The 72,089-nt window shown below is 46.6% G+C and overlaps 2 protein-coding genes and 1 pseudogene across 3 annotated transcripts; 2 read left to right on the top strand and 1 right to left on the bottom strand.

Moving 5' to 3' along the window:
* The first annotated feature begins 8,181 nt into the window (after window positions 1-8,181).
* Window positions 8,182-9,211, top strand: LOC107983610 (protein Spindly-like; annotated as a pseudogene).
* Window positions 9,212-18,570: 9,359 nt separating this feature from the next.
* On the bottom strand, window positions 18,571-54,292 carry efnb1 (ephrin B1). 2 transcript variants are annotated; one of them, XM_062963902.1, is made up of 5 exons: window positions 53,823-54,289; window positions 32,767-33,044; window positions 25,001-25,093; window positions 23,338-23,469; window positions 18,571-22,425 (listed from the first exon to the last, which is right to left on the bottom strand). In XM_062963902.1, exons 1-5 carry the CDS (start codon window positions 54,044-54,046, stop codon window positions 22,016-22,018), a joined length of 1,137 nt encoding a protein of 378 aa, XP_062819972.1. In that variant the 5' UTR covers window positions 54,047-54,289; the 3' UTR covers window positions 18,571-22,015. The 2 variants fall into 2 exon arrangements, with proteins under 2 accessions (XP_062819972.1, XP_062819973.1); XM_062963903.1 differs by lacking the exon at window positions 23,338-23,469 and having other exon boundaries at window positions 53,823-54,292.
* A 10,262-nt stretch (window positions 54,293-64,554) lies between these two features.
* Window positions 64,555-68,807, top strand: nalf2 (NALCN channel auxiliary factor 2). Its single transcript, XM_062964009.1, has 4 exons — window positions 64,555-64,899; window positions 64,994-65,683; window positions 67,246-67,417; window positions 68,273-68,807. Exons 1-4 carry the CDS (start codon window positions 64,555-64,557, stop codon window positions 68,665-68,667), a joined length of 1,602 nt encoding a protein of 533 aa, XP_062820079.1. The 3' UTR covers window positions 68,668-68,807.
* Window positions 68,808-72,089: the final 3,282 nt, after the last annotated feature.

The following is a 72,089-nucleotide window of genomic DNA, read 5'->3' as shown; positions in this document are numbered from 1 at the left end:
ATCTGCACACTTTTTACCCAAAGTAGGCAAAAGCTGCCAGACTTTGGTCCCGTCTCTAAAATATTTGCAGATCCCACTGATAATAACACCATGTCACACCATTTTTGTTTGTTCCTGGGTTATAAATGCCATTTCCTAACCGGTTCTGCCATAAAACGTGGAAAAAGTTTATTAACGGGCACAAAGTTTGTTTCTGCGGGGCATCCTGCCTCTAGTTTCCTCCTCGAGTCTCGACCAATTCAACTCAGTTTGTGGCAGCCTCAAAAGGGAAGTCTCTGGAGAAGGACAAGGGCTTTCAAAGCGAGGACCACACAATTAAACAGGAAATAACACTTTCGAACCAGGAACGTGGTGTAATGGTGGCGCAAGGGCAATATAGGACCATCTAGGGCAGGGGTCCCCAAACTTTTTAAGCCGAGAGCCGGTCCACAATCCTTCAGACTGTTGAGGGGCCGGATTATCATTTGAAAAAAAATACAAACAAATTCCGATGCACACTGCATATGTCTTATTTGTAGTGCAAAAACAACAACAACAACAACAACAACAATGAAAGAACAATACAATATTTTAAAATAAAAACAATTTTAACCAACATACATTGATCAGGATTTCAATGGGAAGTGTGGTCCTGCTTCTGGCCAATGAGATAGTCAAGTTAATTAGTGTTGTTGTTGTTGTTGTTGTTGTTGTTGTTGTGTGCCTTCAAGTCATTTCAGACTTTGGGCAAGCCTAAGTCTAAAGTTTATTTATTTATTTATTTATTTACTGCATTTATTTACTACATTTGTATCACACCCTTCTCACCCCAAAGGGGACTCAGAGTGGCTTACAAATTATATGTACATACAATATATTATATTCTTAGCATAGCACAATATTAGCATTATATATTACTATATTGAACTATACCACTGTACTGTAATATTATTAGTAATATTATATGTAATATAGAATATATAATTAATATTATTATATGTTATTATTATTAGTGTTGTATTGTATTACATTATAATATTATTATCAATATTATATGTATATACAATATATCATAAAACTGAGGGCGGGGGCCAGGTAAATGACCTCGGAGGGCCGCATCCGGCCCCCGGGCCTTAGTTTGGGGACCCCTGGTCTAGGGTCTTCCTCCTCTTTCTGGGGTCTCTCTGGCGCCCGGCCCCTTCCCTCCCCCTCCCCTCATGGATAATCCCCCCCCCCCCCCGCATTTCCACCCCTTTATCCCTGTGTGGAGTGGGATCCGTGCAGTCGGTGACACACTTTCCCCGATGAGATCCCACACGGAGCCGGTTTAAGGCTGACCTCTCACCTAAAGCTGTGGCTGTAATGAAAGGCGAAAGTGGGGGGGGGGGGCACAAAGCCCCGATAAAGCCCCCTCGCCCCCAGCAACAATTCAATTTCCTTCCATGAGATCAACTTGCAGCTTTAGCAAAGCTACTTGCGAGGCTGCTCAGCTCCGAGGCAATCTGGCGATGGATGGAGGGATGGAGGGACGGAGGGATGGAGAATCGTAGAATAATAGAGTTGGGAGACACCACGTCTCCTCCAATCCCCTCCTGCAAGAAAAGCACAACCAAAGCACCCCCACAGATGACCATCCATCCAGCCTCTTTCAAAGACTCCACGGAAGGAGCTTCCAATGGACGTTGGGGCAGAGAGTTCCACTGCTGAACAGCTCAGAAAGTTCTTCCTAATGTTTATTTATTTTATTTATTTAATAATAATAATTATTATTATTATTATTATTATTATTATTATTTATAGACTCCAAGGAAGGAGCTTCCAATGGACGTTGGGGCAGAGAGTTCCACTGCTGAACAGCTCAGAAAGATCTTCCTAATGTTTATTTATTTATTTTATTTATTTAATAATAATAATAATAATAATAATAATAATAATAATAATAATAATACTTTATTTATAGACTCCACGGAAGGAGCTTCCAATGGAGTTGGGGCAGAGAGTTCCACTGCTGAACAGCTCAGAAAGTTCTTCCTAATGTTTATTTATTTTATTTATTTAATAATAATAATAATAATACTTTATTTATAGACTCCAAGGAAGGAGCTTCCAATGGACGTTGGGGCAGAGAGTTCCACTGCTGAACAGCTCAGAAAGATCTTCCTAATGTTTATTTATTTTATTTATTTAATAATAATAATAATAATAATAATAATACTTTATTTATAGACTCCAAGGAAGGAGCTTCCAATGGATGCTGAGGCGGAGAGTTCCACTGCTGAACAGCTCAGAAAGATCTTCCTAATGTTTATTTATTTATTTTATTTATTTAATAATAATAATAATAATAATAAAACTTTATTTATATACCGCCTTATCTCCCAGATGGGACTCAGGGTGGTTTACAGTCATAAAAGCAACACAAACATTACATAACGACATAATACACATTATTAAACAAAGTAAAATATTACAATTATAACAATAAATCACAATTACATGACCAGATCAAGGGGACGGGAACCATAAACCCAATATATTAAAATGTATCATTTTAGGCTAGGGAAATCTTGTGCAATATATTCAGGCTCAGAATTTTTACATATTTACAGTATTTATATTCCGCCCTTCTTCCTCACCCCGAAGGGGACTCAGGGCGGATCACATTATATACGTATAGGGCAAACATTCAATGCCCATAAACACATCGAACCGAGACAGAGACAGACAGACGCAGAGGCAATTTAACCTTCTCCTGAGGGGATGTTCGATTCTGGCCACAGGGGGGAGCAGCTGCTTCATCATCCACTCTGACGGCACTTCGTAAATTAGTTAAACTTGCCTCCCCACTTTTATAAGTGGTACCTTATTTCCTACTTGATAGATGCAACTATCTTTCGGGTTGCTAGGTCAGCAACGAGCAGGGGCTATTTTTTATTTTTAATTGACGGGTGCTCACCCCGCCACGGGCTGGCCTAGAACTCATGACCTCATGGTCAGAGTGATTTATTGCAGCAGGCTGCTCTCCAGCCTGCGCCACAGCCCGGCCCCATGTTCAGGTGGAACCTCCTTTCCCGTAATTTGAACCCATGGCTCCCAGTCCTAGTTTCAAGGGCAGAAGAAAACAAGCCTACTTCCTCCTTCTTATGACACCCTTTCGCATATTTAAGAGGCGTCTCACAGGGATTCATAGTCTCCAAACCTTTGATCCTTTTAGCCTCCCTCTTCCCCTGGACACCTTCCAGCATAGAGTCAATAGCCTAGCAATAATAATAATAATAATAATAATAATAATAACAACAACAACAACAACAACAATAACCCTAACTGGGTGCCGTGCCAAAAGATCTTAGCCGCCATTTGGAAACAATAGACAAAATCACGATCTGCCAACTGCAAAAGGCCACCCGACTGGGATCTGCGCACATCATCCGAAAATGCATCACTCAGTCCTAGACACTTGGGAAGTGTTCAACTTGTGATTTCGTGAAACAAAATCCAGCATGTCTATCTTGTTTGCTGTGTCATACAATAATAATAATAATATCTCTCATTTGCTGTGTCATACTGTGTCTTTGTGTCAACAACAACAACAACAACAACAACAATAATATCATTTTATTATGACACAGCAAACAAGATAGATATGCTGGATTTCGTATCACAAAATCACAAGTCGAACACTTCCCAAGTGTCTAGGACTGTGTGATGTATTTTTGGATGATGTGTGCAGATCCCAGTCGGGTGGCCTTTTGCAGTTGGCAGATCGTAATTTTGTCAATGTCTATTGTTTCCTAATGCCAGCTGAGATTTTTGGGCACGGCACCCAGTGTGCCCATCACCACCGGGACCACCTGCACTGGTTTCTGTCAGAGTCTTTGCAGTTCAATCTTGAGGTCCTGATAGCGGCTGAGTTTTTCCTGTTGTTTTTCGTCAATGCGACTGTCACCTGAGATGGCGACATCAATGATCCAAACCTTTTTCTTTTCCACAACTGTGATGTCTGGTGTGTTGTTGTTGTTGTTATTATTATTATTATTATTATTATTATTATTATTATTATTATTATTGGGGTCCTTGAGATGAGAGGAGTCCTGGCCGAAACGTGGGGTCTTTTGCCCAGAGAGAAGCATTCCAAGCATCTCCTCTTGAGCTCACTGGGTGAGCAGACCCTCTCTCTCCTTCCTCTCTCTCTCTCTCTCTCTCTCTCTGCCCCTCGGCTGCATCTGGAGAGGGGTATCTGGTGTCGCTCTGGGTGTGTTTTCCTCATCCGCAGCCCAAAGTCACCCTGAGGAGGGCCCGGCACCCCTTCCGCCTCCGCGCATTGGAAGGTCACCCCGCTTTCTGGCCGGCGTCCAGGTTGCAACTCGACCTCCACTCTCGGCCTCCGTTCCTTTCGGGCCGCTGTGTCTCCTCCGCTTCCTGCTTTCCGTGGCCTCTTCTTTCTGGAGGAAGGGTTTCTTGGCAAGTGCGGATCGGGCGGCCGCGTTCGTCGGGACCCGTGTCACATCCATCTCCTTCCATGGCCTTGTGCGTCCCTGGCGATGAAGGGAAACGTTGAACCGAGGCACTCAATGTGCAACCAAATGCACAACCTGCTGTATTTGCTTGAATCTAACACTCAATGTCCATATTGAAATGACTACACCTATTGCTGATGCGCATTATATTCGGCAGCAAATACTTTTTGGTTTCGGGGTTTTGAAAACTGAGGTGCGCATTAGACTCAATGGCGCATTAGATTCGGGTAAATATGATAATTTCAGGAATGTGAGTCTCTTCTTTTGTCTATGCCCCAATGATGATGATGATGATGATGATGATGGTAGTTGTCCAGGTGCGCATCACAACACAACAAAGACAACTACTCCAAAGCAAGCACCCTTTCCTGGCTTTTCAGAGGTATATTATTATTATTATTATTATTATTATTATTATTATTATTAGTTGGGGGCCTCTTTCTTTCTCTCTCATTGCGGATTAATCGGGGAGGGGGAAACGGGCCCACTGAACGATGGGAGTGAAAGAGACCCCTTTCTCTTCCATCCGGCTGGGAAAGAGGGGAATGGGTTTTTCAGATGCTGAGGCGGAATTGCCTCCAGATGGGCCCTGGGTCAGGCGCAGGCGGGACACCCGCTTCCCATTACAAGCGCCGGCAGAGCGGGCGGATGGACGGACGGACGGACGGACGGACTCCCGACTGCGTTCCTTGAAGGGGGAATTCACTCTCAAGGATGCTGGCAGGAACCATCTCCTGCAGTTGTGTAGCTGTTGTGCAGTTGTGTAGTTACGCAGTTGCACATTTGTGTCGTTGTGCAGTTTTGTATTTGTACAGTTGTGCAGTTGTGTGTTGTGTATTTGTGCAGTTGCATAGGTGTGTAGTTGTGTATTTGTATAGTCATGCAGTTGTGTATTTGTGTAGTTGTGCAGTTGCATAGGTGTGTAGTTGTGTATTTGTGTAGTCGTGCAGTTGTGTATTGTGTATTTGTGTAGTTCTGCAGTTGCATAGGTGTGTAGTTGTGCAATTGTATATTAGTGCAGTTGTGTATTTCTGCAGTTGAGTATGGTGTATTAGTGTAGTTGTGCAGTTGTATATTAGTATAGTTGTGCAGCTGTACAGTTGTGTAGTTGTCTAGTTGTGTATTTGTATAGGTGTGTAGGTGTGTATTTGTGCAGCTGAGTATGGTGTATTAATGTAGTTGTGCAGTTGTATATTAGTATAGTTTTGCAGCTGTGCAGTTGCCTAGTTGTGTATTTGTATATAGGTGTGTAGGTGTGTATTTGTATAACCGTGTATTTGTGTATTTGTATAGTTGTGCAGTTGTGTAGCTGTGTGCATGTTCACCAGGAGGGTCCAGCGCATGACTTTGGGGCCAGGCAGCCTCCCGGCCTTTGAAGCCATTGGCCATCCTTATGAGGATTTTATTTTATTTCCAGGACAATCTCCAGATTTGTGGTCTTTAATGTGTGGCATTAAAGCGCAGCCATAAAAATCGACGCTTTTAGTGGAGCGGCTCCACCTCTGGGTCCCGGAGGATCCGGAAGGGGGGTGGGCGGCTTTCACGGCTCCTCCGAGGGCCAAAGGCCTCTCCCCGGGCAGGTGACCGGTTTGTGCTCCAAAATAATTGTGAGATGATCTAAAAAGAAGTTACTCCAGTGGGTTTGGGATTAGGCCTCCGTCTAATACATTGTGTTGCTGTTGTTGCTGCAAATCAGTCTTCCTCGGCATCACATTGACAAGCAGCTTAGTGGGAATAATCAAACTCTGGCGGTCATGATGGCAACCACCAACCTCCCTATCGTCCCGCTTTGCTTTTAGCCGGTCCAAAAACCAAAAACACCAAAATGCAGATGACATTTTAAAAAGTCCATAACACTATTCTGTATAATGTGCACGTGTTGCACCTTTTCTGGTTCAGGTGAGACTTGGGATGAAGGAGTCCACATGCCAGACCGTTTCCAAAGGAGAAGGAAGCGACTTCAGAGAATTAGTATTGGAATGCATTATTGTTATGGCTATTGTCATTGTTATGTTTAATTATATTTAGACTCTGCTTCTCAAACAGAATCGAAAGATAGGCTTAAAATAACAAAGCCAGCGGACCTGATGGGATCCCTGCTGAAGGTCCAGACCCCCCCACCCCCCCTTTGTGTTGTGCAGGATGCCGTTGTTCAATCGTCACACTTTGAACTCCACAATAATGACGACGCACCCAAACCCAGGCAATCCGTGGCAGTGCGGACCACACAGCGTTTCCGATCCGGAGGCAGATGAAGAGGGTGGCATCCTCCCCCATCGGCGCAGCTTCTCTTGCGGTCACATCTTGGCTTCGGGAGGCAATGTGGGAGGCCACATGCGCACAGAGCTCACAGGCGTTCCGGTGAAGACGTTTGCAAATCTCCCAGGAATTTCTGAGCCTCGTTTTGGGGATTGACGGGGGTTTAAGGAATCAGTCTGGCTCTCTTTCAGAGTTGGCAGAGCAAAGGCTGCATCTAAAGAAACTCACATAAACATGCCCACAGCTGTGGCCAAAGGGCAGAAAGTGCCACAGCAGTGTCCCTAAGGCTAGTTGGACTCCATCCCATCCCTCTCTTGTGCCCCTTGGAGAAAACGTTGACCATTTCCACCACCTTGGCAGCCACCTCTCCACAAAAGTCAACATCAACACTGAAATGCAACACCGCCTGAGCTCTGCGAGTGCAGCATTCTTCCGAATGAAGCAGAGAAGATCAGGACATTCATAGGGAGATCACAATGCTTGTTTACAAAGCCATTGTCCTCCCAACTCTGTTATACGCCTACAAAAGGTGGACCACCTACAGACGTCACACTCAACCTGCCTCTGAAAAATCCTGCAACTAAATCTCTCAGGAAGAAAACCAACGGACAAATGTGAGCATTCTGGAAGAAGCATTGAAGTGATGCTCCCCTGCCATCAACTCCCCTAGACTGAAGGCCACGTTGTCTGAATGTCTAAAGATCACCATCTCCCAAAGCAGTTACTCTACGCTCAACTCAAGAGCAGAAAGTGGAATGTTGGTGGAGAGGAAAAGAGACTGAAAGATGGACTCACAACAACAAAGACAGCGGACCTGATGGGATCCCTGCTGAAATCTTTAAAGAGGGCGGACCTGGGAGAAACGTGCCAAGAAGAAGAAGGCTCATCAAGCCAACTCTTCATTTCACTTCACTTCACTTCACTTCTTAATTAGTCGCTCTCCACCAGAATGCTCCGAGCGACTTACAATTTAAAATATCATTCCACAATATAAAAAAACATTCAACATAAAAACATTCAACATAAAAACATTCAGCCTAAAAACATTCAACAGTAACTCTTGTCGGAAGAACGCCTTCCACCTGGAAACGGGTCTCCTCACTAAGAAAGAAAGAACATGCGGATCCAGAACAGGTTTGTACAGTCACTTACCGACTCACTTCCAAGATCCTACACTTGGAAGGCAATCAGGCTCATGGCCACGAGTGATCACCTATGATGATGATGATGGCCCAGCCTTTGAGTTTGGAAGCCCATGGAAGTTGTGTCTCCGGGGCCCGACTAAATAAACCCTCATCTCGCCATTGTCTCCTCCTTGGGCACCAGCGCCTCCTCCTCCTCCCTTTTCTCCCCCGAGAATGCCCCACTCCTGCCTCCCCGTAAATTGCTTTCAGATGCCCCCTTCCCGTCCCCATCCCCGTTGACTGTGACCAGGAGGCCGGCCCCGGCGCTTACAATAACTGTGTGTTTATTTAATAAGGCTTAGAAAACTAATTTAGCCAAAATGAAACATAACTACCAGCAGCTGGGGTGGCGGCGGCGACCGGCGGGTGGGAAGAGTGAGCCCATTGCTGGCCACTTGGCCGGCAACCAAGGATGGGCTTCATGTCACCCCTTTTCTGCACGGTTGGGTTTGGGGGTATCCATTGACACAGATACAATATCACATCTTTGGTGTCAGCTCAAAGAAGCCGAGGAGGAAAGAAGAAAAGCAGCACAATATGGCTTGAAGTTGATGGAGAATGAGAACTTGCTGCAGAATCGGCTAGATGAACTACAAAATGAAATGGTTGTCCTAACAGAGAATTTTGAACAAGAAAAATATACTCTACAGAGCGAAGTAGAACTGAAGAACAGAATGTTAGGAAGTTTGAATCATGGATACGAGACTCTTAAACAGCAGCAAAATGCACAACTGGATGTTCTATGTGAACAACTGGAAAGGGCTCAAGGGCAAGAAATGAATGAACTTAAGAATAAGGTGGAAATACTGAAATCAGAACTAGATGAAGCACTGCTTAGTGAGAAACAACTGAAACACAAAGCAGATCATCTGAAGGACCTGTTGGCTTCTAAATCAGAAGAACTGCGCCTGATGTCAGAACATGTCCATGACACGTCCGTGTCTTCAGAAGTGCTCAATCTTCAGCTTGAGCTGCTGGCAGTTGAACAGGCAAAGGCAGACCTTGTTTCATACTGTAATGCATTAGAGAAAGCCCGTGAGAGGAACAGAGATCTTCAGATGCAACTTGACCATGCATTGCAACAGGCCTTGGATCCTTCAAGTAAAGACAATTCTTTGTTTGCTGAGGTGGAAGACCGTAGAACGTTGTTTGATCAGCACAAAAGTAAAATATCAATTGTTACAAAAGCAGCATGCTTTCACTAGAGAAAGTTGGAGCTGCGAATGTGTCCAGAGACGGGACCCGCTGTTCTGGTGAGCCTGCTTTGGTGTGTCTTCGGTGGAAGATTGTTTCCTGGAGAAGCAGAGCTGGATTTAGAAGCCAACATCCATCCCATTAAGAGGAGCTGGAAAGCACTGGGCATAAAGGGGTGCATGTGTCCGGAAACATGGGACATATATCGAAGCACAACGCTCATGCTCTGACTCTCGTGCGCATGGAAATTTGGCATGAAAAGTATGGCGATGTCGCTCAGGACCATCATCACCTAGGCTTCTCTGGCCTTCAGGCTGCTGGCTGCGCACAGATGCGCATCGTTCCTGCCAGCCCTGAGGAAAGAGGTCCATATGCATGAAGGCATTTATTTATTTCATCAGCGCCTCCCTTTTTGCATTTCTAATTCGCAACACGGCCTGGGAGAACCAGACGGGCAGGAAGACGGACTCTGGGAGGAAACCCGGAGGAGACAGACAGGTCAGTGCATCCAAGACTGCAAAACTTCGATCAACTACTCGCTTACAAGTGGAATAATAATTACTTCCCAGCCTCTGGCGTGAAACTATTCGGGCACCCATGTCCCCGGGTATGAGATCTGGGGTCCGAACTTTGGCCAACAACATATGAGGACATATGGTTGCACAAAGCATGCATTTCAGGCCCCCGATGACACTTCGCAGGTGGAAACTGGGGATCGGATGCCTTATGAATGGGGAAGAGGCAGTAATTTCTGGATGTGGTTGAAGGTACTATAAATCCCATTGTCTGTGGTCCATCCTCCCCCAGACCTGGAGATCCTGGACATCCTATGGACTCAGCCCTTTCCAAGGGCCCTGGGCCAAAGCAAAGAGGCCCAGGGCCCTTGGAAAGGGCTGAGTCGATAGGATCTCCAGGTCTGGGGGAGGATGGACCACGGACAATGGGATTTGTAGTACCTTCAACCACATCCAGAAATTACTGCTAACCCCATCATCCATGGATCTGGACCAAACTTGGGACACAGATACTCCCATTACTGAGTCGATAGAATGTCCAGGATCTCCGTCCTGGTGAGGTCTGGGGTGGGAAGGTCCTTGGATGATGGGATTTGCAGTACGTTCACCCACATCCAGAGAATACTGCAAACCCATCAGCTGATGGATATGGACCAAACGTGGTGCACAGACCCCCTATGGCCCACTTAACGTCCTGGTGAGGTGTGGGGGAGGATGGACCACAGATGATGGGATTGGCAGTACCTTCAACCACATCCAGAGACTGGGATTGGCAGTACCTTCATCCACTTCCAGAGCCATGGATATGGAAGCCATGGATACACCACTTCCTTATGACCCTGTTCACATAGAATCATAGAATAGTAGAGTTGGAAGAGACCACATGGGCCATCTAGTCCAACCCCCTGCTAAGAAGCAGGAAATCGCATTCAAAGCACCCCTGACAGATGGCCATCCAGCCTCTGCTTAAAAGCCTCCAAGGAAGGAGCCTCCACCATAAAAACTATGGTTTTTATTCTTATGTCTTTCTCACCCCGAGTTTTAACTTAATGTTCATGTGGTCCGCCCTTGTTTTCATTGTTTCTTTGATTTGTATTGTAATGGATATTATTATTTATTGTATTGTTCACTGTGTTGTGATGTGTTGTTGTTTTATATGCTGTTTATATTGTATTGTTCTGGGCATGGCCCCATGTAAGCCGCCCCGAGTCCCCGTTGGGGAGATGGTGGCGGGGTATAAATAAAGTTTTATTATTATTATTATTATTATTATTATTATTATTATTATTATTATTATTATTAATAAGGAGCAAACTTGGCACACAATATGTATGGGGATGCATGGCGCACCAGCACGCCTTTCGGACCCACGGCGACACTTCACAGGTGGAAATTGGGACACCCAGTTGGGGATCGGACGCACCGGGAATGCATGATGAATGAAGAAGAGGCGACAAGCGAGGAGGGGCCCTTGGCTTTTGCCCGGGGCTCTTGGAAAGGGCTGAGTCGATGGGATGCCTGTCCGGACGGAGCCGACTTCGGCATCTCTGGGTGCAAAGCTGCGCCCGTCAAAGTGCTTGCTCCAGGGAAACGGATGCTAATGCCGTCCCTAGATGCTCCACCCATTCAAAGCGTTGAGTCGACAGTGTCATTTCAACCACGGCGCTGCTTTTGAGGAGGATATGAATATGCATCCCAGGCAGTGAAAATGTGGCTGGACGGCACTGGCGATTGGGAAAGGGTTTTGAGACGGAGACGCTGCACAGCAAGAACCACCGGAGACCTTTCCTAACCCATAATTCTCTGGGCAGGAGTGGCAATGGTTGGCTCCTTAAAGAGTCTCAGGAGCCCCCGGTGGCGCAGCAGATTACACAGCTGAGCTGCTGAACTTGCGGACCAAAAGGTCAACGGTTCGAATCCGGGGAGCAGGGTGAGCTCCCGCTGTTGGCCCCAGCTTCTGCCAACTTAGCAGTTCGAAAACATGCAAATGTGAGTAGATCAGTAGATACTGCTTCAGTGGGAAGGTAACGGCACTCCAAGCGGAGTGAGCTCCTGCTGTTAGCCCCAGCTTCTGCCAACCTAGCAGTTCGAAAACATGCATATATGTATAAGGTCATGGCTGCTGCTGGCCACCACGAGCTTCTAGGCCACAGTTTGGAGATGTCACTTTATCCCAAATTCAAATGAGATGAAAAGAGCAACGGAGGGAAGAAGAAGAAGAAGAAGAAGAAGAAGAAGAAGAAGAAGAAGAAGAAGAAGAAGAAGAAGAAGAAAGATAGATGATGGATTTGGGTCCCTCAACGCTCCCCTCCCTCAATGCAGAAAATGAAGAGGTGCTTAAGACTCGGCAGTGTATCCTGAAAGCCCAAATCCCTTTAGAGTTTAATCTCCGCTGATGGATTTGAAATGGTTTCAGGCAGCTGGAGTTCTCGATTTATCTCTGGAGTTGTGGGGACTCCTTGGAGGGAGCAAGAGCCTCTTGATTGGAAACAGCACTTATGGGTCCGGGGGGGGGGGCTCCCTCTCGCTCTCTCTTCTCTCCTGGATGTGCCTCATATGGTGAAGTGGCCCCAGGGACACCCCACCCGGCCAGGCATTGCGACGCAAGGATGGGACCAGGATCTGGAACAGGAGTCCCAGGGGACGCCACGCAACACACACGTGTGCATGGAAGTCTTCCGAGGGGCCTCCATCTCCTTCCCTCCTCTTCATTGTACAATGGAGAATGAGTTATTCTATTCCAGTCTTCCTCTTCTTCCTCTTCTCCTTCCTCTTCTTCACTTCCTTCCCCTCCTCCTCTCTCTTCTCCCTATTTTTTTCCTTCCTCCTCTTCTCTTCCTTCTCCTTTCTCTTCTTCTGGGGACGAGAGAGAGGGCCTTCTCCGTGGTGGCCCCCCTCCCGGCTCTGGAACTCGCTCCCCAGGGAAATCAGGCAAGCCCCCACCCTGGTAGCATTCAGAAAGAGCTTGAAAACCAGGCTCTTTACTCAGGCCTTTAGATAAAGATTGCTCATCCCCATAGCAATCTGTATCTGTGACCATTCTTGTACCGGTTTGCACTTTTTACCTTTGTCAACTCAATATAGCCACAGGGTCTATTCCCATCCCAATTTGAACTTCCAAGAATTTGCAGCACTTTATCAGTCACTCGGCTCCTCCATGATGACATGATGGCAACAGTCTTGGACAGCAACGGCTCCCAAAGTGACCCATTTAAGGTGGAATCAGGTGTCAAGCAGGGATGTGTTATTGCCCCCACCTTATTTTCCATCTTCATCGCTATGATACTTCACCTTGTTGATGGGAAGCTTCCCACCGGAGTGGAAATCATCCCTCGGACAGATGGCAAGCTATTTAACCTCAGCAGACTGAGAGCCAAAACCAAGGTCACCACAACATCTGTTATAGAACTCCAATATGCTGATGACAACGTAGTCTGTGCGCATTCAGAAGAAGACCTACAAGCCACTCTAAACACCTTCGCAGAAGCATACGAGAAGCTCGGCCTCTCACTGAACATCGAGAAAACCAAAGTGCTCTTCCAACAGGCACCAGCTCATCCCTCTGCAAAGCCAGGAATACAGCTTAACGGTGTAACATTAGAAAACGTTGACCATTTCCGCTACCTTGGCAGCCACCTCTCCACAAAAGTCAACATCGACACTGAAATACAACACCGCCTGAGCTCTGCGAGTGCAGCATTTTTCCGTATGAAGCAGAGAGTGTTTGATGACCGGGACATCCGTAGAGAGACCAAGGTGCTTGTTTACAAAGCCATTCCCCTCCCAACCCTGCTCTACGCCTGCGAAACGTGGACTGTGTACAGGCGTCACACCAAACTCCTGGAGCGTTTCCATCAGCGTTGCCTCAGGAAAATCCTGCAAATCTCTTGGGAAGACAGGCGGACAAATGTCAGCGTGCTTGAGGAAGCAAAGACCACCAGCATTGAAGCGATGCTCTTACGCCATCAACTCCGTTGGACTGGCCACGTTGTCCGAATGCCCGATCACCGTCTCCCAAAGCAGCTCCTCTACTCTGAACTCAAGAATGGGAAACGGAATATTGGAGGGCAGGAAAAGAGATTTAAAGATGGGCTCAAAGCCAACCTTAAAAACTGTGGCATAGACACTGAGAACTGGGAAGCCCTGGCCCTTGAGCGCTCTAATTGGAGGTCAGCTGTGACCAGCAGTGCTGCGGAGTTCGAAGAGGCACGAACGGAGGGCTTAAGGGAGAAACGTGCCAAGAGGAAGGAGCGTCAAGCTAACCCCGACCGGGACCGCCTTCCACCTGGAAACCGATGTCCTCACTGCGGGAGAATATGCGGGTCAAGAATCGGTCTCTTCAGTCACCTAAGAACACACGCCCAAGATACCAAGGTTGGAAGACTATCGTCCTCAAACGACGAGGGATCGCCTAAGTAAGTAAGTAAGTAAGTAAGTAAGTACAATATTTATATGGTGCACCTTACCCAGTCTACTTTTACAATCTCTCTGTTTTAATTCATGTTTTTATTAGTTCTTGTTTTTTATTGGCTAATGTTTTAAAAAAATTTTTAATTGTGCATGTTTTTGTCTATTGCTGTGTTTTATACTGCTACTGTTTTTATTCGGGCTTGGCCCCATGTAAGCCGCCCTGAGTCCCCTTTGGGGAGATAGAGGCGGGGTATAAAAATAAAGTTGTTATTATTATTATTCTCTTTCGCCTCTTCTTTTTCCTTCTTCTCTTCCTTCCCCTCCTTCTCTTCCACCTTTTTTCTTCTCCTTTCTCTTACTTTCCTTCCTCCTCTTCCTCTTCTTCCTCCTCTTATTTCTCCTTTCTCTTCTCTTCCTTCTCCCCGTTCTTTGTCCTCCATCCTTTTCTCCTTCTTTCTCTTCTTCTCTACCTTCTTCCCCTCTTCTTCCACCTTTTTTCTTCTCCTTTCTCTTCCTGTTCTTCCTTCTTCCTCTTCTTCTCTTTCTTCCCTTCCTCCTCCTCCTCCCCATCCAGGGCCCGAGTGCGGACAGGTGAGGCTGTCACTGCCTTGGTGGCCCCTCCCTCCCTCCCTCCGCTGATGGATCCATCCTTCAGGGCCTCCTGAGCGAGCGAGCGAGCAGCCGACCTTGGCCCCGTCTTTCAGCTGCCATTCCTGGAGGCCCTGGGAGGAGGAGGAGGAGGAGGAGACACAAGGTCATTGTCTTGGCCTGACACCGGCTGAGCAGCCCTTTCATCGCCCCGGGAACAGGCCGGTGCCGAGGAATGTCTCCTTGGCTCAGCAAAAGGGGCTGAGAGATGGCTGGCTGGGTGGGTGGGTGGGTGGACGGCCGGCTTGGAGCAGATCCCTTGTGGCCAGGATGACCTTGAGTGGCCAATAACACCACGCAACACAATTTGAAAAATGTCCTGTTCCTGGTTTAGAAGTGTTATTGCTGTTTAATTGTGTGGTCCTTACTCTGAAAGGAGTTGCTATACCCCAGAAACTTGGCTGTTTTTGTGACACAAACTATGTTGAATTGGTTGAGACTCGATGAGATGCTAACTGAAAAGCTGCCGCAAGATGTGCTAGACCCGTTTTTGCAATTTAATAAACCTTTCCCATGTTTTTGTAACAGAACCAATCGGGAAAAGGCATTTATAACCCAGGAACAAAAACCGTGTTGTATAGTGATAGTCTCCAAAACAGGGAAGCCGCCTGGCCCTGATGGGAATACGAACCATTGCTGGGCCCATCCCTAATAACAACAACAACAACAACAACAACAACAACAACAACAACAAAACTTTATACCCTGCCACCATCTCCCCACGGGGACTCGGGGCGGCTCACATGGGGCAAGGCCCGACTAGTACAATTTACAAAAACTGCAGCATAAATATATTGAACAATATACACAAAAAAATGAAACACAGTAAGACAATAAAACAAGAGTTAATAATATCAATCAACCACCAAGTAAAATTCAGTCGACTTCATGGGGGGGGGGGGGGGGGGCTGCAGCAGCAATACATAAAATAACATCATCAGTTAAAATACCAGAATAAAAGGGACCTAATAAAATCCAGGATAGAGTTATAATGCCAACTGAGGCTGGTCATCCAGAGTCATCCAGTGACTGTCCCTTGACAGAGTGATATCATGAAGACGGACTTCGGCACAAATAAATGTGATTGAACTAAACAGGAGAGTCTCGAGTCTTCTTCAGCAAAAGTTTGCGTCAAATCTGTTTGCCTTCAAAGTGTCACAAGGCATCTCTGTTGCTTTGCTGGAAGAGACAAACACACTCGCTGCCTCCCCTTCTTCAAAATCCCAATTCAGATTAGCCTACTTTTATTTGATTCCGCGTTCCCGCTCAACGTTCGGCATTATTGATGCCGTCGGATTGCTTGCTGCAGCTTTTCTTAAAAATGCAAACACAATTTAGCGAGTTGATATTTAACATTTGTGACTGAGATTTCCCCGAGATGTAGGCTCTGCTTTTGGAAACAGTCACTCAGAACTTTGAATGTCAGAGTCTTCAAAAGCTCTGCAATTTTAACACTTGTTTGCATTTACATCAGAAATGGCAAACTGTACACAACGGTGCGCTTGGAGATTTGTCCAAGAGTGGTGGTGGTGGCATTTCGAAGCGAGTTTGAGGACCCTTGATTGGGGGGGGGGGGGGGGGCAGGCGAGCCAGGCAGAGTCCATGGAGGACCTGGGACAACTGTGCAAAAGGGAGGCGGCCCCATAAAACCCTTTATGAGGCAGAGAGAGAGCGCGTAGCCATGGAGATCGAATGGAGCGGATGGCCAGTTCCATGTTCGTAGGTGCTTCATTGTTCATGTAGACTTGCCCTGGGGCAGGGTTCCTACTGAGGCTGCGTTAGTGAATACAGCCCAGCAGAGACTGTGGTCATTATCTGAGACTCTGAAGGAGCCAACAATTACCACTCCTGCCCAGAGAATTATGGGTTAGGGTTAAGGTTATCAATTGAGATCAAGTGAAGCAAGTGGCCAGTTCGTAGGTGCTTCATTGTTCATGTAGACTTGCTCTGGGGTAGCGTTACTACTGCAGCTGTGATGGTGAGGAGGGCCCAGCAGAGATTGTACTATGATCTGAGACTCTGCAGGAATCAACCATTACTACTCCTTCCCAGAGAATTATGGGTTAGGATTATAAAGAGATTCAGTGGAACCGGTTTCAAGCTCATGGGTGCTATATTGTTCATGTAGAGTCGCAGTTGTGTTGTTGAAGAGGACTTGGCAGAGATTGTACTATGATCAGAGACTCTGAAGGAACCAACAATTACTACTCCTGCCCAGGGAGTTATGGGTTAGGATTATAAATGGAGATAGAGTGGAGCCGGTTTCAAGCTCATGGGTGCTATATTGTTCATGTAGAGTTGCAGTTGTGTTGGTGAAGAGGACTCGGCAGAGATTGTACTATGATCTGAGACTCTGAAGGAACCAACAATTAAAACTCCTGCCCATGGAGTTATGGGTTAGGATTGTAAATGGAGATTGAGTGGAGTCAGTTTCAAGCTCATGGGTGCTATATTGTTCATGTAGAGTTGCAGTTATGTTGGTGAAGAGGACTCGGCAGAGATTGTACTATGATCAGAGACCCTGAAGGAACCAACAATTACTACTCCTGCCCATGGAGTTATGGGTTAGGATTGTAAATGGAGATTGAGTGGAGCCAGTTTCAAGCTCATGGGTGCTATATTGTCCATGTAGAGTTGCAATTGTGTTGGTGAAGAGGACTCAGCAGATTGTACTCTGATCTGAGACTCTGAAGGAACTGACAATGACTACTCCTGTCCAGGGAGTTATGGGTTAGGATTATAATGTGGAATGATGCGTGTTTTTGTACTTCTACATATATATATGTGTAATGGGGGTGGCATTTAATTTTGTAATTATGATGTGCAGTAACAACAAAGATACTCTATTTTATTCTTCCTCCGCCAGCTGCTCTCCCCTCTTTTCTTTCCTCCCTTGCTCTACATTCGCTCTCTGCTCCTTTCGTGTCTCCCGCTCCGTTTCCTCAAGTGACCCTGGAAGGAAGGAAGGAAGGAGGGCACCGCAATCTGCTCCATTTTTCACACACATCCATCTCTCTGCAGAAAGGCAAAGCTGTGCCCATGGATGGCAAAGACCTTTGTGGACAGCAGATTACAGGCGTGTGGACACCGATAACGCATTGTTTGCATTGCTGCACCCTGTCCCTTTTTGCTTTGCCTTCCACACCTTCCACCTTCATGCAAGTCTGATATTTTGCTTCTTGTATTTTAACCCTGATGCAAGGAGAGGCAGGGAATACATTGGTTTTTTTTTAACTTAATACACTAGGTAACACTATTGATTATTGTTCCAGCCTTATAAACGCTGTTCCTTGATTGGTTCTATCATAAAAACATGGAAAAGGTTTATTAAATCGCAAACACTTTGTTTCTGCAAGACATCCTGCAATAGCGATAGATTTGCAATGAATATTTCAAGTTTCAACCTATTCAACATAGGTTGTGCCAGTTTCTGGAGTAGAACAACTCCTTTCAAAGCAAAGACCTCACAATCAAACAGGAAATAACACTTTCAAACCAGGAACAGAAATTATTTCAGATTTTGTCACATAGTGTTATAATAATAATAATAATAATAATAATAATAATAATAATAATAATAATAATAATGTCAATTAGTGAGGAGAGCATTCCATCTGTCTATGAATGAGACCCATTTAACGTTCTCCATCCGTCTACAAATGTTCTGCATTCAGGCTTTATTTAAAAACCTGTCACGAAATGCCAGCGAGGCTTTCTTTGAAATGTCACATTCGGAATTTGAGATTGGAAGCCTGGTTTCGCGTTCAGAGTCTGAATATCAACCTCGGAAGGCGTCTCTGCCCCGACTGCACCCCGTTTCCCACAAGGGCCCCCCCAAGAAAAGCAAGAGGCCAGGCACCGAGCTCCATAGGAAAAAAATATTTTTATTTAACAATATATCAGGTTCCATCATGGCTCCGGGGGAAACTCCGACCCCGTCTTGATTCGACGACCGATGGCAACGACTGACGGCGTGGGAACGGGGGGAACGAGAAAAAGTGTACAAAAAAAGGTGAAAAGTGATCAAATGGCCCCAAAATGGATACGAACGAAAAGGGAGCGATGACGAACGACACCGTGGCGGTCCAGGCCAAACCCGGAAGGAAGGACATCCTGAGCCCTTGGCAGCAAAAACCAGCGAGGATGGAGCGCGACCGGGAACAATGGGATGGGCGAACGGGGCCCCAAGGGTCTCCGGCATGGCCCCACAACGAGCCAGCCCCATAAAAAAGAGGAGATGAGCATAAAGGGGGTCTGCGACCAAAGCATCCCCCTCCCTTGACACCTTTGTTCCATTGATTGTCTCAGTCACCAAAAAGGCAGCGGGGAGGGGAAGCAACTGGTCAGGATGGAAAGGCAATGGCTGGGATGGGGTGAAGTGGCCCTAGCAAGGCAATGGAGGGGCGATTGGGAGGGGAGGGTGTCCTCTTGGTGTGGCACGAAGGGAGACTCTCTGGAAGAGACTGAACTAAGGAAGGATTGCAACCCCTCCTTGTTCGTAGCCTATTCCTCCCCTTCCTGGCAAGAGACCTTTTGACCTTCCACCCTTGACCAGCACTGACACCCCCCCCCCCAGGTCTCTGCATGGACACGCAATGGATCCAAATGCAAGAAGAGACCCCTTTTGCCAAGCAAATCTGCAGAACGGCGAATGCAATGTGCAGGAGGTTTCCTTTTCCCAGTGTGTGTTTTTGTTGTTGTTTCTCTTAAGTAAAAAAAAAAAAGCAACTGTGAAAAAAAAAATAATCCAGAGTTTATACAAAAACGCCTTTACATGGTATCTTTCCCAAGGGAAAAAAAGACTAGTTATTTACACAAAATAAAAAGTCCAAAATAAAGAAGATAATTTTTCTTCTGGATGGAGAAAAGGAAAGGAACAGAAGGGTTTGAGGAGGAGCAGAAGCACATGGAGACGCTCTGGAGGACAATGGAAGCCACCTGCCTCTCCGACTTCCTGTTGTAACTTGAATTATGCCACAATTGGGGCAACAAGCCAGTATTTGGGGGGGGGCACAATTGGGGACTGTTTCTCTGGTGGCCTTAAAACCCAATGACGCCTTAAAATGGAAGAATAGGAGTACACGGCACTGCCATTTGGGCTGCGCAAGACCCCTCATTACAATGCTTGACTTGGACCTCTTATTGCCTTTAGCAGGAGGGGATTATGACAGAGATGGGGGGGGGGTGCCTGGAGCCCTTTTGGTCTGGACAGGCGGAGCTAAGGCTTTGGGAATGTGGCAAGGGGTTCGGGGGGGGCACTACTCCTCTTCTTCCGGGTAAAGTAAGGCTTCTGGTGTGACGCATGCAAACTTTAGTAGGGGTTTGGGGTGAGAAGATGGGAAGAAAATGCCCCACGATGCACAGGGTCACTGATTGTCACTCAATTGGCCTTGGGGTCTACCTTTGGGGGGGCACAAAAGGACTAATTTTAACAACAACAGCAATAATAACAGCTGTTGTCGTAGTTCAGAAGGCTTTCACAGCCAGAATCACTGGAGTGTCGTTCTATGGCTTTCTGGGCTATATGGCCAATGGGATCTGGCAGAATTTTCTCCTTTTTTCATTTCGCCTTTGGCTACTGGCATCTTCAGCGGATCTGGTAACAGGAAAGCAAGTGGAATATATAATATACCTGTGGAATGATGTCCAGGTGGGAGGAAAGAGCCATTGTCTGTTAAAATGAACAAAATTTTACTACCAATATTGAAAAATATTAGAATCAATACAGTGACTAATGAAAGCCACCCAGACACCGGAGGTCTCCAGGCTGTAACCAGTCAAGAACCAGTGAGCACCACCCAGACTAAGGATATATCCAAGGCAGCAAACAATTCAAAGGAAACAAAAGCCTGGATACTTCTAAAATAATAATAATCATCTGTCAGCTGCAAAAGGCCACCCGACTCATATCTGCAGGCATTATTCGCCAATACATCACACAGTCCTAGACACTTGGGAAGTGTCCGACGTGTGATTCAATACAACAGCCAGCATAGTGATCTTGTTTGCTGTGTACTCATCTTGTCGTGTATCAAATAATAATAATAATAATAATAATAATAATAATAATAATAATAATAATGCCTCCAGGCAGCATGCAAGCAAGGGCTAGTGAGCACCACCCAGGCTAAGGATGTCTCCAAGGCAGCAAACAATATAAAGGAAACAAAGACCAGGCTACTTCTACGCAATTGCCCGACTCATATGCTAATGGGTGGGTCCCCACTCTAGCTTGCTAACTGCACCCTTCACACTATTTTTCAGACAATGGTTCATTCCTCCCACCCTGGACATTATTCCCCTCCACTTGCTCGACTACCATCAGATCTACTGAAGATGCCAGTAGCCACAGATGCAGGCAAGACAAAAAAGGAGAAAATGCTCCTAGAACACATTGGCCATTCAGCCCGGGAACCACACCACACCCCAGTGATTCTGACCACGAAAGCCTTCAACAATACGGTTGCCAAGGGGAGAGGGAGAAGCCTATGTTAGGGGTATCGGTGGCTCAAAGCTTTCCAATGTTCCTCAACTGGAGAAAAAAAATACAAAACAAAAATATTGCAAAACTATAAACAGAGGAAGGTGGGCTGGACCGACCGCTTCCTCCTCTTCATCAGCGCCCTTCCTCCTCTTCCTCCTCCTCCTTGGGGCCCCATGCCCCTCTGTGCTCCTTGGGCCATGAGCCAGTTCCCTCCCTTAAACCAACACAACATGGCACATGCCCCCTCCCCCTGCAATGCCCCCTCCCCACACATATTGGAAACATAACAATGGACGCAGGTGGGGCAGCCCCAGAAAAGCCAGTCGAAATGGTGGAGGTGGCGATGGTGATGGATGACGATGGTGGCAGCGGCAGATTGCTCCCCGGGCAGAGGAGGGTGCCGCCAGATGTGTCCGAGTTGAGTGAGGAAAGGCACCAAGCCCAAGCAAATGGGCCGCGGAACGTGCTGTGGGTCGGGGGGGGGGGGGGTCGGGGGTTGGAGGAGGGGGGGCAAAGGGGCAACCTCAGATATCGACTCCATCTTGGCCTCCTCTTCCTCCTCCTCCCTCCACAAGTCTCAGGATTACAAAAGCTCCAGACTACAAAACTAAATACTAGGAGTCGGGGGACCCTGCTGTGCCTCTTCGGCCTTCTTCGCCGCTGGCGGGGCCCGGGCGCTCTCTCTGTGCGAGGCAAGCACGCTCACGAGGGGGGAGCCGCCAGGTCCCATTCCGCGCGGCCCGGTCCCATTCCGTGAGCCCCTTCCCCTCGTCCTCCGTCCATCCTCTCTCCGTTGCTCCTCCTCCTCCGGGGGGTCACCCCCGGTCAGACCTTGTAGTAAATGTTTGCGGGGCTCTGTGGGGGCATCTCCTGCACAATGTAGACCGGGTGCCCGTAGTCCCCGCTGACCTTCTCGTAGTGCGGGCAGTAGTTGTTCTCTGTAGTCCGCAAAGGGATGATTATGTCACTGGGCTCGGAGCCCGCGTTGCCCCCGGGGCCGCCCCCGCCCCCGCACTTGGGGCTGGCCAGCGTGCTGAGCGAGAGGGCGGCCGCCCGCTGCTGCGTGTGCTTGCGGTGCCGCTTCCGGATCTTGATCAGGAGCACCACCAGGAAGATGATGATGAGGATGAAGATGACGCACCCGGCCCCGATGGCCGCAAAGACCGCCACCTTCGAGCTGAAGAAACCATCCGTGGGGCTCTGCACATCCCCGGCCCCGTCCTGGTTCACGGGATCTGCAGAAGGAGAGAAGGACCGGTCAGGGCTGGAAGGCAATCCCGCCAAGTCGGACAGTGAGTGACACAAGCACCGCTTGGCCCTCCGCGCAGCCACCGGGATTAGGATCACGCGGCTCGTGCATCAAGGAAACACAGAGCTTCCTCGTAAGCAGCAGCCGTCTTTCGCCTTAGAGACCCATGGATGTTAATCCTGCAGGTACCGGGCTAAAGAGACTCCTCTCTCGGCCATGGGTAAACCTGGACAAAGGCCACACTCTCTCAGCCTCGGAGGGAGGCAAAGGCCAACTCGCACTGAGCTAATGCTCTCAGGTGAACCAAGCAATACGCTCATTCCGGTCAGAAACGCCTCAAAGGCACACAACAACATAAACCACGACAACTAGATCAGAAAACTGCAACGCAGGAAGCCACCCTCACAAGCCTTTCTGCCCAGAGGGAGTGGGCTGCAGGTCCAGTCTTCCTGGGTCTGCCTTTGGGGCCGTGCCACAACCTCCTCATTTGCTCCGAGGGATTCACGCCAGGCCCAATTCTGCCAGGTATCTCTGCTTTCTGTTTTACAAAGTTCAACTCTTGTCCTTCAAATTATCCAGGTGGGGTTGGGAACATGCAAGAAGTGGGTCGCTGGAGGGGAGGCCGAGCAGCAGAGGTTTATGAGCAAGCCAACAGCTGGCCAGGACCGGCAACAGCCCCAGCCTCTCTGGGAACCAGATTACGACTTCCACGGCCATCGAGCGGGTCGGGACTTCCCGTTATCATGTATCGAAGGAGAGTACAGAACACACAGGATGCATGCAGGGCCGGACACACGGATCGGAGGAGAGCACGGAGCAAGTGGGGCGCATGCAGAAATCCGCTTCTTTTCATTTTCCGCCCCCGACGCCGTGCCCGGATCGGGGCGCAACACTCTACCTGGCTTCCCGGGGTCCTCCCCCACGGAGGGGGGCCTGTGTCGGGGGCTCTGGGTGGCGATCTTCACGGTGTTGTCCGACTCCTTGCTGGGCCGGCTAGTGGTCAGCTGCTCCGGCATCACCGCATTGGGATCTGGGAAAGGGACACAAAAGAGAGAAGGGACTCGGGATGAGAGGAGGCGGCAGTGGACCGGGGGGGGGGGGGGGGCTGTTCTTCCCCAGGAGCCACATCATTCTCATTAAGAGACAATTCCTTGTTACTTGCTTCTAGCGTAATAATTTCTATATGTTTACAGGGTGGCCCAGTGGTATGGCAATTTATTAGAGGTTATGGTATTTCAGTCAAATATGTTTCTCTTCCCACAAAGAAACACCTATTTGAAGGCCACCCATCCTGGAAGCCAGCCATGCTTGGGACGCAGCATCATGTGCATGCTGATGATACCAATCTCTCTCTCTCTCTCCTACACAACGGATGCCAGGAAAGCTATGACATCAACCCACATGAGATGGTATTTCTGACTGAGACACAACCAGGGGACTAATGCCTCTCCAGAGCCCCATATTCAGACAACTCTGGTTTCCGTCATTGGCAAACGGGGCCTCTTTGTCGTTGGCTCCTTTAAAAAATCACTTGTCCATACAACAAAGATCCATGCCTCCCCTCTTGGCACTTCAGGCTGGGAGGCTCCAACACAACAACCTTCTCTGGGGCTCTCTCTGCCCCGATGATGATGATGATGCCAAGCTCATTGCCACAAGGGACCGTGGCTGGCTGTTTTGCTCCCTGCAGCCATCAAAATACACTTCCGCCAAACGCAGAGGCTTTGCTGGGCTTCACACTGGAGTGGGTGCAAGCGCTGCTTCCATCTGGACGGGGTTCATTCAGCCTTTTTGTCCATTTTGTGCTGTCGCAGGATCCGGAGAAAAACCCTTGCGGCCAGGACAGGAAGAGGAGTCGCAGAAAGGAAGATATCCTTCGGGAAACAGGTCCTCCGTACATCCATCCTCGGCGCATGGCGATCGCGGGAGACACATGAAGAGCCCAGGCTGCATATATGACGTTTACCATGTCCATGTATCAGAGTTTTGGGACACGGTGTCATTGATATGCTGATGATACTCATCTCTGGCACACCTGATGCCAGGAAAGCTATGGCATCAACCCAGAAGGCAAGCCACATGAGATGGCATTCAGGAACATTGGAAGAACCTTCCTTAAGGAGGAAGGGAGGATGGAAGAAGAGGAGGACGCCTCTAGGAATTTTCTAGGTCCTCCAATATAGCTCTGGCAGACTTGTATTGGAGGACCGGGTTGTATTAGGAGGTCCTCCAATCAAACTTTGGCAGAAGGTGTACCTTCCAATATTATCCACAGTTCCAGGAATGTAACCCCTTGGCAGAGACAGAGGTTGTGCTTGACGTTTACCATACATCAGAGTTTTGGGACATGGTGTCATGCCTATGCTGATGATACCCATCTCTATCTCTCCTACACAACGGATGCCATCAACCCAGAAGGCAACCCACATGAGACGGCATCCAGGAACATTGGAAGAAAGGGAAGATGGAAGAAGAAGAAGAAGAAGAAGAGGCCAAGAACCCTCCTGTTTTCCCCACCGTTCAGCAAAGGGAGCCTCTCCCCACACGCAGCCCAGACTCACCCTGCCCCACTTTCATGACGATCTTCATGGAGCGCGTCTGGCAGACCCCTCCTTCCCGGTTCTCCAGTCCTTCCAAGGAGCCGTTAGACGTGGCTGGAAGAGAAGCGGGATAAGCATCACAAGGGGACCACGACGGAGGAAGACGGGAATGTGGGCAAAGAGGGGCAAGGGCAGTAAGCCCAGACGGGGAGGCCAAGGGCCAATGCCACGTGTCAGGGAGGAGCATGGGGCAGGCACAGAAGACTGGGGGCTTCCACTTCTGATTTCACCATTTATTGGCATTACACTGCGCAACAAAACTTGAGAAATGTTCTGTTCCTGTCTAATGGTGCTGTCCGATGATGGCAACATGTGCTCTAGCAGGATCTCCCTCCCACGGAAACAAAGTTTTGGCAGCTTAATGAACTTTTCCTATGTTTTTGACGATAGAACCAATTAGGAAATGACATGTATAACCCAGGAATGAAAATCATGTTGCATAGTGATAGTCCCCAAAACAGGGAAGGAGCCTGGCCCTGATGTGATTGATTACAGTGTTCCCCCACTTATCGCTGGGGTTAGGTTCCAGGACTACCCGCAATAAGTGAAAATCTGCAAAGTAGGGACATTATATTTATTTTAATATTTATACATTATTTTAGTAGTTACACACTATTTTATGTCTTTATAAACCAATCATGTGTTGATTAATAATAATAATAATAATAATAATAATAATAATAATAATAATAATAATAATAAGTTTATTTATATCCCACCTCCATCTCCCCCGAAAGGGACTCGGGGCGGCTTACAGCAAAATCAAAATACAAGCAATGATAAAATATAAAACATCAAAGGACAAAAACAAAAACCAATAAATCGCCTCCTTCTCCTCCTGTTGCTGCTTGGGCTCCTTTTCTCTCCCTTTGGTTTCTCCTTCCTCCCTTCCTTAGGCTGTAAATTGTAATTTTTTATAATTTATAATAATTTATAACTTTTAGAGTTTATTGAAAAACCGCAAAACAGCGAATCCGTGAAAAGTGAACCGCAAAGTAGTGAGGGAACACTGTATATAGATATAATTATAATATAAATAATATTTAATATATTATTATTGTTATTGTAATTTGAAGATTATCATCATCATCATCATCATCATCATCATCATCATCATCAAACCAATTAGGAAATGATATTGAGAACCCAGGAAGGAACACGGTGCTATTGTTGTTCCTCTCCAAGCGGATACCAAGGCGGATACCCCTGCAAGGGCATTTTGGCTTCTTGTTCTAATGTTATTTGCTATTTTGACGAGTTGAGTCTTGACTGTGGATGAGACGTAGTGAACTGTTGATCAACACACCAAATTTGCAAATGTTTTTATCCAAACAGAGAGCGAGGAAAGGAGTGAGGGGAGAGCGGAAGGAGGCCGAGACCCAAAACGAAGGCGGCAAGCAAGCAGGCCTGGGGCTTTTCTCCCTAAAGAGAGGGCCACCTCACCCCTCTCTACCTACCTCCCTCTTTCCTTCCTTCCTTCCTTCCTTCCGTCCCTCAGACAGCCCCCCCCCCCTCCATCTGCTGCCGAAAGAAGGAGCGAACGTGCAATTACCCCCAATCACAGGCACGGCTTTTGTGCGGCTGATTAATGTAAACCCAGCCTTCTGAAACGGCTGTAATTGCAGGGCAAAGGCTGGCTGAGCTCCCTCTAATTTCAGGTCACCCGCCCGCCCTTCGCCTTTCCCTTTGCAACACAACAGCCCAGTTTTATTTTAAACTCAGACTGGGGGGAGCCACCGCTTTTCATGGCAGAGAACGGGCCGACGGGTGGACGAGCAGCGGAAAACGATATCTGGCAAAAGGGAAGTGGCGCAGGCACTGGGGTGGGCTTCAGAGGAGAGTGTCCCGGGTGAAGTGTCCCTACAAGGACAAGAAGGATTCAATCATATCCCGTATGAAGAAAGATTATGTATTTGTGGCAGCCCTGAAGTTGAAAATTTGAACCACATTTTGCACAACTGTAACCTATATAAAAAAGAAAGGAAACAATACTTACGGACTTTTATTGGTAATAAAACAAGCTGGGCTATTGAGGCCAAAACTTCATTTTTGTTAGCCGGTTATAACCCCACTCTGACAACAAAAGTGGCCCTGTATTTGTTTAAAGCTGCTAAAAGGAGATCAGAGTACATAGATCAGGTTGGGGTGCAGTGCAGGGGAGATGAGGATAGTTGATGCATAGATCTTTAGCTAAACTACAATGGCACCAAGCAGGCAGACACCTGTATATCTGTATTTTATTTTAAGTGAACCAGATGTATGTTGTATGTTGTTTTTGTATTATCTGTCTTTGATAAGGCCAACTGGCTAATTAATAAATTGTTGTTGTTGTTGAAGGACAAGAAGGAAGAGGCCACTGCCCTCCCTACAGAAACTATGGGGATCCTTTTCTCTGTCCTATCGATCCTATAATCTCAGGGGACAGTGCAGTGCAGTGTGTGCAGTTAGGGGTGAAGTGTCCCTCCGAGGAGGAGGCCACGGTCCTCCCCACAGATCCTATGGGGATCCTTGTTGCTGTTCTAATGATCCCGCCATCTCAGGGGACAGAGGAGGGGGAGGTCTGGGGTGAAGTGTCCCTCCAAGGAGGAGGAGGAGGTCACTATTCTCTCCAAATATATGTATTAAACACACACACACACACATATATTGTGTGTGAGGATTATTATTGCTGCTGCTCAGTCATTTAATTAATTATTAAATAATATATTATATAATACATCACATATATAAATAATATATTATATATAAATAATATATTATATTTAATTAATATATTATATAATAAATATACAAGAGGATTATTATTAATTTTTGTATATTTATTATAGAATATATTATTTAATACATTGATTATTTAATATATTTATTGGAGCCCCTGGTGGCACAGTGTGTTAAACTGCTGAGCTGCTGAACTTGCAGACCAAAAGGTCCCAGGTTCAAATTCCAGGAGCGGAATGAGCGCCTGCTGTTAGCCCCAGCTCCTGCCAACCTAGCAGTTCGAAAACATGCAAATATGAGTAGATCAATAGGTACCGCTCCGGCGGGAAGATAACAGCGCTCCATGCAGTCATGCCAGTGGACACATGACCTTGGAGATGTCTATGGACAACGCCGGCTCTTCGGCTTAGAAATGGAGATGAGCCCCAACCCCCAGGGTCAGACATGACAGGACTTAACGTCAGGGGAAACCTTTACCTTTACCTTACTATATTATACGTTTATAATTTAATTACACACACTCACACATACCCACACACAGATGAGGGAAGAAGGAGAGGACCACCTGCCCGGGAGGTAGATGGATGTATATAGACACACACACACACACACACACACACACGCACACTGTGCCTTCCCTCCTGAGCAAAGCCTTAGCTTCTGTCTTTTCGGCTCCGGGGAAGCGGGCAGGCATCACCCGCGCCTTGCGCCTGAGTGCGCTTCTTCCCCCAAGACGACCACGGCCACGCAGCCGCCTCCGGTGCTGGAGCACATCCGTCCCGCAAAGGCTCCTTCCATTAAATCAGGGACATTTGCTCACTCGTGGCACAAGGATGCAAGGGGCTTCCTTCCTTCCTTCCTTCCTTCCTTCCTTCCTTCCTTCCTTCCTTCCTTCCTTCCTTCCTTCCTTCCGGGGATCAAGAGCAAAGTCCCCTTGAAATCCCCAGAGAGGCCATGAGGGGGGAGGGGGAGGGAGGGGAGGGGAGGGGAGGGGAGGGGAGGGGGGGCATCTGAGGATAAGGGAGGGAGGGGCACACAACCCCCTCCCCCCCTCAATCTGCTGAAAGTAGAACAAATGATGCAGAGAGGAGACTGTACCCATAACAGGTAAGGAAATGAATGAATGAAAGAAAGAAAGAAAGAAAGAAAGAAAGAAAGAAAGAAAGAAAGAAAGAAAGAAAGAAAGAAAGGGAAATAAAGAAGGAAGGGAGTGAGGAAAGAATGGATGGATGGATGGATGGATGGATGGAAGGAAGGAAGGAAAGAAAGGAGGGATGGAGGGAGGAAAAGAGGGAGGGAGGGGAAAGGAAAGAAAGAAGAAAGGGAGGAAAGGATGGAAGAAAAGGAGGAAGGAAAGAAAGACTGGAGGAAGAAAGGAAAAGAAAAAAGAAGGGAGCAATGAAGGGAGGGAAAGAAGGGAAGGGAAGGGAAGGGAAGGGAAAGGAAGGGAGGGAGGGAGAAGGGGAAGGAAATAAAGATGGGAGAGAGGAAAGTATGGATGGATGGATGAACGGACGGAAGGAAGGAAGGAAGAAAGGAAATAAGAAAGGAAAGAAAGGAGGGAGGGAGGGAGGGAGGAAAAGAAAAAAGAAGGGAGGGAGAGAGAGAGGAAAAGAGGGAAGGAAAGAAAGAAAGAAAGGGAGGAAAGGATGGAAGAAACGATAGAAGGAAAGGAAGACTGGAGGAAGAAAGGAAAAAAAGAAGGGAGCAATGAAGGGAGGAAAGGAAGGGAAGGGAAGGGAAGGGAAGGGAAGGGAAGGAAGGAAGGAAGGAAGGAAGGAAGGAAGGAAGGAAAGAGGGAGGGAAGAAAGAAAGAAAGAAAGGAAGGAAGGAAGGAAGGAAGGAAGGAAGGAAGGAAGGAAGGAGGGAGGGAGGGAGGGAGGGAGGGAGGGAGGGAAGAATGGCAGGAAAGAAGTAAGGGAGGAAGGAAAGGAGAGAAGAGGAGGGAGCAAGGGAGGAAAGAAAGAATGGAAGAAGAGATGAAGGAAAAAAAGGAAGGAAGGGGGGAGCCCTGCCCGTTCCTTCAGGCCCTTCCTTGACTCCGTGGGGCTCCTATGCACCCACAACAAGGAAGGGGTCGTTGTGCAGCCACAGCACCCCACCTGCCACAACAAAACCCCGATCTGTGGGAGAGGAGGAACTGCAAGCAGATCATGCCTCACGCTCTGTGCTCTGCTCTTTCAAAACCCCGTCCTGCTCTCCGAGAAAGCCCCGCACCCCAGGCATCAAACCAAACCGAGCGCATGTGTGTGTGTGTGTGTGTGTGTGGCTGGGGCCTGTGGTGCTTTCTGCGAGAGAGGGAGGGAGGGAGGGGAGGCCTGAAAAGGTTGAGCTGCAAAACACAGCTGCCAGGAGCCAGGAAAACCAAGCCGCAGCAGCGACAAAGGTCAGGAAGGAGGAGGAGGAGGAGGAGGAGGAATGTAAAAGGCAGGGAGAGAAGGCAGAGGGAGGGAAGGAAGAAGGGAAGGAGGAAAGGAGGGAGGAAAGGAGGGAGGGAGGGAGGGAGGCTCAGCGAAATCACATTCACTCTGGTCACGGTCTTCAGACAAGCTTCCCAGACAAAGAGCCAGCCGTGTGCCACAGAATGGCTCCTTCTGCGAGGGGCGGGTGGGGGGCCTTAAGCCTTGGGAGGGACCCCAGAGACACTTCACGGGAGAGACTAAAAAAGGGGTCTGTAGAGGGCGATGTCCTGCTCGGGACACGGCGCCATGGGTATGCGGATGATCCCCATCTGACACCGGAACCCAGGGGAGACAAGGCAAGAGCCGCCACTCAATGTGGCCGGAATGGAGCCCCCGATGGCGCACTGGACTAAAGCCGCATGACTTGAAGGTTGGGTTGCTGACCTGAAAGCTGCCAGGTCTGAATCCGAAACAGGGAGAGCGCGGATGAGCTCCCTCTATCAGCTCCAGCTCCATGCGGGGACATGAGAGAAGCCTCCCACAAGATGGTAAAAAACATCAAAAAACATATAGGAGCCTCCAGTGGCCTAGGGGATAAAAGCCTTGTGACTTGAAGGTTGGGTTGCTGACCTGAAGGCTGCCAGGTTCGAATCCCACCCAGGGAGAGTGCGGATGAGCTCCCTCTATCAGCTCCAGCTCCATGCGGGGACATAAGAGAAGCCTCCCACAAGGATGGTCAAAACATCAAAACATCCGGGCAATGTCCTTGCAGACGGCCAATTCTCTCACTCCAGAAGCAACTCTGGTTGCTCCTGACACGGAAAAAAAAATAAATCAAAAAACATCTGGGTGTCTGCTGGGCAACGTCCTTGCAGACAGCCAATTCTCTCCCTCCAGAAGCGACTCAAGTTGCTCCTGACACGGAAAAAATAATGGCCGGAATTACTAGGTTGCTGTTGATTTTCCAAGCTGTCTGGCCATGTTCCAGGAGCATTCTCTCCTGACATTTCACCCACATCTAGGGCAGGCCTCCTCAGAGGTTGGGAGGTCTGATATGAGCTTACGTATCTGTGGAATATGCAAGGTGGTTGTTTGGGACGCGGCGTCATGGATATGCTGATGCTCCTCATCTCTTACACAGGAGCCCAGTGGAGAGAAGGCAGGAGACATTCAACGTGTTGTCGAAGGCTTTCATGGCCAGAATCACTGGCTGCTGTGCGTTTTCCGGGCTGTATGGCCATGTTCCAGAAGCATTCTCTCCTGACATTTCACCCACCGCTAGGGCAGGCACCTGTGGAATATGCAGGGGGGGAGAAAGAACTCCTGTCTGCTGGAGGCAAGTGTGAATGTTGCCATCGGCCACCTTGATGAGCATCGAATGGCCATTCAGGAGCCGTTCGTTTGTGACTCTGACGAGCTTTGGTCCATTAGAAGGCGCCTGTCCGTCAGGATGGAGGGAACAGGGACGTCGTCCAGGTAAACGAAGCCGGCAAAAACAAAATGGGGAAGTCATGGAGAAGCCCAAGGCCCAGTCTGTGACCGTGATCAACAAAACTCATTCATTCATTGCCAGGAAAACACACTGCCAGTCCTACGATCCCACACAAAGCGGGGTCACGGCACCACGTATTACGGCCTGAGAGAGGCGAAGGAAAACACACCGCGGACTGTTCCGGGGGTGCTTTTACGTCATCATAGTGCGACCACCAATATCCAAAGTGTTTCTTGCTCAAGTTTTAATAATACTGAATTTTACTTGGTTTTTAACTAAGCAAGAGCTAATTCATATAGTATTTTATGCAGTGTTTTAAGGGTGCATCTCGCCATTGATTCATGTAGCATTTTAATTTGTTTATATAGTATTTTAATGGTGTATTTCATATGCAATAATCTGGTTTTCTGTACTTGTTTGTTTGTCTTGTATGTGAACGACCTCTGCTCTAAGCAATGGATGATCATACCACAGGAGCTGGGAGGGGGGGGGGGTCCTCATGTAATATTTACGACAGCTCGAGACACAACAACAACAACAACAACAACAACAACAACAAGTACGCTATGCTATGTAGAGATCGGTACAAAATCAGAATGCAAAGTCATCCAGGATGGGAGAAGGGTCGTCTGAGACCCCCAAAATCTTCAGAGGGGTCAGCAAGAGCCCCTGACTCACATCAATGTGGGGGAAACAACGAAGAAGGAAGCGCACACAGCTTCCCTTGGAGGGAGAGAGGCTTTTCTCTGAAGCCTGTTCAAAGGTCGTTCAGACCATTTGGGGAAATGAATCTTAAGCTCCGAGCCATGAAAGAGAGACCCCTCCCCAAACGCAGGAGAGAGGGGCGCATGGGGTGCCCCCTCCCTCCCCTTTGAAGGCAGCTGTGCCTCAGGGCCAGCGAGGGGGGCAAGGCTGCCGAAGAAAGAGCCCCCCAGAAGCCGAGTTGTGTCTCACGCGTTTTAATCTGTCTTGCACTTTATTATAGGCTTTTATAATATTATTATGTTTATTGATACCTTATTTTTAGAGATATCTACCGCTTTCCCACGTGCCTCGGCCCAACAGCGTACCCCCTCCCCCTCCCCCTCCCCCTCCCCCCGAGGCCCCCAACTCACAGGTGATGAAGTAGTCCTGGAGGCGCTTGAACTCGAGGCCCATGTAGTTGGGGCTGAACTCCTGGAACTTGATGGTGAAGCGGATCTCCTGCTCGGGCCGGTTGCAGGTGACCAGCACGTTGGGGTCCATGACGGTGCTGCAGGACTCGGCCTGCTCCCGCCGCACCAGGTACAGCTTGTAGTACTCGTAGGGCCGAGAGGGGTCCGCCTTCGGGCAGATGATGTCCAGCTTGTCCCCGATCTCCGGGTAGATGACCAGGCCCTTCCCCGGCACAAACCTAAGGACAAAGGAAGGAGGAAGGCATCCGTCAGCACCAAAATACCCCATCTGCTCAAGCGCAATGCAGCACCAAGTCAAATTACCACATTTGCTAGAATAGAATTCAGCACCAAGTCAAATTACCGTATTTGCTAGAATAGAATGCAGCACCAAGTCAAATTACCACATTTGCTAGAATAGAATGCAGCACCAAGTGAAATTACCACATTTGCTAGAATAGAATGCAGCACCAAGTCAAATTACCACATTTGCTAGAATAGAATGCAGCACCAAGTCAAATTACCGTATTTGCTAGAATAGAATGAAGCACCAAGTGAAATTTCCATATATGCTACAGTATAATGCACCACCAAATGTATTCCCCACATTCACCAGCAGATGAAATTACCATATTTGCAAAAGTGCAATATGCCATCACAGGCAATTACCATACAAAGCACCATCAAATGAAATTACCATACAGTAGAGTCTCACCTATCCAACACTCACTTATCCAACATTCTGGATTATCCAACGCATTTTTGTAGTCAATGTTTTCAATGCATTGTGATATTTTGGTGCTAAATTCGTAAATACAGTAATTACTACATAGCATTAATGTGTAATGAACTACTTTTTCTGTCAAATTTGTTGTATGACATGATGTTTTGGTGCTTAATTTGTAAAATCATAACCTAATTGGATGTTTAATAGGCCTTTCCTTAATCCCTCCTTATTATCCAAGATATTCGCTTATCCAAGCTTCTGTCGGACCGTTTAGCTTGGATAAGTGAGACTCTACTGCATTTGCTCAACTATAATTTGCTACCAAATGTAATTGCCGCATTGCCTCGAGTTTAATGTGCCACCAAATGAAATTACCGTATTTGCAAGAGTATAATGCTCCACCGAATCTAATCCCACATTAGCTTGAGTATAAGGCACCAGAAAAATAAAATTACTGTATTTGCTCGTTTATAATGCACCACTGAATGTAACTCCAGGATTAGCTCAAGTATAAAGCGCTATCAAAGGAAATCATTGTATTTGCCCGAGTACACTGCACCATCAAAAACAGTTGCCGTATTTGCACAAGTATAATGCGCCATCGAAGACAATTACTGTATTTACTCAAGTATAACGCACCACTGAATGTAATTCCTGCATTTACTTGAGTATGTTGAACTATCAAATTACCGTATTCAATCAAGTACAATGCGCCATCAAATGTAATTACTGTATTCAATCAAATACAGTGTGCCAAAATCAATTACCGTATTTACACAAGTCTAATGCACCAATGAATGCACCGTATTTACTCAAGTATAATGTGCCATCAAATGAAATTACCGAATTTACTTGCGTATGCTGCCCATCAAGGCAGTTATCATATTCAATGGAGTACAATGTCCCACCAAAGGAAATTATCGTATTTACCCAAGTATAACACACTATCAAAGGCAATTACCATATTTACTTGAGTATAATACTCCACTGAATGTAGCACATTTACTCGAGTATGAAATTACCGAATTTACTTGCGTATGCTGCCCATCAAGGCAGTTATCATATTCAATGGAGTACAATGTCCCACCAAAGGAAATTATTGTATTTACTCAAGTATAACACACCATCAAAGGCAATTACCATATTTACTTGAGTATAATACTCCACTGAATGTAGCACATTTACTCGAGTATGAAATTACCGAATTTACTTGCATATACTGCCCATCAAGGCAGTTATCATATTCAATGGAGTAGTGTCCCATCAAAGGAAATTATCATATTTACTCAAGTATAACACACCATCAAAGGCAATTACCATATTTACTTGAATATAATACTCCATCGAACGTACCATATTTGAGTATCATGCACCATCAAACTTAATTCCCGCATTTACTCAAGTATAATGTGCCACCAAATTAAATTACCATATTTACTTGAATATAATGCACCACCAAATGTAATTATCCCGCATTTCCTTGAGTATAATGTGCACCTCAATTTTGGAGGTGTCTCACACACACACACACACACACACACACTTGGGCTGAGTACCAAACTCAGCTCTTGATGAAAGACAACTTGAGAACAGATGCAAAGGCCACAGAATTCCCTCGAAACACTCAATGCAGACGTCCCTTTGCCCCATGGAAAGGAAAGCGGCAGCAGGAGGAGTGTTAATGACGGCACTGGCTTCACCACCTTGCCCCGCAGGGCCTGCCAGAACATCCCTTTGCCGCTTAATTCTTCTAAGAGGCGTCTGGTTTCCCCCTGGGAATTGTCTGCCGCTCTGCCTTCTGAAATCACAGGCCAGGCCAGGCCTTTGTGCAGGAGCCAAGGAGGCCCAACCAGAGGGCCAAAGCTGGCTCCGCTTCCTTCTTATTATGGTCAGCTTATGGAGGCTTTCCTTTGAGAACCAAGACAGAGGACGCCACAAAAATATTTGCAGAAATAATAATAAAAACATTAATAAAATATTCATAAAATATTTGCAAAAATATCCGTATAAATCTATATATAAAAATGAGTGACGGCATCACGGCGACCGACAAAACAACAAAACTACAGGCCCCCCAACCTCGAAATTTGACAACACAACCCATCATCCACGCCTCTAGGTTGATATAACAAAAAGAAAAGAAAAATAAAGTCCTAATTAGAGGGAGAGCAATAATTGTTTTTATCCAATTGCTGCCAGTTTAGAGGGCTAATCTCTGCCCACTTGGTCTCCTAGCAACCTACTCATCCAAGGGACAGCCAGGCTTCAGTTAGGGCACAGGCAGATTTAGGCCTCACTTAGGTCTCTTCCACATATTATCTAATTTGCACTGGGTTATATGGCAGTGTAGACTCAAGGCCTTAACTACCACCAATTCCTCAATACTTTATTTCCCATAACACCATACTTCGCCACAGCAACGCATGGCTGGGCACAGCTAGTACTTCTAAAATATTCACAGAAATATTCATAAAAATTATATATATATATATATATATATATATATGCTCCACTTGCCTCATTGCCAACAGAACCTCTGAAGACATCATTAGCCTCAGATGCAGGCAAAACATTAGGAGAGCATGCTGCTGGACCGTGGCCATACAGCCCGGAAAACTCACAGCAGCCCATTTAGCTTGGATAAGTGAGACTACTGTATTACATGTATTATTTTACTCTATTATTATTAAAAGGATACATAAGCACATTTACATTGAAGAAGATGAGAATAATGATTTCATCAGAGTTGGACAGTCTTATCTTAAATTTGAGCTTGATGTAAATATTCCAAAACATTTAACCTACTGATGCCTCAATTAATGTAATTTTATTGGTACAGTAGAGTCTCACTTATGCAACGTTCTGGATTATCCAACGCATTTTTGTAGTCAATATTTTCAATACATCGTGATATTTTGGTGCTAAATTCGTAAATACAGTAATTACTACATAGCATTACTGTGTATTGAACTACTTTTTCTGTAAAATTTGTTGTATAACATGATGTTTTGGTGCTTAATTTGTAAAATCATAACCTAATTGGATGTTTAATAGGCTTTTCCTTAATCCCTCCTTATTATCCAACATATTCGCTTATCCAACGTTCTGCTGGCCTGTTTACGTTGGATAAGTGAGACTCTACTGCATCTATTTTTATTTCTGAAATGTACCACCCTCGGCTTATACTGGAGTCAATGTTTTCCCAGGTTTTTTTGTGGTAAAATGAGGTGCCTTGTCTTATATTCGGGTCGGCTTATACTGGAGTATATACGCTACTTGTTAAAATGCTTTTGCAATGTGGGTCCCAGAAGGAAGGCTCTCCCAGGCCCGGGAGGCGGGTTTCTTCCTTGGGCGTGGGATCACCCGTGCCTTCCGGGTGGGGCAGACGGGCTCCATCCCTGCCCCAGATTAAAAGGGAACGCCGGCCCCACCCTCCCTCCCTCCCTCCCACACACATTCCTCTGGGAGGAGAAGCAGATGAAAGGAAGGGAAGGAAAGGCAGCGAGTGCGAGTTCCCTGGGCATAACACACACACACACACACACACACACACACACACACACACACACACAGAGAGAGTCTTGGGGACCCCGGGAGAGAGAGGCAAAGAGAGGGTCCAATCCAAAGAACAAGGACAAAGCCCAGAAGGCGGTCCCAACTCCCAGGCCCCACGGGAGTGAGATAAGTCAATGCACAAAGACACCATCCAAGCCCTCCCAACAGACGGCCACCCGGCCTCACAGACATGGGGGAATTGCGCCATAGAACCAATAACAATAATAATAATAATAATAAAACTATATTTATACCCCGCCACCATCTCCCAGTGGGGACTCGGAGCAGCTTACATGGGGCAGAGGCCCAAAAAACATAAGGACAAAATATAAGCAACATAATACAATCACAATATAAAACAGATAAAACAGTAATGCAATATATCAATTAAAATAATAATAATAAGAAGAAGAAGAAGAAGAAGAAGAAGAAGAAGTTTATTTATATCCCGCCTCCATCTCCCCCAAAGGGGACTCGGGGCGGCTCACAGCAAAATCAGATACAAAACAATGATAAAATAAAATATGAAACATCAAAGAACAATAATAAAAACCAATAATAATATATACACAGCAGCCGAAGAAACACAACACGGTATTAAAACATCGAATTAAAAACAATGAGGTTGCAATAGCGGATAAGCAAGGTGCACATTATGAGTTACAAATTTTAAATAGATAAAGTGCAATAGATTCATTTAAAACAACAATACAGGATAAAAAATTACATTAAAAACACATAAAAGGTAAGACCGTAATAAATACAGAATAGATTATTAAAAACCAAAGGCTCCTAGAGTTGGAAGGGACCCCCAAATGCCATCTTCTTTCCACCATGAAGGAAAAGCACAACCAAAACCCTCCCAACGGATGCCCATCCGGCCTCACAGACGTCATGGAGAAATAGAACCAAAGGCTCCCAGAGTTGGAAGGGACCCCCAGCCCAGCCCCCATCATTCTAGGTAGGAAAAGCATGAATAAAGTACAGCAGTTTCACTTATCCAACATTCGCTTATCCAACGTTCTGGATTATCCAAGCCATTTTTGTAGTCAATGTTTTCAATAAATCGTGATATTTTGGTGCTAAATTCGTAAATACAGTAATTACTACATAGCATTACTGCCTATTGAACTACCTTTTCTGTCAAATTTGTTGTATAACATGATGTTTTGGTGCTTAATTTGTAAAATCATAACCTAATTTGATGTTTAACAGGCTTCTCCTTAATCTCTCCTTATTATCCAGCATATTCGCTTATCCAACGTTCTGCCAGCCCATTTATGTTGGATAAGTGAGACTCTATTGTACAATCAAAGGCGGCCACCCAGCATAAGAATTGCAGAATCCCAGAGACCCCCCCATCCTCAAAAGACCACCCAGCCCAACTTCCTTCTGTCATAAAGGAAGGCACCATCCGATCCACCCTGACAGATGGCCATCCAGCCATGGATATGATAAGATACACTATAGGCTATAATATATCTATCATAGGATCCTAGGGTTTGAAGGCACCCATTCAAGGGCCATCCAGACCAACCCCCTTTGTTCTGCCTTAAAGGAAGGCACCATGAAAGGCTTCCCAACAGATGGCCACACAGACATGGAGAAATAGGGCTATAGAATCAAAGTTCTCAAAAAGCTGGAAGTGACCACCCCCCACCCCGAAAAGAAGGCCATCCAGTCCAGCCGCCTTTATTCTGCAAGGCGGGGAAAGAATCATCGAAGCCTTCCTGACAGATGGCCATCCAAGCCTCTGCTTGATAACAGTAATAATACATAATAATAATAGAATCCCAGAGTAGGAAGGGACCTCCAGAGGTCATCCAGTCCAACCTCACTTATTCCGCAAGGCAGGAGAAGCACAATCAAAACCCTCCTGACACATGGCCATCCAACCTCTACTTAATAACTACCGCATATACTCGAGTATAAGCCGACCCGAATATAAGCCGAGGCACCTAATTTTACCACAAAAAAACTGGGAAAACATTGACTCCAGTATAAGCCGAGATACCAATAAAATTACATTAATTGAGGCATCAGTAGTTTAAATGTTTTTGAATCTTTACATCAAACTGTAATTTAAGATATGACTGTTCAACTCTGATTAAATCATTATTTTCATCTTCTTCAAAGTAAATGTGCTTATGTATCTTTTTAATAATAATAATAATAATAATGAATGTAATAATAATAATAAAAGCAGTAAAATAATAAATGTATTAATAACAATAAAATAGAGTAAAATAAATGTAAAAGTAACAACAATAATAGAGTAAAATAATAAATGTAATAATAATGATAGAGTAAAATAATAAATGTAACAATACCAATAATAATAGAGAAAAATAATAAATATACCATATATACTTAAGTATAAACTGACCTGAATATAAGCCCACCAGGACCCTCACCCGAGTATAAGCCGAAAAACTAGGCTTATACTCGAGTATATACAGTACAGTAGAGTCTCACTTATCCAACATAAATGGGCCGGCAGAACATTGAATAAGCGAATATGTTGGATAATACGGAGGGATTAAGGAAAAGACTATTAAACATAAAATTAGACTATGATTTGACAAATTAAGCACCGAAACATCATGTTATACAACAAATTTGACAGAAAAAGTAGTTCAATACGTAGTTATGTTATGTTGTAATTACTGTATTTACAAATTTAGCACCAAAAATATAACGATATATTAAAAACACTGACTACAAAATGCACTGGATAATCCAGAACGTTGGATAAGTGTTGGATAAGTGAGGTTTTATTGGTATAATTGTTTTATTGTTGTATCATTGATATTTGATTGTTTTATCGGGCTAGGCCCCATGTAAGCCGCCCTGAGTCCCTTCGGGGAGATGGGGCGAGGTATAAAAATAAAGTTGTTATTATTGTTATTATTATTATTATTATTATTATTATTATTATTATTGGATAAGTGAGACTCTACTGTACTTTTGTTGTTGTTGTTGTTATAGACTCCTAGAGTAGAAAAGGACCTCCAGGGGCCATCCAGACCAACCCCTATCAGATATATATATATATATATATATATATACACACACACACACACACACACACACACACACACACAAACATACATAAGTATCAATAATGATAGATACATCATGGAGTCGGAAGGGACCTCCAAAGACTATTCAGTTCAATCCTCTTTAGGCAGGACAACACAATAATAATAATAATAATAATAATAATAATAATAATAACAACTTTATTTTTATACCCCGCCTCTAGATGCTATTACAGGTGCATGTTATTGTTTGTTGATTTATTGTATATTGTTATTGTTTTTGTATCTGATATTTCTGTGAGCCGCCCCGAGTCCCCTTCGGGGGAGATGGAAGCGGGATACAAATAAACTTACAGTAGAGTCTCACTTATCCAAGCTAAACGGAGAGATATACCATAGGAGTGTAGAGTTGGAAGGGATCCCAAAGTCCATCCAGTCCAGGCAGGAAGGCACCGTACAAGTCCTCCTGACAGATGGCCATGCCGCCAAATATAGATGGTGATAATTATATATATCAGATGTCATGCAGATATACATACACACATACATAGATATCGGTATGATAGATATATCATGGAATTAGCTATTCCATTTCTATTTGGAAACCTCCAAAGGCTATTCAGTTCAATCCCTTTCTGGCTTTCCGGCAGGAAGACACAATCCAACCACTCCCAACAGATGGACATTCAGACCTAGATGGATGACCATGAATACGATAGATATGGTTGATACACACAGAGAGAGATGGTAGAGACGGAACATACATATATATATATGTGTGTGTGTGTGTGTGTGTGTGTGTGTGTGAGAGAGAGAGAGAGAGAGAGAGAGAGAGAGAGAGAGAGAGAGACAGAGAGGGGAGGATGGGTCAAAAGTTTTGCCTCCTGTGTCATAAAAATGTTATGAATGAACAGCAGAAGTTGCTCCAGACCATAGCCTGAATTCTCCTCTACACAAAACTACTGTGGTTTGGAGGGCCTCTGTGTGCCCCTTCCAATGACAGAGCTGCTCTTCCCTCATCCTCAACAGCCATTTAGCCCTGATCCGCAGGGATTCCCAAAAGGCTTACCGAGTTACTTAACCTGATCTTAGATGGGAAAAAGTGCCACATCTGGACGGATAACTCATCCAGGGGGGAAAGAGAGAGAAAGTGCACAAGTGCGGACAGGCCGACACATGGACACACACATTCACACGCAGCAGAGGCGGGTTATACATGCATACATTATTATTATTATTATTATTATTATTATTATTATTATTATTATTATTATTATTACTGTATTACTGTATTAACTTCCTTCCATTGGTGTATGATTCAATATGTGCTTTGAAGGGATATATTCCAACAAGCCACAAGGAAAGGCAGATAAGGAATAAATTATGTTGTTGTTGTTATATTATATTATTTTCTCCTGAAGAATGGACAAGAATTAAATTATATTATTGTTGTTGTCATTGTTATATATTACTACTAACACTATTATTATTTTCTCTTGAAGGATGGACAAGAAATAAATTATATTATTATTGTTGCTGTTGTTGCTGTTGTTATATAGTAAAGGTAAAGGTTCTCCCCTGACGTTAAGTGCAGTCGTGTCTGACTCTGGGGGTTGGTGCTCATCTCCATTTCTAAGCCAAAGAGCCGGCGTTGTCCGTAGACACCTCCAAGGTCATGTGGCGATAGGCATGACTGCATGGAGCACCGTTACCTTCCCACCAGAGCGGTACCTATTGATCTACTCACATTGGCATGCTTTCGAACTGCTAGGTTGGCAGAAGCTGGAGCTAACAGTGGGAGCTCACTCCGCTCCCCGGATTTGAACCTGGGACCTTTCGGTCTGCAAGTTCAGCAGCTCAGTGCTTTAACACACCCAAAAGCTAAATAGTGCAACCCGCCTTTATTCTGCCAGGCAGGAAAAGCACAACCAAAGCACCCCAAACAGATGGCCATCCAAGCTCAATAATACTAATAATATTAATAATAACAACAACTATAATAGAGTTGGAAGAGACCTCCAAAGGCCATCTAGTCCAACTTCCTTTATTCTGCCAGGCAGGAAAAGCACAATCTAAGCACCCCCAACAGATGGCCACCCAGCCTCTGCAATAATAACAGGCTATAGAGACTTCCAAAGGTCACCTAGTCCAACCGCCTTTATTCTGCCCGGCAGGAAAAGCACCATCAGATCCCCACCGGCAGATGGCCATGCAGCCCCAGCAGGTGAGAGGCAAACGGAGGCGGCAGAGTTGTGCAAAGAGGTTCCCAGGCTCACGTGGGACCGGCGTTTCGACTGAAGCTGCGCATGAGAAGAAAACAGAGAGAAAGGGAGCTCGGCGCATGGCTGGGAAGGGCAAGGAGGCGTCTCCCTCCCTGGGAAGAGTTTCAAGAGAAAACCCCCGCAGGCCGGCCGCTCGGGAAGGAGGAGGAGGACGAGGAGCTCCAAATGTCCATGGAGAACAACTCTTACAAAATGGCCTTTGTCACAGGAAAGGGCTTCGAAGATGTGCCAAAGCAGCTCAAACACATCTGGCCAACGTTAAAGTTGAGATGAATCCCTTCAAGGGTCGACTGAGAGGAAACTACATTCAAAGATGGAGAGAAGTCTCCATTTCCAGAAAGGCCTATTCATTACATTTTTTCCACAAAGATGGGGGCAAACCTCCATTCGTGGGGCTTCTTTCACAATGACAAGAGTGTCATCCTGCAGGGAAAAGGGTGGACTGAGGCGTTTTCTTCCTTTAAGAGGAATGGACAGGCTACAGTACAACAACAACAACAACAACAACAAACAACAACAACAACACATCACACAGTCCTAAACGCTTGGGAAGTGTTTGACTTGTGATTCTCTGATACGAAATCCAGCATATATATCTCGTTCACTGTGACATACTCTATCTTTGTTTCAATAATAATAATAATAATATCATCTGAAAATACATCACACAGTCCTAAACGCTTGGGAAGTGTTCAACCTGTGATTCTGTGATATGAAATCCAGCATATATATCTCGTTCGCTGTGTCATACTCTGTCTTTGGGTCAACAATAATAATAATAATAATAATAATCTGCACGCATCATCCAAAAATACATCACACAGTCCTAGACACTTGGGAAGTGTTCGACTTGTGATTTTGTGATACGAAATCCAGCATGTCTATCTTGTTTGCTGTGTCATAATAATAATAATAATAATAATAATAATAATAATAATACATCACAGAGTCCTAGACAGTTGGGAAGTCTTCGACTTGTGATTTTGTGATATGAAATCCAGCATGTCTATCTTGTTTGCTGTGTCATAATAATAATAATAATAATAATAATAATAATAATAATAATAATAATACATCACAGAGTCCTAGACACTTGGGAAGTCTTCGACTTGTGATTCTGTGATACAAAATCCAGCATATAGATCTCGTTTGCTGAGTCATACTGTCTTTGTGTCAACAACAACAACAATAATAATAATAATAATAATAATAATAATAATTTATTCTCAGTGGGTGTCCCTCCAAGTCCCCTGCCCATTCTGCAAACCCAATCAACCACTGGGCCACACAGTTTACAGAAAACCTACACACGCTTGATACCTACATAAAAACTCCAACCATCACCCAAGTCAAAAAAGAAATATAATCAAAACCCTGGCAGACTGTGCAAAAAGAGTCTGCGAAGCCCACCTCCTCCAAGGGGAACTGAACCACCTCAACTGGTCTCTCCAGGCCAATGGAGGCCCCACCACAGGCATCAGAAGAGCCGCAAGGACAAGCCATGAGAGGAAAGACCAAGGTCCACCCAGAAGAAAAGGGTTCTTCTTACCAGACATCAAGGGAACCACTGACCGCAGAGGGAAGCTGAGGAAGAAACACAACCTAACATCTACAGATCCAGCAGGGAAATCCAACCAATGCTCCGTTCAGCAAAGGACAAGAGGGATCCTCTCCCCTCAGCAGAAGTCTACCGTATCCCATGCAGTGTGGACGAGGCTACATAAGGACCCCCAAACGCAGCCACATTGCCCAGGCATGGATCAAGGAACATGAAAGAAGTCAGCACCTGAGGAACCAACCTGAACACAGAATATTATTTGAGAACACAGAAATGCTGGACCACTCTCACAGCCACCAGGTCAGACGACACAGAGAAGCCATTGACATCCACAAAAAGCATGGGAATGAACAAAATCTGGCTTTCAGTATTTCATTTATTTATTATTCAAACTTATATGCTGCCACTCCCCTAGGGCTCGGGGCGGCTTACAGGCTAAAGAAGGGGGTTGGACTAGATGGCCCATGTAGTCTCTTCCAACTCATCATCATCACCATCATTAGTGAGGCTGGATGGCCATCTGTTGGGAAGGCTTTGATTGTGCTTTTCCTGCATGATGGGATGGGTTTGGACTAGATGACCTTAAGAGGTCCCTTCCAACACTTTATTACTCTACGGCTGTGGTGGTGTTTTTCCTGCATGGCAGGGGGTGGACTAGATGTCCTTTGGGGGTCCCTTCCAACACTGAGGATTCAAGGATTGCATGGCAGCCACGGCCCTTCTCTTCCTCCTCGGGAGACGCCCCGGCTTTGGCTTCTGCTCCGGTGAAAAGCAGACCATAAAAGGAAGGCAAAAGGAGCAGCAGGAGGAGGAGCAGGTAAGAAGGAGTGCCTCACCTGGAAAGATGGCTGCCCTGGGGAGGGGCACTCCTGGTTTCCCATTGACCTCTGTGAAGGTTTCCCATCACAACAAGGAAGGAGTAGAGTTGAGCCATACCAGAAGAATAGGCCATGGCTGTGACTTGCCCTGGTTTGATTGGGTTCCGTTAATACTTCTTCTGCAATATAATGCTGCCACTTACACGCACGCACACGCTCCCTTTTGCAGGGGATCCTCCTCCTCCTCCAAGAGAAGCCGGCCGCGTCCCTGCCTCCTCCCTTTGGCCCACGTCCAGGGGAGTCACAGGATCTCCTCCACCTTCTTTGGCAAGGGAAGCTGCTTCCTGTATTGTCAAAGAAGGCGCTCACATCCGGAATCACTGAAGGGTTGTGCGGTTCCATATGGATGGCCAACATGTTCCAGCAGCCTTTTCTCCTCCTGACGTTTCGCCTGCATCTGTGGCTACTGGCACATCCAGAGGGTCTGATAGAGGTCAAGCGAGTGGAGTATATATACACCTGTGGAACGATGTCCACGGTGGAGAAAGAACCAATGTTTATTGATCCAAGTGCAAAGGGTGCAATTAAGCAAGCTTTATTTGCAAGTGCTTGAGTGGGACCCACCCTTTAGCACATGAGCTGGACGTCTGCGTAGAAGTAGCCTGGCCTTGGTTCCCTTTGGATTGTGTGGAGACATCCTTGGCCTGGGTGGTGCTCACTGGCCCTGGAGCGCTTCCTGCCCGGAGGAGACCTCCTGTGTCTGGGTGGCGTTCATTACTCACTGTCTTGATTTTGGTGTTTTTCAATACTGGTGGTAATAATAATAATAACAATAATAATAATACTTTATTTGTAGCCTGCCTTATCTCCCTATGGGGATTCAAACTTGGTTCATTTTCATGGTTTCTTTGTTTCTGTTGAAATGGTCCATGTGCTTGTGGAATGGACAATTTCACAGGAAGGAAGGAACCATGAAAATTACACAGGTGTGTGTGTGTGTGTGTATATATACACATACATACATACACACACACACACACACACACACACACACACACACACACATATATATACACTCCACTTGCTTGATCCTCTGCAGATACCATTAGTCACAGATGCAGGTGAAACGAAAAGAGAAGCAAATGCTGCTAGAACATAATAATAACAACAACAACAACTTTATTTTTGTACCCCGCCTCCATCTCCCCAAAGGGACTTGGAGTGGCTTACATGGGGCCAAGCCCAGGCAATTACAATAAAACAAAGTAAAATACATACATGACACACGTCATCAACAGGTAAAAAATACTAACACATGTTGGCCATTCAGCCCAGACACCATCCAACAACACCCAAAGCGGTTTCTGTGCTGGCCCTGTTCTCCTGAAACACGCAAAGCCCAATTGGGGAGGGGGTCCACTACAGAAATCAACAACAAAGCAACCCATGTAACATCACACACACTTTTGATTCAAAGCACTGATCATCACAACTTTGGAAACGTTTGCTAAAACGCAACGAACGATGCAAAACGAGTTGAAACCAACAGCAAAGTGAACTCTTGCTTGCTTCCCAAAAGGACTCTATATATGTATATGTGTATCTGCACAGACATGAATGTTTGTGCATGTAAATGCATGTACAAAAGAGAGAGAGAGAGAGAGAGAGATGCAACATCAAAGACTCCTCACGTCGTTCCTCCAACCCGAAAGAGAGAGAGTCCCTCCTACTTTGCAGACGGCTAGGAAACAAGAAACGTAAGAGTTGAACATTCCAAAAAGGTTGCAACTATTTTTAATCCCTCATTTGCAAAAAGGGAAAGTCCTTGAAATTACAGAGGGGTCCGGAGCGCAGTGGTGGGCACTACGGAAGGGGGATTCTTCTTCTTCCATCGACACGCATGCATGGCCTGCGAGGAAAGAAAGGCCCCAGTCCAGCCCCAAAGACCCCCGTAGGTTCCACCAGCCCAGGGGTCCCCAAACTAAGGCCCGGGGGCCGGATGCAGCCCTCCAAGGTCATTTACATGGCCCCTGCCCTCATTTATAATATAATATTTCTATATCAGTTTTAATAATAGAATATATTGTATATACATATATTGATAATAATATCATTTTATACAATATAATACTAATAATATTACCATATAATAACATTAATTATATGTTATATATTACATACAATATTACAGTATAGTGGTATAGTTCAATATAGTAATATATATTGCTAATATTGTGCTATGCTAATAATATAATATATTGTATGTACATACAGCTGCTCTGAGTTCCCTTCAGGGTGAGAAGGGTGGGATATAAATGTAGTAAATAATTGTAGTAAATGAATAAATAAATAATTTTGGACTTGGGCTCACCCAAAATCTGAAATGACTTGAAGACACACAACAACAACAACAATCCTAATTAACCTGACTATCTCATTGGCCAGAAGCAGGCCCACACTTCCTATTGAAATCCTGATAGGTTTATGTTGGTTAAAATTATTTTCATTTTTAAATATTGTATTGGTCTTTCATTGTTGTTGCTGTTTTGCACTACAAATAAGGTATGTGCAGTGTGCATAGGAATTTGTTCGGTTTTTTTTTAATGATAATTCGGCCCCTCAACAGTCTGAAGGATTGTGGACTGGCCCTCTGCTTTAAAAGTTTGAGGACCCCTGCACCAGCCCAACCCAATACAGAGTTGGAAGAGACCTCCAAGGACTAGGTCTGGGTCAACTTTGGCCCTCCAGGCGCTTTGGACTTCAACTCCCACAATTCCTAGCAGCCTACCTTAAGCAGCTGAGGGGGAAAGGAAGGGGCCTGAGGCTGTTGGGAATGGTGGGAGTGGAAGTCCAAAGCGCCTGGAGGGAAGCTGGCCCAGGTCTGCTCTGGAGGCCGAAACGGCGCCTTGAGCTGAGCCAATGGGAGCCGAAACAGCCCTTGCCCAACATGCACCAGTGTTCCCAGTACTCTAAAGGGTGCAAAGCAGCCCTTGCTTTGAAAGTAAACTGGCCTCTGCAACTGCTCTGCAGGAATGTAACCTCGTATATGTATATATAGTTGGAATAAATACCGGGAGATATTTATAAACGTGTTCCTAAATAGGAACAAAGTAATGTCTGTTAAAAAGCCACAGAAACAAAAAAGTATCAGTCGGAAAACAACCGAAACATAGATGCACCGCAATACAAAACAAAGGACTAAAGACAAAACAAACACAGATAAACAGACGCGAGGACCCGCAACTATGTTATTATTATCCTCTTCCTTCCCGAGTTCAAATGCACTCAGATTTCGGACTTCTTTCTAAAGCTTTTGCACAGAAACGCAAAGCCATCGGAAAAACTTGTGCAAACGAAATGGGCCAGAGGGGCCTTCCTTCCTCCAGACTAAGCGATCCAGCAGGGCCCGTTAGGAAGGGAAACGGTGTGTAATGCCAGGATTATTATTAGTATGACGACGTCTCTTCTCTGGCCGCTTCCCCCCCAAAAAAAGAAAGGCCTGGGAGACAAAGAGAGGCCTGGCCGGCGCATGTGCGCCAAGCAGGCCTTTCCCCCGTGTTAGCATCCTTCTTGAATGGTTTTGCAAAGAAATGGATGCAACGCTACAATGGTTCTAGGCTAAGAGGCCTCGCAACCCAATGCAAAAAAACAGGCACGCTTTGGATTCCAAGCACCAGCCAACCATCACAACTTTGCAATGCAAACAAGTTGAAATCCGCAGCACAGCAAACTCTGGCTTGCTTTCCAAAGGGACCCGGATGGACAAGGGAGCGGCTTCTTGTCACTGGAGGCTCCTGAGATGCAATATCGACGGCTCCTCAAATTGATCCTCCAACCAACACACAAAGGAGACTAAGCCGAAGACAGGAAAAGGAATCACAGAATCATAACAGAGTTGGAAGAGACCCCAGAGGCCATCTAGTCCTTCCCCCTTCTGCCTTCATGCGGGAAAAACACAATCAAAGCCCTGTCGACAAATGAAGAGGAAGGAGAGGCTATATTGGTGGCTGGAAGGACCCAGCCCTCCCAGCAGATGACCATCCAAACTCTGCTAATAGTAATTAGTAATAACAACAACAATGATAATGATAAAAATAAGAATCCTAGAGTTGGAAGAGTCCTCTAAATGCCATCCCGTCCAACCCATTCTGCTTGGAAGGACACTATCAAAACTCTCCCAACAAACGGCCACCCCAGCTCTATTAATACTAAGGATAGTAATATAACTGAATCCTAGAATTGGAAAGGGCCCTTGGAGGCCATCCAATCCAACCCAGGAAGGACGCCATCACAGCCCTCCCGACAGGTGACCATTCAATCTCTGCTAACAACAACAACAGAATCCCAGAGTTGGAAGGGTCTCCCAAATGCCATCCAATCCAACCCAATCTTGGAAGGATGCCATCAAAGCCCTCCCGACAAATGGCCATTCAGCCCATTATAGAATCATAGAACCCTAGAGTTGGAAGGGACTCCCAAAGGCCATCAGTCCGACCTCCTTCTCCATGACAGGGAGACACAATCAAAGCCCTCCCGCCAGATGGCCACCAAAGCTCTACTAACAACAACAACAACAACAGAATTCTAGAGTTGGAAAGGGCCCTCAGATGCCAACCAGTCCAACTTCCTTCTTTTTTCCAGGCAGAAAAAGCACCATAGCACCCCGCTCCCCAAATTCAAGCTAATGTTGTTGTTCTTTAATGTAATGTAAACCACACAAGAGGCTTGCAAGCCATTTAAAAAACATACACACTTTGGATTGCATTACAACTTCCGAAATGTTTGCTAAGTTGCAAAAATAAAAAAACCCACAATGCAAATGAGTTGAAATCAAGAGGAAAACAAACTCTTGCTTGGAGGCTAAAGAGAGATGGCAAAAGCTTTGCCAAGTTTGCATTTCTGTTTGCAGTTTCACCAAAGTGGACTGAGTCCTATAACTATCTATCTATCTGCAGACATGAATGTTTGTGCATATATGGTTAAATACGTGTACAAAAGAGAGAGATACAATATCAGGGACTCCTCAAATCATTCCTTCAGAGACAAGTCAAAGGGAGATATCATTATTATTATTTCTATTATTATTTATACATTGCAGATCACTCAGAAAGAAACTTTTAAAAGCTGCACATTGCAAAAGGTTTGCAACTATTTTCATGCCTCGGATGCAAAAAAGAAATCCTTAAAAACTATTCAGTTTTTGAGACTGATTCTGCAAAATAAAAATCCACAGGAGGCTTTTGAGCCTAGAAGATGACCCTGTCTGGGCAAATTGGTAGAAAAATCACTTTTTCCTACATAGGCAACCCCATGCATGGCAGGAATTAGAAATGTGCCATGAACTGAGTTTTCAATCTGCCGTATTCACCCATATTCTCTCCCAATCATGCCTCTTGTATCCTCCTCACCAGTCTCTTCCATTTCTCAGGACTTGCTGCCAGCGCCGAGATAGGCCGCTCTGTTTGTTTTGGGGTGCATCAAGCCATCAAGGCTCACCATACCATCACCAGCAACACCCTGTTTGTTTTCAGTTTCCACCAGATTTTGTTCACCTTTTGGAATCTTTCATGGCACGGCCATCCACGTGTGTATTGGTAAGCAAGTGGCACCGGGCTCGGTTGGGCTTACGTCCCTTTAGTGTGCTGAAAATCAAGCAAGTCTTATAACGTTAGGTCAGGTTTATAGGTTTTGGTTGGGAGAGTTCGGGGCCTTCATGCAATCCCAGAGCTGGAAGGGACCCCCAAGGGTCACCCAGTCCAGCCCCCTTCAGTCAGGCAGAAGGGCACAATCCAAGCCCTCCTGACAGATGGCCATGCTGCCACAGATAGGTGGTGATAGATGGTGTATATATATATTATAGATATATCATAGGAGCCTAGAGCTAAAATCACCAAAATTCATCCTGTCCAGCCCCCTTCAGTCAGGCAGAAGGGCACAATCCAAGCCTTCCTGACAGAAAGCCATCCAGCTACAGAAGGATGAACATAACTGTGACAGATATGATTGACAGAGAGATTACCATATATAAATGAATATAAGCCGACCCGAATATAAGCCAAGGTACCTAATTTTACCACAAAACTGGGAAAACTTATTCACTCGAGTATAAGACGAGGGTGGGAAATGCAGCAGCTACGGGTCAAATTCAAAAATAAAAATAGATATTAATAAGATTGCATTATTTGAGGCATCAGTAGGTTAAATGTTTTTGAATATTTAAATAAAACTGTAATTTAAGATAATAAAAAGACTTTAATAAGATAAGACTGTCCAACTCTGAATACCTATATACTCAAGTATAAGGCCACCTGAATAGAAGCCGGTCAGGACCCTCACTCGAGTATAAGCCGAGGGGAGATTTTTCAGCCCTAAAAAAGGGCTGAAAAACTAGGCTTATACTCGAGTATATACAGTACATAAAGACACATTGGTAACAATACGATATATCACGGAATCCTAGAGTGGAAGGAAACCTTCAAGGCCAACCAGCCCAGCCTCCTTCTTTATGCTAGGTAGGAAGAGCACCATCAAACCACTACCGACAGATGGCCATTCAGCTTCGTAGACATTGGCGGGATTCGAGAAAAACAGCGAGATAGACTCATAGGATCCTAGAAGGGGGTGGGAACCTCAGGGGTCATCCAGTCCAGTCCCCTTTGGCCAAGCAGAAGGGCACCACCCAAGCCCTTCTGACAGATGGCCATCCAGCCATAGATGGATGACCATAAATATGACAGATATGATTGACACGGAAAGAGAGATGAGACATGTAGATTATATATATATATATATATATATATATATATATATATATGGATCATAGATTTAGAAAGGACCCCAAAGCCTTCCAGTCCAACCCCCTTCTTTCTTCCTGCCAGGCAAGAAGAGCACAATCAAACCACTCTCAAGAGATGGCCACCCAGCCTCTGCTTGATAATAATAATAATAGAATCCTAAAGCTGGAAGAGACCTCCAGAGGTAATCCAGCCCAACCCTTCTTTCATTCTGCCAGGAAGGAAGAGCACAATCATCTTTCTGCAAACACAACCAAAGCCCTCCCAACAGATGGCCATCCAAACAAATATAACAATAGAATCCTGGGGTTCTCAAACCACAGAGAAGCCTGGCACTCCTCCTGCGGGAAGTTTTGTGGAGGTCTGTGCATGCAAGGCCTGCCTTTTCCCCCCAGAAGCCTTTGTGGGGAAGGGAAGAAAGAGAAGAGAAAGAGGTGCGTACTCTGTAATAATAATAATAATAATAATAATAATAATAAAATCCTAGAGTCAGAAGGGACCCCCAAGGACCATCCAATTCAACCCCTTTCCTTTTGCCTTCAGGTAGTAGAAGCACAACCAAACCACTCCTGACAGATGGCCACCCAGCCTCCATAATAATAATAACAATAATAATAACAGAATTGTAGAGTCGGGAGAGATCACCAAGGCCATCCAGTCCAGCCCCTTCTTTGTATGTATCTCTAGGTCTATCCATATATCTAGCTAAGTATAATTATAGATTCCAAGATTTGAAAGGGACCCCCAAGGGCCACCCAGCCCAACCCTTTTTTTCCTCCCAGGCAAGAAACCCACAATCAAAACCTTCCCGACAGATGGCCACCCAGCCTCTGCTTAATAGTAATAGAATCCAAGAGTTGGGAGAGACCCCCCAAGGGCCACCCACCCCAACCCCCTTTCTTTTGCCAGACAAGAAGAGCACAACCAAACCACTCCCGACAGATGGCCACCCAGTCTCCATCTCCCCGCAGGGACTTGGGGCGGCTTACAGTGTTACAAAAGAACAACACACATACATTAACACAATATGCACAGGTTAAAACACAATATGGTAATAAAAACAAAAGCTAAAACAACAGTAATAGTATCAAACAACCACCAATACAATTCAGTCAAATTCATAGGTGGGGGGCAGCAATATAATAGATTAAAATACCCAATTAAGAGGGACCTAGTAGAATTCAGAATAGAGTTATAGTGAGGCTGGTCATAACTATAATAATAATAATAGAATCTTAAGGTTGGGAGAGATGCCAAGGGCCACCCAGCCCAACCCCCTTTCTTCTGCCAGGCAAGAAGAGCACAACCAAACCACTCCCAACAGATGGCCACTCAGCCTCCATCATAATAATAATAATAATAATAGAATCTTAAGGTTGGGAGAGATGCCAAGGGCCATCCAGCCCAACCCCCTTTCTTCTGCCAGGCAAGAAGAGCACAACCAAACCACTCCCAACAGATGGCCACTCAGCCTCCATCATAATAATAATAATAATAATAGAATCTTAAGGTTGGGAGAGATGCCAAGGGCCATCCAGCCCAACCCCCTTTCTTCTGCCAGGCAAGAAGAGCACAACCAAACCACTCCCAACAGATGGCCACTCAGCCTCCATAAAAATAATAATAGAATCTTAAGGTTGGGAGAGATGCCAAGGGCCATCCAGCCCAACCCCCTTTCTTCTGCCAGGCAAGAAGAGCACAACCAAACCACTCCCAACAGATGGCCACTCAGCCTCCATAAAAATAATAATAATAATAATAGAATCTTAAGGTTGGGAGAGATGTCAAGGGCCACCCAGCCCAACCCCCTTTTCTTCTGCCAGGCAAGAAGAGCACAACCAAACCACTCCCGACAGATGGCCACTCAGCCTCCATAATAATAATAATAATAATAATAATAATAATAGATTTTTAGGTTGGGAGAGATGCCAAGGGCCACCCAGTCCAACTCCTTTCCTTTTGCCTTCAGGCAGAAGGAGCACAACCAAAGCCCTCCCGACAGATGGCCATCCAAAACAACAACAATAGAACCCTAGGCTTTATGAAACCAGGGAGAGGACACACAAAGCCTGGCACAATAATAACAACAATCGAATTCCAGAGTCGGGAGGGACCTCCGGAGGTAATCCAGCCCACTCCCTTTCTTCCTGCCAGGCAAGAGCCCTCCCGACAGATGGCCATCCAAGGCAACCCCAGCCACAGAATCCCGGGCGAGAGGAGCGAGAGGGGGAGAGGCGCGTACTTGTGGCTGGAGGCGGTCCAGGCGACGGGCTCGAGGTTCTTGGCGAGGAGGGGCGAGGCGAGGCGGAGCAGGGCCAGGAGCAGGCCCAGCAGGCGCGCCGAGGAGGAAGCGGAGGCGGAAGCGGAGGCGGAAGGGGAGGCGGAAGCGGGGCGGAAGCGGCACTTCCGGGGGGCCCCTCCCTCCCCCTCCTCCTCCTCCTCCTCCTCCCCGTCCGGGCGCACCATCCTCCGCCGCCCCCTCCCCGACCGGCTCCTTCTTCAGCGTCCAATTCGCTTAATCCACTTCCTTGGCGGCTCCTCTTGTTTCCATATCCCGCTGGGGTTGCCCTGGCAACGCCTATTCCTCTCCCAAAGAGTCCGTGCTGGGATCTTTCCTGCTTTCCTTCCTTCTTCCCTTCCTTCTTCTCCGGCGTCCCGGCCCCGACTGGCGCTCCCTCCGCCCGCGCCGCCGCTCTACTCTCCCGCGCAGGCGAACGCCGAGGACAGCCCAAAGCAAGGGAGGCGGGGCCAGCCAATGGCAGAGCGGCGCGCAGGGGTCCTCGCCAGGGAGGGCCCGGACACGCCCCCTTTGGGGCGGAGGGAGGGGAAAGGGGGCGGGGCCGCGGGGCCGGGCGCCACGCCCACTCCTTCCCAGTCTCGCTCCTGTTGTTTCTTCTGCCTAAGGCGGGACGATGCTGCCCCCTGCCGGTGGGGAGGCGGGAATGCAAGGGAAGGGCTCCAAGGGCCTTGTGTGAGTATTACTACGACAGAAGAGTCTCACTTATCCAAGCTAAACGGGCCCGCAGAACCTTGGATAAGCGAATATCTTGGATAATAGGGAGGGATTAAGGAAAAGCCTATTAAACATCACATTAGGTTATGATTTTACAAATTAAGCACCAAAACATCATGTGATACAACAAATCTGACAGAAAAAGTAGTTCAATATGCAGTCATGTTATGTTCTAATTACTGTATTTACGAATTTAGCACCATAATATCACGATGTATTGAAAACATTGACTACAAAAATGTGTTGGATAATCCAGAACCTTGGACAAGCGAGTGTTGGATAAGTGAGAATCTACTGTACTACTATTGTTATTGTTGTCTGTATGAAGCAAGTGTGGATGGTGCAGTTGGCCTGCTTCATTAACACTGAATGGCCTTGCAACTTCAAGGCCTGGCTGATTCCCGCCTGTAAAAAAAAAAAATAACAACACTCAGAAAACGAGAATTTTTAGACAGGAAACAATCAGGGCCAGCTAACACCTCCCGACAAAGGGTCCCCCCAGGCAGGAAGCAGCCAGGCCTTGAAGCTGCAAGGCTGTTCAATGCTAATCAAGGCAATTAATTGCAGCATTCACACTTGCAACTATATGTGATAGATAATAGTATCATACATTTAGGAGGGAGCCCCAAAGGCCATCCAGTCCAGCCCCGTTCTCAACTAGGAGTCGTATGGGCCAAGGAAGGCTTGTGCCCATTGGCCAGGCTTCTCTGGAGACAGGGATTAGGTGAAAGGCAGGGCAAGGGAGGGAGGGAGGGAGGGAGGGAGGGGCGTGTTTGTGGGTGTGAATGTGTGTACATACTTGTATGCATACATACATATGCACCCAACAGCCTTGCCTTTCCGATAAGGAGCAGCTTGGCAGCCGCCCATCCTGACAACATTTGCCTTTGCTGCTGATAAGGGGCAAAGGGCAGTCCTGGGGTTCGGCCGGCCCTTGGCCATTCCCAGCAGCGTTGGGCCCTTTTGGACGGAGGAAACGAGCCAGCTGCAGCAGCAGGAAAAGCACAATCAAAGCACCCCCAACAGATGGCCATACAGCCTCAACATTAATAATAATAATAACAATGATAGTAATAATAATAATAATTGTGTGGTTTTCTGGCATTGTATATTTCTGCCGCTTCTGTGACTGTTCATTTGGGGTTTGATGATTCCGTAGCCCACTTGTCAATGGATGTCCAGAATCAGCAGCATCCACCGTGGTCCTTTTTATCCTGGGCGACGACCGAGCCAGTATAGACTTCGTTTGGGTTTGTTTCTCCATAATGCTAATGGGTTAGGTGCTCTTAGTTCTGCTCCTCAGCTGAGGCCTCTCTGGCTTGGTTGGACCTACCGGTAGTTACACTACCGCCAGCACAGCCCTCAGTCATCATTGGAGCAGTTAAGCCCCCCCACCACGTCAAGGTGGCACCTGCGGTGGCACCTTGATCAGCAAACGAGTGCAAAAAGTCAAGAACTGGACATCGCCTGGTAGTGATCAACTTCATGGATTTTGGCTCAAACATCTGATTAGTTTACATGGAAAAATGGCCCAACAATTCAATGAGATGCTGCAGAAAGGAAGTATCAGTGAATGGCTAACAACTGGAAGAACATACCTGATACAAAAGGATCCAGCAAAAGGAGCAGCACCAGGAAACTACAGGCCAATAACGTGTCTGCCCACTATGTTTAAACTACTGACTGGCATCATAGCTGACAGAATTCAAGACTATCTTGAAGAAAAAAAAATCTTGCCAGATGAACAGAAAGGCAGCAAACGGAAAAGCAGGGGCACAAAAGACCAGTTATTGATTGACAAAATGATTCTGGAGAACTGTAAGAGCCGAAAAGCTAATCTTCACATGACGTGGATTGACTACAAGAAGGCCTTTGACTCACTCCCACACAGCTGGATCATCAAGTGCCTGGACGCCATCGGGATTAGTAAAAACGTTGGCACCTTCATTGAAAACATGATGGAGCACTGGAAAACTGAACTGTTTGTTGGAAATGAAAGTTATGGACTTGTCAACATCAGGAGAGGAATTTTCCAGGGAGACTCATTGTCCCCTCTGCTTTTCATTATTGCCATGATCCCTCTGTCAACAATCTTACAAAAAACAAATCTCGGCTACCAAACATCTAAGAATTCTCACAAAATTTCACATTTGATGTACATGGATGACCTGAAGCTATATGGGAAAACGGAAACTGAAATCCAATCTCTGACCAACACTGTCCGAATTTTTAGCACTGATATCAACATGGAGTTTGGTTTGGACAAATGTTCGACAGTGGCATTGAAGAAGGGAAAAATAATTGAAAGTGAGGGCATCAATATGCCCAATGGCCAAACAATAAGGTGTCACCAGCCAGAGGCCTATAAATATCTGGGCATATTACAGCTGGACAACATCAAGCATGAACATGTGAAGACTGTGGTCAGTAAAGAATACACACAAAGGGTCAGAAAAATTCTCAAAAGCAAGCTCAATGGAGGCAACACCATCAAGGCCATAAACACCTGGGCCATACCTGTCATAAGATATACTGCTGGCATTATAAATTGGACACAGGCGGAACTGGACAATTTGGACAGAAAAACAAGAAAACTCATGACCATTCATCATTCCCTGCACCCTCACAGTGATGTTGACCGGCTATATCTGCCTAGAAGATCAGGGGGCAGAGGACTCTTACAAGTAAAGCAAGCAGTCAAAGAAGAGGAAAATGCCCTGGCAGAATATGTAAAACAAAGTGAAGAACCTGCTTTGATTGAAGTCAAAAATCAGAAACTCCTCAAAGCACAGCAGACAAAAAACCAGTACAAGAAAACTGCACTACAAACTAGAGCTGACAGCTGGCGCAACAAAACACTGCATGGAAAGTTCCTTGACAAAATTGAAGGAAAAGCTGATAAAGAGAAGACCTGGCTGTGGCTCACGAATGGGACCCTGAAGAAGGAGACAGAAGGCCTGATCCGTGCAGCCCAGGAGCAAGCCATCAGGACAAATGCAATCAAGGCCAAGATCGAAAAATCAGCTGATGACCCAAAGTGCAGACTGTGCAAGGAAACCGATGAAACCATTGATCATATCCTCAGCTGCTGTAAGAAAATTGCACAGACAGACTACAAACAGAGGCACAACTATGTGGCCCAAATGATTCATTGGAACCTATGCCTCAAGTATCACCTCCCTGCAGTTAAGAACTGGTGGGATCACAAACCTGCAAAGGTTGTGGAAAATGAACACGCAAAGATACTGTGGGACTTCCGAATCCAGACTGACAAAGTTCTGGAACACAACACACCAGACATCACAGTTGTGGAAAAGAACAAGGTTTGGATCATTGATGTTGCCATCCCAGGTGACAGTCGCATTGACGAAAAACAACAGGAAAAACTCAGCCGCTATCAGGACCTCAAGATTGAACTTCAAAGACTCTGGCAGAAACCAGTGCAGGTGGTCCCGGTGGTGATGGGCACACTGGGTGCCGTGCCAAAAGATCTCAGCCGGCATTTGGAAACAATAGACATTGACAAAATTACGATCTGCCAACTGCAAAAGGCCACCTTACTGGGATCTGCACGCATCATCCAAAAATACATCACACAGTCCTAGACACTTGGGAAGTGTTCGACTTGTGATTTTGTGAAACGAAATCCAGCATATCTATCTTGTTTGCTGTGTCATACAACGTTGTTGTGTCAATAATAATAATAATAATAATAATAATAATAACAGAGTTGGAAGAGACCCCAAAAAAGACCATCCAGTCCAACCCCCTTCTGCCTTCATGCAGGAAAAGCACAGTCAAAGCACACATTGCCATCCAACCTTAATAATAATAATAATAATAATAATAATAATAATCTACGTGCATCATCCGAAAACACATCACACAGTCCTAAACACTTGGGAAGTGTTCGACTTGTGATTTTGTGATATGAAATCCAGCATATCTATCTTGTTTGCTGTGTCATAATAATAATAATAATAATAATAATAATAATAATAATAATAATAATAATAATAATAATAATAAAGTTGAAAGAGACCTTATGGGCCATCGAGCTGAACCCCAATCCCCAACAAATAATCTTTCAGCCCCAGTAATATTGATGATGATGGTGAGGATGATGATGATATAGTTGGAAGAGACCTCAAGGGCCATCCAGTCTCAATAATGATAATGATAATAATGGAAGAGACCTTAAGGGTCATCCAGTCCAACCTCCTTCTGCCTTCATGCAGGAAAAGCACAAGCAAAGAAACCGCAACAGATGGCCACCCAGCCTCGATATTATTATTATTAAAAACTCAGCTGCTATCAGGACCTCAAGATTGAACTTCAAAGACTCTGGCAGAAACCAGTGCAGGTGGTCCCGGTGGTGATCGGCACATTGGGTGCTGTGCCAAAAGATCTCAGCCGGCATTTGGAAACAATAGACATTGACAAAATTACGATCTGCCAACTGCAAAAGGCCACCCTGCTGGGATCTGCACGCATCATCCAAAAATACATCACACAGTCCTAGACACTTGGGAAGTGTTCGACGTGTGATTTTGTGATACGAAATCCAGCATATCTATCTTGTTTGCTGTGTCATACAATAAAATAATAATAATAATAATAATAATAATAATAATAATAATAATAATAATAGAGTTGGGCGAGACCTTAAAGCAGGGGTCCTCAAACTTTTTAAGCAAAGGGCCGGTCCACAATCCTTCAGACTGTTGAGGGGCCAAATTATCATTTGGGGGAAAAAAACGAACAAATTCCTATGCTCACTGCACATATCTTATTTGTAGTGCAAAACAACAATAACAATGAAAGAACAATACAATATTTAAAAATGAAAATAATTTTAACTAACATAAACTTATCAGTATTTCAATAGGAAGTGTGGGCCTGCTTCTGGCCAATGAGATAGTCAGGTTAATTAGGATTGTTGTTGTTGTTGTTGTGTGTCTTCAAGTCATTTCAGACTTTGGGCGAGCCTAAGTCCAAAGTTATTTATTTATTCATTTACTACATTTATTTACTACATTTATATCCCACCCTTCTCACCCCGAAGGGAACTCAGAACAGCTGTATGTACATACAATATATTATATTATTAGCATAGCACAATCTTAGCATTATATATTACTATATTGTACTATACCACTATACTGTAATATATGTAATATATAACATATAATTAATATTATTATATGGTATTATTATTAGTATTATATTGTATAAAATGATAATATTATTATCAATATCATATGTATATACAATATATTATAGTATTAAAACTGATATAAAAATATTATATTATAAATGAGGGCAGGGCCAGGTAAATGACCTTGGAGGGCTGCATCCGGCCCCGGGCCTTAGTTTGGGGACCCCTGCCTTGAAGCATTGAGCGGCAGCTGGAGCAGCTCAGGAAATGTGTTGGACAAAGGCGCCACCTGGTGGAAGCTCCAGGCAAAGGCACATGGGCCAAAGGATGGAGTGCATTGGTTGATAGGTAAACACATTTCTGGGAATGTTTTGTTTCGTCAACAATTTTGTGTGACCAAGTAGATTTCAATACATTGAACTGTACATGTATCAGGTCTGTATTGTGTGCAGTTTGCCAGAAAAAGCCAATAGGTGCTAAGCATGCACTACAACCGTAGTGGTGTCACCAGGAAACAAAACTAAAAAAAGTTTGGGTGCAGTTTAATGGTGTGGCCATCTGTCGGAGGTGCTTTGATTGTGCTTTTCCTGCATGGAAGGCAGAAGGGTTGGACGAGCATTTTCCCCAGCAGGCGAAGGGCAGTCCAGCCCCACCTGGGGCTCCCCAGGGAAATCAGGCAAGCCCTGGTAGCATTCAGAAAGAGCTTGAAAACCTGGCTCTTTACTCAGGCCTTTAGATAAAGATTGCTAATCCAGAAGCAATCTGTATCTGTGACCATTCTGGTACTGGTTTGCACTTTTTACCTTTGTCAACTCGATATAGACACAGGGTCTTTTCCCATCCCAATTTGCACTTCCAAGAATTTGCAGCACTTTATCAGTCACCTCGTGTTTACAATATTTATATGGTGCACCTTACCCAGACTACTTTTACAATCTCTCTGTTTTAATCCATGTTTTTATTAGTTCTTGTTTTTTATTGGCTAATGTTTAATTTTTTTTAATTGTGCATGTTTTTGTCTATTGCTGTGTTTTATACTGCTACTGTTTTTATTCGGGCTTGTAAGCCGCCCTGAGTCCCCTTTGGGGAGATAGAGGCGGGGTATAAAAATAAAGTAAAAAAATAAAAATAAAATAAAATAAAAGAAGCACCACCAAAGCCCTCCCGGCAGATGGCCCTCCAGCCTCACAGATGGATGCAGAGCCCCCTCCTATGCCCCAGCAGGCGAAGGGCAGCTCGGCCTCCCTTCAAAGCTTATCTCCCCCCATAAATCTCCCCCTTATCGCATCTTGCAAAGCAGCGGGGAGAAGGGAGGGAGGGAAGGGGCGGATGGAGGGGCCGCAGCTGCTTCTGCAGCCAAAGAAAACCTCTGGTTCCTATTAAGGAGGAAGGATAAGGGAGTGCAAAGGGCCCCTTGGAGAGCAGGCAGGCATTCCGCTGGACGGAGAAGGCAAAGGCCTTGTGTGTGTGTGTGTGTATGTGTGGCTCAAGGCCTCTTCATCTCTCTCTCTCCCTCCCTCAGCCACAACAACAACAACACCCAGGGGAGTGGGGGGACCTTGACACAGACAGATAGGGGAGGGCCTGCCTGTCCTTCTGCAAGCACTGTTTACGCTCCCCTAATAAAGGAGAAAATGGAAAAATAATGCCTAGGAATGTGCTTGCGTCTGCTGGATTCCCTTTGTTTGTCTGGGGAGGAAGAGGAAGACGAGGAGGAAGAGGAGGGAGGAAGGCCCTCGACTGTGTCAGCCTCAGGTCACAACAGCCTCCCTCTAACATTCTATAGATCAGTGATGGCCAACCTATGACACGCGTGTCAGCACTGACACCTCTAGCCAATTTTGCTGACACACGGTGGTCACTTCTTGGATTGTTAAGTGTTTTGTGGCAAAACTTGATGTCATTTCATCCAATTGTTTTGTTTTTTTTTGTTTACTCCGTCCTACAAATGAACAGTACATTTATATATATACTAGCTGTGCCCGGCCACACGTTGCTGTGGCGTTGTCTGGTGGTGTTGGTGAGAACTTGTTGAGGCAGTGGTATTGAATTCTGTTGTATGGTTGTCTTTATGTTGAGTATGCATTTGGTTGTTTGTGTACTGGTGAGGGTAGAGGGGGTCTATGTCCCTGTGTAGTATTGTATAGTATTTATACGTTGTGCATGTGTTGTGAATGCTTGGATTGTGTCCTGCTGCATAGTAGAAAGGGTTGGGCTGGATGGCCCTTAGGGGTCTCTCCAAACTCTTGTGCCTGTCCCCTGGGCTGAGTAGGTTGCTAGGAGACCAACTGGGCAGAGATTAGCCCTCTAAACTGGCAGCAATTGGATAAAAACAATTATTCCTCTCCCTCTAATTAGGACTTTATGTTTCTTTTCTTTTTGTCATATCAACCTAGAGCCGTGGATGATGGGTTGTGTTGTCAAATTTCGAGGTTGGGGGGCCTGTAGTTTTGTTGTTTTGTCCGCTGCCCTGATGCCATCACTCTTTTATATATATAGATAATTATTATATCCTATTATATTATCTTATTAATATATTTTATATCATTATATTATATTTTCTATTATTATCATACCATTATTATTCTATTATTGTAGTGTATTATCATATTATTACTATTATATTATGTTATTAATAGATTATTCATTATTCATGATTATATTGAAACTAGAATAGAGAGAAATCAGCGTGGAAACTTTGCGAAGCTTAAACTGCAAGAAGTACCATAGATTGTTGTACATGGAAATAACGGTAGTAAATAATTTTTGATTTATTAAATACAGTTATATATTACACTTATACATTTTTGTTATTTAAACTATACATATTGTGAAATTATGGGGTTTTTTTCTCAAAGTGACACACCAGCCAGGTCATGCTAGATTTTTTGGTGAATTTTGACACACCAAGCGCAAAAGGTTGCCCATCACTGCTATAGATCGATGATGATGGTGATGACAATGATAGGGCTAGATCGCTATCTGTTGGGAGGGTTTTGATGGTGTCTTCCTATATAGGTCAGATTGAATAGCCTTTTAGATCCCCCCCCAACTCTAGCATTCTATGAACGCAGGGGCTGGGTGGCCATCTATTGGGAGGGGTTTTATGTTGTCTTCCTATGTAGATTGGACTGAATGGCCTTTGGGGTCCCTCCCAACTCTAGGATTATATGGTGGTATGGTGATGATGATGGAGATTATGGTGATGTGGCTGAGTGGCCATCAGTTGGAAGGTCTTTGATGATGTCTTCCTATGCTGGTCAGACTGAATGGCCTTTGGGTCCCTTCAATATCTAGGATTCTATGAAGATGATGCAGGGGCCGGGTGGCCATCTGTCAGGAGGGCTTTGATAATGTCTTCCTTTGTAGCATATCTTTGGCTGGGTGGCCATGTGTCGGGAGTGCTTTGATGGTGTCTTCTTGTGTAGTGAACTGGGCAGGACTGAACAGCCTTTGGGGTCTATTCCAGCTCTAGGATGGCCATCTGTCAGGAAGGCTTTGATAGTATCTTCCTATGTAGGTCAGACTGAATGGCCTTTGAGATCCCTTCCAACTCATGATGATGATGATGCAGGGGCTGGGTGGCCATCTGTTTGGAGGGTTTTGATATTATTATTATTATTATTATTATTATTAAGCAGAGACTGGATGACCATCTGTTGAGAGAGATCGGGTCGTGCTTTTCCTTCCTGGCAGAAATGGCTGGGACTGGATGGCCCTCTGTCGGGAGGGATTAGGTTGTACTTTCCCTGCCAGGCAGAAATATTCTATATTATTATTAATACTATTACTATTATTATTAAGCAGGGGCTGGATGTCCATCTGTCAGGAGGGATCGGGTCGTGCTTTCCCTGCCTGGCAGAGAGAAGAGAGTTAGATTGGATATAGCCCTCTTTGGGGTGACTTCTAACTCTAGGATTCCATTTATTGTTGTTATCGTTGTTGTTGTTATGAAGCGGGCCGGATGGCCATCTGTCGGGAGGGATCGAGTCATGCTTTCCCTGCCTGGCAGAAAGAAAGGGCTGGGACTGGATGGCTCTCTGTCAGGAGAGATCAGGTTGTGCTTTCCCTACCCGGCAGAAATATTCTATATTATTATTATTATTTCTATTACTACTAGGATTAAGCAGGAGCTCAATTGCCATCTGTTGGGAGGGATTGAGTCATGGTTTTCCTAAGTTTGTGAAAGAAAAGGTTGAGGCAGGATGGCTCTTTGTTGGGAGGGATCAGGTTGTGCTTTCCCTACCTGGCAGAATAAAGGGGGCTGGCCTTGACAGCCCTCTTTGGGATGTCTTCTAATGCTAGGATTCCATTTGTTGTTGTTGTTGAGCAAGGGTTGCATGGCCCTCTGTCAGGAGTGATCGGGTCATGCTTTTCCTACCTGGCAAAAAGAAAGGGTTGGGACTGGATGGTCATCTGTCGGGAGATATTAGGTTGTGCTTTCCCTGCCTGACACAAAGACATAGTATGAAACAGCAAACGAGATATATATATATGCTGGATTTCGTATTACAAAATCACAAGTCAAGCACTTCCCAAGTGCTATATTATTATTATTATTATTATTATTATTATTATTATTAAGTAGGGACTTATTAAGTCTTCTAACTCTGGGATTCTATGTATTGTTGTTGTTGTTGTTGTTGTTGTGAAGCAGGGACCGTTCGGCCCTCTGTGGGGAGGGATCGGGTGGTGTCCCTGAGGGCAGAGGGGTCTTTGGGGCCGGAAGCAAAGAATGCTACAGAGTTTTCCGGGCAGAGCGGCGTGCAGATGAGCATGCCTGGGAGGAGAGTGGCAGGCCTGATGACGCTCTTCCGGCGCCTCTCTTCCTTCCTGCCTTCCTGCCGGGAGCTCTCCCGGGTCCTGAAGCCCGCCCGCCCGCCCTTCCGCCCGCCTCCGCTCGGCTGGGCTGTGCGCGTGAGGCGGCGCTGTCCTTCAGCACCCGGGCCCGAGCCCTCGCTCTTCCTTTCCGCCTCCCGCCCGCTCCCGCCCCCGCCCCGCCCGGCCCGGCCTCGCTTCCTTCCTCCGGGGCCCCGGCGGAGGGGGAGGGCATGCGCTTCCGCTTCCGCTTCCGCCTCCCGGCGGGGCTTCCGCTTCCTCCTGCTCCTGCTCCTCCTGCTCCTGCTCCTCGCCGGCCATGGTGAGCGGGCCCGGCGCGGTCTGCGGGGCGGCGGGGGAGCACCATGCGCGGCGCGGGAGTGGCGGCGAAGGAGGCGGCCGCGGGGGCGGAAGAGGCCCTTAGCCGGGGCGGAGGGGGCGGGGCGCGGTGGAGGAGGCGGCGGCGGCGGAGGAGGAGGGCGGCCGGAAGCGGAAGAGGGCGCGGGCGCGGGGGGAGCCGGGGGGCAGGAAGGAGCTGAGGCCCCTCCGCGGGGGAGGATGCGCCCCCCTCGAGGGGGGGGAGGAGGAGGACCCGGGAGGCCCCGCCGCCGCCGCCGCCGCGCGCCCCCGCCGCCGCCGCCCCCGCCGCCCCTGCCCCGCGTCCTCCTGCTCCTGCTCTGCCTCTGCCTCTTCCTGGCCTCCGCCTCCGCGGAAGAGGAGGAGGAGGAGGAGGAGGACGGGGAGGCGCTGGGCCCGGGGGCCGCCTGCGGGAGCGCCCCCCCGCTGGCCCCGCGCCTGGCCGCCCTGCGCCTCCCCTTCTGCGCCGCCTACTCGCTGGGAGACCTGCTCCGCGGGATGGCCCGCCCCGAGGGGCTCGACTGCGCCGCCCTCCTCCCGCCCCCCCGCCGCCCCCCGAGGCCCCCCGCCGCCGCCGCCCCCCCGCCCCGCGCCTCCCCTCGGGGACTGGGGCCCCCGCTGCGCCGCCTGCCTCGAGGCCTACCTCCGCCTCGACGCCCACGCCCGCGAGAAGCACGCCGAGTTCGCCGCCCTCCTCGCACGCCTCCCCCAGGCCCGGGACCCCTACTCCGTCCGCGCCTGCCTCCACGACTGCCAGGTGAGCGGGGCGCGCGCGGGGCCGCCCTCGGGGGTCCCTTCCCACCCCGGGATTCTCTTCTACCGACCCTTGGGAACTCTTCTGTCTATAGGTTTATCTCTCTCTATCAGTGGATTGGACTCTAGGATGCCATCCCTATCTATCTATATCTATCTATAAATCTATCCATCTATCTATCCATCTATCTATATCTATCCATCTATCTATCTATCCATCTATATATCCATCTATCTATCCATCTATCTATCTATCCATCTATCTATCTATCCATCTATCTATCTATCCATGTATTTATCCATCTGTCTATTTATCCATCTGTCTATCTATCCATCCATCTATCTATCTATCCATCCACCCTTCCATCTATCTATCCATCTATCTATCCATCTATCTATCTATCCATGTATTTATCCATCTGTCTATTTATCCATCTGTCTATCTATCCATCCATCTATCTATCTATCCATCCACCCTTCCATCTATCTATCCATCTATCTATCCATCTATCTATCTATCCATGTATTTATCCATCTGTCTATTTATCCATCTGTCTATCTATCCATCCATCTATCTATCTATCCATCCACCCTTCCATCTATCTATCCATCTATCTATCCATCTATCTATCTATCCATGTATTTATCCATCTGTCTATTTATCCATCTGTCTATCTATCCATCCATCTATCTATCTATCCATCCACCCTTCCATCTATCTATCCATCTATCTATCCATCTATCTATCTATCGTACTGCCAGGTGAGCCAGGGAGGGAGGGAGGCAGGCGGGCTGCCAGCTGGATGGGCCTTCCAACTCTAGTTCTGTCTGTCTGTCTGTCTGTCTGTCTGTCTGTCTATCTATCTATCTATCTATCTATCTATCTGTGTCTTATGGGATGGGCTGGATGGTCCTTGGGACCTCCTCCATTTCTAGGAATCTATCTATCAATGGGTTGGACTGGGTGGCCTTTGGGGGTCCCTTCCGACTCCAGGATTCCATATCTGTGGACTGGGGGGGCCTTGGGAACTCTTCTATTTCTAGGTGTATCTATCTATCTTTCTGTCTGTGAATTGCACTGGGTGGCCTTTGGGGTCCCTTTCCAACTCTAGGATGCCATCTATTTCTATCCATCCATCCATCTATCGTACTGCCAGGTGACCCAGGGAGGCAGGCAAGCAGGCAGCTGCCAGTGGGATGGGCCTTCCAATTCTGTTTATTTATTTATTTACTACATTTATATGCTGCCCTTCTCACCCCAAAGGGGACTCAGAGCGGCTTACAAATTCCATTCACATACAATACATTATATTATTAGCATAGTACGATACTAGCATTAAATTGCTATATTGTCGGTTTATGGATATATTCATGGATTGACCCTGGAGACTGTATTTGAAAGGATTTTGGACTCTGGGCTGTCTTGGACATACCCTTTTGAACTTTGATTCTCTTTTTATATATTCTTTAAATAAACTTCTACTTGGTGGATTACCTGGACAGAGTGTGGCTTGTGGTAAAAAGGGGTTTCAGGGGTTGGCAACCCTCTTCCTCTTTCTTCCGCAGGCGGCCTACAAGGCGTGGCTGTGCTCGGAGTACTTCCACGTGGCGCAGCTGCAGTGCGCGCACCGGGTCCCGTGCCATCAGTACTGCCTGGCGGTGCAGAGCAAGTGCCCCTTCGTCCTCCCCGACAACGACCAGCTCATCTACGGCGGGCTCCCGGGATTCCTCTGCACAGGTGAGGCCGCGCAGGGGCAGGGAAGGAAGCCCTGCCCCCAATGCCAAGCAAGGAAACATGACACGGAAACAAGGCCAGAGCTCCCACCCCGTTCTCCTAGTTCAGACGCTCACCCTCACATACATACCCCGTTTCCCCAAAAATAAGACATCTCCTGAAAATAAGACGTAGTAGAGGTTTTGCTGAATTGCTAAATATAAGGCCTCCCCAAAAGTAAGACCTAGAAAAGTTTTTGTTTGAAGCATGCCCAATGAACAGAACACCAGAGCATGCAGGAGTGGTAAATGTACGTACCATAGAGTGTTGTACATGGAAGTAATGGTAGTAAGAAGAAATTCTTGATAGGATTCACAGTTTGTCTGATCATGCTTGTTTGTGATGGCAAGTACTGAACGGTATATGATAAATGTTCATTTTTTTGGATTCAACAATAAATGTGAATACTTATTCATGGAAAAATAAGACATCACTGAAAATAAGACCTAGTTCATAGCCACAGAGTTCACCCCAGTTTAAGGTTCTTCCCATGACCTTATAGCACCTTAACTTCCTTCATGTTTACAAGTCTCACTCAGTGCACTTTGCCCAGCTCATTTTATTATTTTATTGCTATGTTTTATTATGTGTCTTACAATGATTGTGATTTTATTTTATGCCTTTTAATTTTATTTTTGTTTCATATCTGTGAGCCGCCCCGAGTCCCTCTGGGGAGATGGTGGCGGGGTATAAAAATAAAATTATTATTATTATTATTATCATCATCATCTTAAGGAGCAAAAATTAATATAAGACACTGTCTTATTTTCGGGGAAACACGGTACTAATGGACTGCCCCCTGCCCCCCATGTTTTTCAGGACTGATGGAGACCCCGCTTCCGGAGCAGGAGGCCAAGTGCTGCGCCCTCCAATGGGACTCATGCGGACGGCGGACGGAGCGCGGCCTCAACGCCTCCTCCTCCACGGACGCCTCGGAGCCCTTTGACGGACACCCTCCGCACTCCCACCAGCAGCAGCAGCAGCAGCAGCACTACCACCTGTACTACCACCACCACCCTGCCCCTCCGCCGCCCCCGTCGCAGCCCCCGCCCCTGCTGCCGGTCTCCGCGGGGTCCCGCCTGGGCCCCTCCAGCAGGGTCCGCCTGGGCCTCCTGCTCCTGATCCTCCTGCACACCGTGGTGTCCTTCTCGGGCGGAGGCGGAGGCGGCAGTGGCGACAGGGAGGCGGGCGGGGGGCGAGGGCGGGAGGAGTGACCGTGCGGACGGCCCCCTGCGAGGGGCAATGGCAGCAGCAGCAGCATCGGCGCATCCTCCACGGAGGGGACGGCTCTCCTCCCGCCAAAGGGCCACCGTGCCGGCGCCGGCAACAGCAGTCGGTCAGCCGGACGGTCGGTACGCCGGGCCCGAGCAGCGCCTGCGGGCAGAAGAGGGTCCGCCCTCCGAGGGCCCAGGGGGCCACTTACTCTGTGAGGGGCGGGGCCAAAGCAAGGGGAGGTCCCAGCGCAAAGGGGAGGAGCCAAGTAAGGGGCGGGGCCAGGGAAGCGCGGCACGCATTGAAGGACGGCCTTCTACTTGCTTTTATTATCGTCATGTGCGGCTCTACGAGGGGGAGGAGCCAAGGCAGGGGCGGGGCTAAGGAAGGGCTGCCTTCCTTTCAGGGCCTGCTTTTGTTGCCTGTTACGTTGCCAGAGGGAGGGGCCAAGACAAGTGGGAGGAGCCAAGGCAAGGGGCGGGGCCATGGAAGGGCTGCCTCCCTTTTATTCGCCCACTTTTATTGTTGCCTGTGACTCTGAGTGGGAGGGGCTACGGCAAGATGGGCGGAGCCCTGCCAAGGCTAGTTGGCAGGGCCAAAGTAGTTCTGCTTTCCTTTTATTGGTCTGCTTTGATTGTTATGTGCAACTGAGTGGGAGGGGCCAAGGCCTGCTTTTGTCACCTGCAACTGAGTAGGAGGGGCCACAGGAAAAGGGTGGGGCCACGGCAGGAGGCGGGCTCAAGGGAATGCAACAGGCAGACCTTTTGCTGGGCTGCTTTTATTATTATTGTGTGCGATTCTGCAGGGAACCCACGGCCCCATCTGCCCACTTTGGCCGCTCAGCGGGTGTCCGTCCTCTCCCATCTCTGGGCCAAGGGCTGCGTTCCTGGGCGGAAGGAGAGAGAAATGCCAATGATGGTTTTCTTCACAGACTGTTCTGCAAAAAAAAAATCAGCCCCTCGACCCCCATTTTGCAGGTTTATTTGGGATTCCATAGCAGGGTTTTGTCAGGAGCCCCAAGGAGTCGAGAGTATCCCACTGGCTACTTCCCAGACCCTTTTCATCAAGAGTATCCCTCTGGCCACTTCCCAGACCCTTTTCATTGGGAATATCCCTCTGGCCACTTCCCAGACCCTGTTCATCGAGAGTATCCCTCTGGCCACTTCCCAGACCCTTTTCATCGAGAATATCCCCCTGGCCACTTCCCAGACTTCTTTCATCAAAAATATCCCTCTGGCCACTTCCCAGACCCTTTTCATCAAGAATATCCCTCTGGCCACTTCCTAGACCCCTTTCATCAAGAATATCCCCCTGGCCACTTCCCAGACTTCTTTCATCAAAAATATCCCTCTGGCCACTTCCCAGACCCTTTTCATCGATAATATCCCTCTGGCCACTTCCCAGACCCTTTTCATCGAGAGTATCCTTCTGGCCACTTCCCAGACCCTGTTCATCAAGAATATCCCTCTGGCCACTTCCCAGACCCTTTTCATCGAGAATATCCCTCTGGCCACTTCCTAGACCCCTTTCATCAAAAATATCCCTCTGGCCACTTCCCAGACCCTTTTCATCAAAAATATCCCTCTGGCCACTTCCCAGACCCTTTTCATCGATAATATCCCTCTGGCCACTTCCCAGACCCTTTTCATCGAGAGTATCCTTCTGGCCACTTCCCAGACCCTGTTCATCAAGAATATCCCTCTGGCCACTTCCCAGACCCTTTTCATCGATAATATCCCTCTGGCCACTTCCCAGACCCTTTTCATCGAGAGTATCCCGCTGGCCACTTCCCAGACCCTTTTCATCGAGAGTATCCCTCTGGCCACTTCCCAGACCCTTTTCATCGATAATATCCCTCTGGCCACTTCCCAGACCCTTTTCATCGATAATATCCCTCTGGCCACTTCCCAGACCCTTTTCATCGATAATATCCCTCTGGCCACTTCCCAGACCCTTTTCATCGAGAGTATCCCGCTGGCCACTTCCCAGACCCTTTTCATCGAGAGTATCCCTCTGGCCACTTCCCAGACCCTTTTCATCGATAATATCCCTCTGGCCACTTCCCAGACCCTTCTTGCTGCTACTTGCATTTCTAAGTGCCCATTCAATGTCAGGGGACGGTCCCTATCGCTGCGGATGAAGTTGTCTTGCAAGGTTTTGGTGACTCTCATCCTGGGAAATCCATCCGGGAGCGGCTCAGAGGTTAAACTGCGGGAGACATAGGTGCGAGACAGGCCAACGCAGGGGCTCCTTTTTGGGGCCGGATCGAGCTTTCGAGTCTTTCTCTCCCCGGTGCCACTCCTCCTCCTCCTCCTCTTCTTCCTCTCCTCCTCCCTTCCATTCCGCCTCCTTCCGAAGGGGAGGGAGAGGCCTTTTTCTTAATGCCATTTTATACACTGTGCTTCATGTTTAGGACTTTTTTGCACTAGTTCTCCCTCCCGACGACATTGGACCCCCCTCCCCTCCCCCGGAGATGGTTTGACAACAGACCCAACAACAAGGGCGACGACAACGACGACAAACCCATGCTATAATTCAGTTGTATTAAAACTTATTATCCTACTACTCTTCTGTGTTCCAATAGTCTCTGTACCTGTAATGCTTTTTCGGTTTCTGTTGTATTTCGGACCAGGGTTTTCCCTCTGCTCCTTGTTTAACCCAGTAAAGAAATAAAACAAAGTGTTAAGAATTGATGACGAGAAGCCCCCGCTCGGTCGGTTATTTCTCCACACAGACACTGATCTTCCTCTGGATGCAGCCTGGGATTGCATTGGCCCTTGTCGATGCTGCATCACCATTTTGCCTCATATTCAGCTACTTAAAAAAAAACTAAATCCCTTTCGCAGGAACTGTTTTCAAGCCTAGAATCCTAGAGTTGGAAGGGACTTCCAAAGGACTATTATCCACTCGAATAGGAGAAGCACAATTCGATCTTCTCCATTGATAGCCCTCCTGCCATAAATATTACATACACACACACACACACAATGATATAGCATAGATTCCAGAGTTGGGGGGAACCTCCAAAGGACTATTATCCACTCCAACAGGAGAAGCACAATTCGATCTCCTGACAGATGACCCACCAGCCATAGATAGATGGTCATAGATAGGATATAGCATAGAATCCTAGAGTTGGAAGGTAACCCCAAAGGTATCAGGTCCAAACATCTTATTCTATCATAAAGGAAAAGCACAATCTGACCCCTCCTGACAGATGGCCCTCCGAGCTCATGGGGAAATCGGGATGGGACGGGACCCCTCAAAGGCCATACAGGAAAAGCACCATGAAAACCCTCCCAACAGATGGCCATCCAGCCTCTGCTTAAAAGCCTCTAAAGAAGGAGCTTCCACTGGACTCCAAGGCAGAGAGTTCCGCTGCTGAATGAGAGCTCTCCTTGCGGTCAGGAAGCTCTTCCTAATG

Source organism: Anolis carolinensis, unplaced genomic scaffold (assembly GCF_035594765.1).
Source record: "Anolis carolinensis isolate JA03-04 unplaced genomic scaffold, rAnoCar3.1.pri scaffold_12, whole genome shotgun sequence".
Taxonomy (NCBI): domain Eukaryota; kingdom Metazoa; phylum Chordata; class Lepidosauria; order Squamata; family Dactyloidae; genus Anolis; species Anolis carolinensis.
The sequence above is the reverse complement of the archived record's forward strand: the minus strand, read 5'-3'. Positions and strand labels throughout refer to the sequence as shown.

Bases quoted from the DNA above. Each gene is read 5' to 3' on its own strand.
- efnb1 (XM_062963902.1), bottom strand. From the start codon at position 54,046: ATGGTGCGCCCGGACGGGGAGGAGGAGGAGGAGGAGGAGGGGGAGGGA. The intron at 33,045-53,822 runs GTACGCGCCTCT...CTTTGTCCTTAG, and splicing joins TGGACCGCCTCCAGCCACAA to GTTTGTGCCGGGGAAGGGCC. The intron at 23,470-25,000 runs GTGAGTCTGGGC...TCCCTTTCCCAG, and splicing joins CGTCATGAAAGTGGGGCAGG to ATCCCAATGCGGTGATGCCG.
- nalf2 (XM_062964009.1), top strand. From the start codon at position 64,555: ATGACGCTCTTCCGGCGCCTCTCTTCCTTCCTGCCTTCCTGCCGGGAG. The intron at 65,684-67,245 runs GTGAGCGGGGCG...TTTCTTCCGCAG, and splicing joins CCTGCCTCCACGACTGCCAG to GCGGCCTACAAGGCGTGGCT. The intron at 67,418-68,272 runs GTGAGGCCGCGC...CATGTTTTTCAG, and splicing joins CCCGGGATTCCTCTGCACAG to GACTGATGGAGACCCCGCTT.